This window comes from Opisthorchis viverrini, assembly GCF_000715545.1.
Source record: "Opisthorchis viverrini unplaced genomic scaffold opera_v5_151, whole genome shotgun sequence".
NCBI classification, from domain to species: Eukaryota; Metazoa; Platyhelminthes; class Trematoda; order Opisthorchiida; family Opisthorchiidae; genus Opisthorchis; species Opisthorchis viverrini.
In genome coordinates this window covers 75,884-143,061 of record NW_008751807.1, presented here as the reverse complement: position 1 = coordinate 143,061, position 67,178 = coordinate 75,884, and the positions used below count along the sequence as shown (strand labels likewise).

General features: G+C 45.1%; 2 protein-coding genes across 2 annotated transcripts; one reads left to right on the top strand and one right to left on the bottom strand.

The window, feature by feature from the left end:
* Window positions 1–4,923: 4,923 nt before the first annotated feature.
* On the top strand, window positions 4,924–13,537 carry T265_06904 (hypothetical protein; the record flags this gene model as incomplete). Its single annotated transcript, XM_009172302.1, has 5 exons — window positions 4,924–5,002; window positions 5,038–5,232; window positions 11,099–11,264; window positions 13,252–13,315; window positions 13,430–13,537. 5 exons carry the CDS (start codon window positions 4,924–4,926, stop codon window positions 13,535–13,537), a joined length of 612 nt encoding a protein of 203 aa, XP_009170566.1.
* A 7,001-nt stretch (window positions 13,538–20,538) lies between these two features.
* T265_06903 (hypothetical protein) lies at window positions 20,539–48,117 on the bottom strand (the record flags this gene model as incomplete). The annotated part of the gene is made up of 9 exons (XM_009172301.1): window positions 20,539–20,860; window positions 21,514–21,647; window positions 24,959–25,235; window positions 25,646–25,851; window positions 26,394–26,463; window positions 28,414–28,520; window positions 32,650–32,892; window positions 37,142–37,400; window positions 48,077–48,117. 8 exons carry the CDS (start codon window positions 37,391–37,393, stop codon window positions 20,677–20,679), a joined length of 1,473 nt encoding a protein of 490 aa, XP_009170565.1.
* Window positions 48,118–67,178: the final 19,061 nt, after the last annotated feature.

Sequence of the window (67,178 nt, the reverse complement as noted above, 5' to 3'; positions counted from 1 at the left end):
CTTCGGGGGGGACCTAATTCTTACTTACGCCCTGTTTGAACAAAGCTTGGCAAACAGGTTTTTTACCGTTGACCCAGCAAACACCCGCGGGGACATAGATCCTGTGTATCAGTCCGTGAATCCATGATCATCTCCCGGGGGACTTGGTGGGGGCATAGATAAGTTGACATTTCGTGAAAGGCGGAACCGCTGTAAATCTGCAATCCGCCAATGCTATAAACTGTGTAGTGAGCAACGGTTGGGACACTTTGTGGACAAACGAGGTGTGTTGTTTTCCCAGGTAGCGCAATTACCTGAAACTGCTTCACCGGGGGTTCTCGGCATCGTCTCAAATCCTCCTCACGTTTAGCGGCCTATCTTTTATCCTGATGTTCAAAGGCTACTTACCGAGCCCTTGCCCTTTTGGAGTATCCGTCCTAGTCTGGGAAGGAAAGAAGCAGGTATTTTTGGGTGGATCAACCAAAGTTGTATTTTAGCATCCTCGTCACATCCATAAACTGTAAGGTCATGCCCCCGGATATACTGTTACCGAACCCTCCTCCGAAGTACAATCCCTTGAGGAACACGAAGTTGTGGGCTGTTTTGCTTATCTAGAAATGTGTGCCTGCTCCCGCCGTATTATAGTAGATGGGGCCGATGCACCAGTCACCGAATTCGGGTCGCCTTTTTATAGATGATGACATGTCATATAGCTGAATTTCAAGAAACACGTGCATCAGGCTACAGCACCGGCGGTTTTTGTATAGATGTGAGACGTGGTTTCTGCGAGCAGCGAAATGGACATCTTTAGGTCTTCACTTACCATTTCCTCGGAACTGTAGCTCGTGTAGGTTGGTTCTGTCGAATGAGACAGTTGAAAAGTGGTCCGTGGCACACCTGGGACTTAAAAATCTATCCACCACCAAAATCTGCGTTGTTTTGGCGTAATACGCTTGCCAAACTATCGTTTGCGGAAAAGAGGGCTGTCCCATCCAGAGTGGTGCAAGCAGAGAGGTTGTAAACTTATATGACAGAGGGGTTTGAAAACAGTTAAGAAAAGCTTAGACATTGCCGGCGTCACTCGCCTTTCAGAATCCATTTGCGCATGTTTTAAGATGCTGCGAGCTGTGGTTGTTAACCTATATCAGTGGCCCTCTTAGTATTTTCCAACCGGATTGTCTGAAAGTGTGGACACATCGGAGTAGTTGTGTTAAGCCATTTATTGCCTTTCACTCGTTCTTTACTTCACTGTATGGCTTTCAATCAAATTATGATCGTGCGACAGGATCCACGATATTGTGGTGTCTGTTGATGACCGAATGGGTGCAGTCGAACAGTGTGTCTTGAGAGCGAACCCTCGAACAAGTTGGTACGAGAGTAGGGTAACGTTAAATTTGCCCAGTAGTAGCAGAAAAACCACAGTGATTACCTTTAAAAGGCAGCCTATGTGTGACCGTCCTGGCACTTGTCCTTGGGAGAGCGATATTGCAGCCCAACGACTCACCTAGTCTCATTAGTGAGGGAGAAGCTGTAGAAGGTGGTGTCTGTCATCTGTAAGGAAGATTGCTGCAGCGATGCGGTATTATTGTTAATACACTTCGGTGTTAGGAAGTGATCACAACCTTCGGATTGAGGACCGCATCTTACAAGTGATAACACCGAAATTCGAATTTCGGAGTCCAGTATCGCGGGAACTAACCACGTTTCTGTAATCGCGGTGCGGTCCCCGCTTGAAGATTGAGTTCGGTCCAGTAGCCTATCATATTCCATGGGAGAGTGGGGTGGGGGCGAGTGGCCCAAGAGGTGGCAGCACTGACCGCAAGATCCGTGGTTCGAATCCAACCTCTGCCTCTCGACTTCCCTAGGCTTGGCTTGGGCAACCTGCCGGTATCCAAACTCTCGTGCTTCCTTCGGGTAGTATGGCAGCTAGGCGCCGAAAGGGTATTACAGCTGAAAGATTATTATTATTATCCTGGACTTCAGTGTAACAACAGGTAAGAGAATTGCAATTTAGAATTCCCAGGCTGTCGTCAGGATTCGCACACCTTTTGTAACCGACCCTTCTTGGACCGAGATATGAGAGATTTTCGGGGCGTTGATGGTGATCGAGTCAGTGTTAAGAGTTAGGGGTGCAGCCTTGTGTTAGTTGACTGGATTTACCGTGAGTCGGATATAAGATCCTGTTTGTTGCACGGCGTAAGCGTATCAATGACGTTGCTTTTCGGAGGAAGTACCACACTGCCAATGTCTGATATGTCATTTTAGTTGACAGCAAGAAAACGGTGAGAATACGTGGACCAATGCTCTTGTAGTTGCTTGAGGTGAGCAGATGGGATACTTCAGTGGCCAGAATGCTGGGGATGTCAAGGAGCCCTGGGATATAATTCCATTCAGTGCAGTCATAACGATAGTTTGTTGTCAGCTCCGGTCCGGCCGACTCCGGTCCTCTGTGGATGAGTTGCCGATTTACTGTTACGTTCGGTCTTAAACTCGTTAGGGTGTGCGTTACGGCTTCTGATCTTTCCTATTCTGGCAATATCTTGGTGTGGCATTGGGCTTTTCTGTAAGTTAGTTCAGAACCGTGAGCTTTGCAATGGCACCCGTGGTGGAGTAACATGCACCGCAATTCCCACTCTTTTTCGCTTTTCGGACTATCAGGGACAACAAAGTGGATTCGTGCATATTAGTCCAGACCACCGTTTAAGAGTCTAGCTGTCCGTCCGAAGTGGCTTTTCTATCAGATGAGGCCTGTGGGGTTGATAGTCTTGGTCCTATCAGAGATCTAATGTTTGGATGGGGTTGGCTGGTTTGCACCGCAAACAGACGTTCTGGCTTTGAGTAGCGCTTTGGATATCTTTTTTCAGTGGTCGTTTACATCCGACACACACACATTGCCCACGATGGAATACCCCGGAAGTTCGTGAACATAATGAGCCCTTTGTATTCTCGGACTTCCGGACGTGTGAGAGTATACGGTGAGCTCTCCAAAAGTTTCCGTATACAAAGCGTTGTCCGTCAGGGATGCCCACTCTGTCCATTCCTATATGATTTCGTGATCGAATACTGTAAAGTTTCCAAAACTCCGGTGTTCAAACGGCTTGTGACGAAGACCTTGTCGATCTGGAACATGCGGACAACATCGCTCCCGTTTTCGAAGAGCAGGAGAAGGCGCAGGTGTTTTTGAATGAACTGACAAAAGTCATCCCGTCCACTGGTATAAACTTCACACCTACGAACTGTAAGGTCATGCTCCTAGACATGCAGTCACTGAACATGCAATTTACAGTCCAGGGTGAAGCACTGGGAGTTGCGGGACCTTTTACATACCTTCGAAGTTTTACTAGTTCTGATTGTAGTATGACAGATGAGGTCAATGTACGAATCTCCATGGCCCGGGTAGCGTTTTTTAATTTGAGACGCCTAGGGCATCAAAGTGCTGTATTCCTGAATCTCAAGGGGAGTGTGCATCAAGCTCAGTGCAGGCTGCTTTGTTGTATGACTGCGAGACTTGGCCTGTTCGGTCAGTGGAGCTGGAACGTTTTCAGGTGTTCGACAATCGTCGTCTCAGAACCATAGCTTGTGTGGGTTGGTGTCAGCGAATCAGTAACGGGGCGATTGTAAAGCGAGTTTTCGGTTGTGCAACGGGTACTTCCATTGAACAATGTGTCCAGCAGCAGAAACTGCGTTGTTTGTGACATGTGCTGCGTATGCCTAACCACATCTTTAGCCGAAGAGAGTGCTGAGAGTCGAGGAAGCAGAGAGGTGGCCAACCCTTGACCTAACAGAGAGTACGAGGGAGATTACGAGACGTTTTGATACTGTCGGTGCTACTCGCCTTCCAGGATGGGGACCTCGTGATCCCTACTGCGCCATGTTGGAAATGCTGGGAGGTATGGCTGGCAATCTATATCAGTGGCGTTCTTATCAATAGCTATCCAGATTGCCTGATTGAGCGTTTGGAGGTGTAAGCTTCTTGGAATGATTGTAGTAAGCTTTCTCTGAGGCCCTTCCCTGTCCACCTTTATTCTTTCTTCACAGTAAGGCTTCCAAATAAGATATGGTTGTACGGTAGCGAAGCATCGGTGCTGAACATGATGGCATGCCAACCCTTGACCTAACAGAGAGTACGAGGGAGATTACGAGACGTTTTGATACTGTCGGTGCTACTCGCCTTCCAGGATGGGGACCTCGTGATCCCTACTGCGCCATGTTGGAAATGCTGGGAGGTATGGCTGGCAATCTATATCAGTGGCGTTCTTATCAATAGCTATCCAGATTGCCTGATTGAGCGTTTGGAGGTGTAAGCTTCTTGGAATGATTGTAGTAAGCTTTCTCTGAGGCCCTTCCCTGTCCACCTTTATTCTTTCTTCACAGTAAGGCTTCCAAATAAGATATGGTTGTACGGTAGCGAAGCATCGGTGCTGAACACTGATGGCATGCTGTCGATGATGATAAACCCTGCACTGTTACTCAAATAGGCGCCGATGATGTCATTCCGATCGGTAGAGAAACGTTTGCAGAAAAATTACTGAGCCTTAGTCTTGGCAGTCAGCAGCACTACATGAGCTACCCTCTTCTGTATTGGGTTTTACAGTTGTCTTCAAAATAGCAGGACGGTGAAGAACAGGAAGTCATTTTCAAATCATTCTCGTTGTAATTTTTAACGACAAACTTGTTAACTTTGCAAGCTTATTTCATCCATCTTGTAGTACATACATAAAGTGATTGGGTGGAGTAGGTCCGGACTTAGGAAAAACTGCAATACTCTGTTCCGGTGTTAAGCATTAGAACGACTTGTGCGACTTATTCCCGAAAACGACTTCTGTCTGCATTATTTTCTTGTCCGATTTCAGGTTACCATCGGATAACTTATATATTATTTCAGACTGATAGACTTCCATAACGCAACTGTCTTAAGTGACGTGATTGGTGCGACCAGAACTCATGCCTTACCACAAATTGATACCTACCGATGTTATGCCTACCACAACGTCCATCACTGAACAGATTCCATCAGAGGACCGTGAGTTCCTTTTGTCTTTCGGCATTTTTCTGCAGCTCCGCCATATTCTGTTATTGATCCTAACCTCCAAGTACCTGAAAACGTACGCCCACCTGGCGGCCCGACCCCTGTTACATCATTGGGTTGCTTCAATGGTGCTGCTGTGGAACGTTCATCCGAGGCACCGGGCTCATCACTCTCGACATCAACACTCCCAAACACTAGTGCCTGTTATGGCTCTACTTTACCCCGTGAGTTTCCGTTTCTAACATGCTGTGTGCCCTTATTGGATTTAGTCACTTGATTGTAGTCAACGTTATCCTTCTTCACCCCGTTTTTTTCGCATGTGGCAATTTGGGCAGTAGTTTTCACCCACTATCCATTCGAACTCGAAATGAATCCGTGTGATCCCACTGAGCATATCGAGTTACTATGTCGGAATCGACGAGCCATAGTTTGACGACGTTGATTCAGTTTCCGTGGAGTTCCACCCAAGAGGAATTTACAACGAGGATCTAGAAAAGTCTTCGTGGCCATGAATCACCTGTTCGTTTGCAGTTTTCCTCTTGGGATCGGAGAATGAGCACATGAAATCAGTGCAGTTTAATACACAAAGACACATGCAGTGAGTAGTTATGCGCAGACAATTTGGACAAAAGCTGTAGAAACTAGTAGTATTCAGTGTGCTTTTCACTGTGACCCCTATAGTCAACTCTGATGATGCTATGTGTCTTCAGTTATCCGAGGAACTCGAGTTTCAACCAACTTTTTGAACTGACAGTTTGCCATGAAGTATAGAAGGTGGAAACACACCGCGCATCCGGTCGATTCATGGTTTGATTTATCGACCAGTAGGCAACAATTGGCGTTTTATTACATTAGGTACCAGCAACCACTGACAAAGTCATACGAATTCAGCCAAAACATAAATTTGGGATAACTACGGAAGATACGCATCTTGAGTCACGGTGAGTTTTTTCACCTAAGTTGATCTGTGAGACCAGTTGATACTTGTGTTAGTTTCAACATCATTTTTCTCTTAACAGCGCTCTGAGTACAAGGCAGACTCCCTATCAGGAGCATCTTACAAAAACTTTGTTCCCCAATCAATGGGAACGGGTTTGGACTTGACTCATTTTCAATGAACATTCTCGGACTTGAATCTCCTAGGCTTGTTAAACAAACTTTGCTAGGTGGTATAACGTCATATCACTTTGGATTCTAAAGTTGCATGCTTGGCCTCACCTCTCACTTTTTGTTACCATTTTCTCCCTTTTGTCAAAGTTGAAAGCCATGTTGGGTTTCTGCAGGATCCGTTTGCGTCCCGGTTCTGTAGATAGTAGTTCTGTAGCATAGTAGATAGATCCAGACCATTTCGAATCCTCTCTACGATTCATGGTAGCCTGTCTACGGTGCGCATGAGAGAGAAGTTGTGTAGTGTATATCATGTCACGTCCAACAATTCTTGAATGATTTGCTGTTCTTCAGGGACTCCTGCGAGTTGCGTTGGATGGATTTCTGTTGGAAAGTCCCGTCTCTGTTGAACCCATCAAGTAGCCAGGAAAATTTACCCATCCGCTTTTTAGTATTTTCAGCTGTGTATTTCAGTCAGTCAAACTCATTAACAGAGTTTCAATACGAAGTCAAGGACAGTTAACTAATTTGTGCCACCGTATAAGCAGTTTTGCTAGGTTCCGTTTGTTGGGCGTTTTTTTGTTACGTTTCTGAAGCAGCCAGTCGTGTAGCTATGGGGACACAGCGGATCTGTCCACTCTACTTAAACCACAGGATACTGATGAGTTTCCACGAAGATTTTCTACAAACCTCCAACACAACTGTTGCACCGCTAGTTTTATGAATTTCCTTTTCACCACCTCATTGAACTAGAAAAGTGTGAGTCATTCCGAGTGATCGGTTTTAAATAAATGACAGAAATTCCAGTTTGCCCTCTTAAGACTCATACGAATATGTCGCAGTAAGCTGGCTGGTGAACACTGTCCACATTGGGGGCGTCATCTGGATCGTACCGGCCTTGTTTTGTTTTAGGTTGTCAAATAGGTCCGTCTAGGAACTACCATCTTGCAGTACTCACGTGTCTAAAAAATAGTTCAGCTATTGCACCCTTTCGATGCCTTCGTGCCATACCACACGAAGGCACGAGGGCTGGGATCCTGCCAGGCCGCCCAAGCCTAGAGGGGAAAGTCGAGAGGCACAGGTCGGGTTCGAACCACGAACCTTCTGGTCAGTAAATTCGCGCTCTAATCACTTGGTCCATCTCGCGTGTCTGCAGGCAACTTAACAATACAGATGGCAATATAGCACTTGGAAGAGAGTTATAGTTCAAAATAATTCAACGGATTCGAAGACCAAATTATGTGTTGCTTGTTCTTGGTGTCGCTACCTGCATATAGACTGTGTGCGGGAAAGTTTTAGACAGCCTGAGAAAACACTTTTTGGGAGAGTTCCGTTGAGAATCTACTGTCGTTACTCATATGAACTGCCTGCACCTAGTTGGATTGTCTAGTGTTTATGCAAAATAGGAATATAGTTCAAATTATTAGTGACAACACTCTTGCATCCAGAGTCTACGGCAGTTCTGCCGATTTCACGAAGAAGGATGCACAGCACCTAAGCGAATGTTTGTTGGCTTGTAGTTGTTGGAGTGACGCTATGGTCACATCCTTTGACCTAAGAATTTTATCGCATTCAGTCAAGCATTTATTTCGGGTACTCATGCAGACAGTTGTGCTTACCGGTGCTTCTCCATTCACCTTTTACTCAGAAGTGGAGCTACTGATTAGATCTGTATTGTAAGTAATAGCAAGAGGACGAATATTGCCGATGGTAACAGTAGTGATCTTTACGGCCACTACTCATTACAATGCACATTGTGGATTCAACAATCATTGAACTATAACACTTTTTCGGTGCATAGCTGCCATGCCACACGAATGAGGCACGAGGGTTGGAATACGTGCTTGCTTACGTGCTGCAATCAGTCAACTGGCGCTATGTTACGAAAGCGATGGCTGTAGAGTGTCTGATGATCTTTAGGGTCTCTAAGGCTAAGGCACTAAGCTTCAAACCATAAAAACACTGTTCTTACAGGTGCCATCTATGCGCAACCCCTTAACTTCAGCGAACGTCGTTAATGGTGCTGAAAACTATGGATTTTTGCAAAAGTCACTCACGCTTTGATGATAGGTTCATTGAGGTAGCCGGTCGCAGTACGTTCACTGCTTGTGCATGTGTGAAGGTACATTAACCGATCAACAAACTCAAGCTCTTCAATTCGAAGTTTTAAGGTGGGGACAAGGTGGCTGAAAACCTTGAAGCAGCATCGTTAACTTGGAAAGTGGGATCCGAAACGTGGGACCACTTACGACGTTTCTTTCGGAGTACACCGCCGAATAGCAGAACGTGTGTTGTCCTGGTTTGGTCTTGATGAACTAACCTTTCTCCAGGTGCCATCTTGGTCTGAGTATTTATAGTATCTTGACTATATTAGCGACATAATTGAAACAGAAAGCATACGGAAAACAACTTGGACTACCCCCACTAATTGTGCGAAAGTTGTGTGAGCTTCAACGTAATCAGGAGTGTTGGACTGGAGTACCAAGTATATGTGCAAACACTAATTGCATTCCTGTTTCTCCAGTTACATGTAGGAGAGTTGATCCACCTTCACAGTCAAAGTTCCTACTGAACTCGAGGAACTCAACGATTGTTGGCGGGCATAATGTATGGTTATAGTAAATGCCATCCACACCTGGTCGAAATCCTAGCTGATGGTCTCAAATATTTGTTTGAGGGAGTAAGGCGTCGCGATATTAGGGAAGTTAGTAGCCGTACTATCCTACCGAAAGGACTGACTACCATACCAGCTGTTTATTGGGACTGGTCTAGCAGACGAACAATAAGTCAGTCCAACTGTGAACAGAATTCCCACTCACGCACCAATCGTTGTTGAAGTATTAGGGGCACGCACTTTCCGTTCGTCGTCTCCGGGTCCGGTTGCTCACCTGAATGTCCGATGGTGGTGTTTGTATATTGGTTTGACACCCCGCTACTCCCCATTTATTGAGCTGCGTTACATGTCTTGGCACATGTAATCGGATTAAATTCTGATGTTAGCGCACTCGCTGTTGTGTGCCGTCCGGTTCCGAATCTGCGTCGTGAACTTTCATAATTTTAATGTGTACGGACCATTAGGCGGCAACAATCCGGAAGCCTCAAATACCTCTACTCATGCAGTATCCTGTTAGTATGATTATTTACTGTAGAAAAATACAGTTTACAGATTATGTTGTCACACGGAATAAGAAGTGGTGTTTCATCGTTCCACTAAGCTTGGATATCACAACCGATTGCGTGCTTGTCCAAATCAATCAGTGCATCACACGACCAACAAATCACGACTCCGACCAGAAGGTTAACGGCACGATTTCCCAGAAGTTCAGTGTCAACTGTTCACGGGTTCGATGCATGCTAACGGCTAGGGCTAACGTGTGCAGTGAACATTAGGATTTAACTTTAGTCCCAGAGGGACAAATTCACATATCTGCCCACACAGTAGTCGGAACTGGTGTGTGGGCGACGGATCACTGATTCTACATATGCATTTATATGGAGACGTGGTTGTTGTTTCTGGGTATCGGGAGAAAGTGATGCAACTGAGTAGGTAGTGAATGTAACGGATGTCCGGAAATCTCAGTATCTGAGTACCGTAGGGTAGATGAGTTGGGATCTAACAAAAATGCGGATTTTTGTTGGTGCACTCACATCGAAAGCACTGGGGGAAGTGATGTTCGTTGTGTACGTGATTTATACTAATGTTAATGTTGGTCAGATTCATTAGTCCTTGCAGTTGAACAAACCGCAATGTTTGACGAATACCATGCAGTTCAGGGCTGGAAAAACAAACAACCCTCGAAACATACTTGTGTCACAAATTAATTGTACGACTATTTATTTCTAAACGTGGAACTTGTTTGTACAGTTGGCTTTTGATTGTCATTCTCAGGGGATGGTGTGTCTTCCGTCATAATTTATGCCACTACAGTTTGAGCCTTCCCGTCCTACTTCACTTGACATAAGTGATTAGCAGTTTAGAGAAGGTAGTAAAACCACTCCACCCTACAAGATACAAACTTGTGGTACCCGGAACTTTTCGCTTGTAAGATGAGGCTTACTGTTTGCCGACAATCTTGTGTTGGCACAGAATGGTGCATATGACAGGTGGGATGATCCGATATCTGTATATCATCTAGGGTGAGCTGGAGATAGCCTATATCCTGGTCAGCACAGACTTTATACTGATGGGCAGCCTAAAGAGGAAGATTTGAAAACGGCAGGTGCACAATCAATCATCCTTTTAGTCGGAACCCGCTTTGGACTATCCTAGGGTACCTTGAAATCAGCTGCCAAGCTTCATCTCGCTGAGTTGCATACTTGTTATTATGTGATTCAGTAGTCGGCTCAACATGTTTGCTACTCATCCGTATTTATGCAAGTAAGTGCATTCTATTGGTCTTAATCGTTGGTCGAACGGAACTGGAAAAATATGGGTGGTCATTGCTTGCTGCATGTCCGCGGTATAATAAGGTAAAGTCATCTAGCCGGGTAGTCAACATGTAGCTCGCTCTGAAGGATAGGTACCCGTTGGAGGACGCTTGCCGCTCCGTTTCCGAGGGCACATCCGGAATCACTCGCTTCGCCAAAGTCGCTTCCTGGGAAGGAGTTATCGTTAATTGGAAAGGTAATGCATTCGGCAAGTGTAAGCTGGAATCTATCCCGGTGTAGGCGTTTGTGTGTTTGAGTATTGGGGTGTCATACTGGTTTCCGACAAGATCATGGCTTCTGTTTTTGAATCAAGGCCCCCAGTTTATGTGACGGTTGAGTGATGTTTTCTTGATGAGTGTTGAGGTACACTTACCGAGGCAATGGGACAATCGGCGTAATTTTTTATGATGGTTGCTACATCAGTGCTGAACATATGGTGTGGATGAGAGCCTGTGGGAATATCTGTTCGATTTTCCGTGTCGTTCGCTTCTTGAAAGTTTTCATCTGTTCTTTCTTTAATCGGTTGAGTTCCCTTATGGCTTCTCTCCAATCTAGCCGTTGTGATTACCGCGGAACCCGTTTCCTACCAAGAACATGAGGTTGCAGGACGGGACCCATATGTGACCTATTGTCCTCAGTGCTTCCAGATGGTCCTCACGCGCACCGACCCACAGGCGGGAGAACTTACCTTCATTTGCTTTATCTTCTTACTATGCTTTATGTAAGTTCACCGTTAACTTCTGTGTATCGCGTTCTCCGAGAGAACTGCCTATTTTCTGGGCCCACATATCTTGTATTCTGCGTGTCGCAAACACCACCGAACGAAATAAAATAGCTTTTTTGTCTCCAAGCAATTGACGAATCTCACGATACCCAAGAAAATGCAATGTCTTTTTCCTTGAGTCTGATTCTTTCAGCGCAAGACGCATGCTTAGTGTCGTCCGCAAAATCAGATTAGTTTCTTCCGTATTCTACCTCCTGTGTCTATCAATGCCTACGAGGTCCCGCTGAAATTATTGCATTCGTACCCTTTTTGAAAGGTTTTTATCGCATTTACCTAGTTGGCTGGCTTCGCTACACGAACGCGAACGACAGAGTGAATTGCTTAATATATTGATCTACATCTGGTAGCTTATAGGTGGCTCCGACTGGACCCTATTGGTCCGTACGACTCGTTTCTCATTCTGGTCGAAAAAGCTTCACTGAAATCAACTTGTTCGGTGCATTTCCTTGCAAATGGCATTGTGTATCACTCCTTTTCTCACTCAGTTCCTAGCTGGTATGGGATACGTGCTTAATTTTTTGTCTTGTCAGGACTATTTTAATAGGAGCGGACTGTGGTACATGTTTTACAGGCGTTTTTGTGTGCCTAGAAGGTTGATAAAACTTCTTAGACAGCTCACCACGCGTTTCGCCCTTCTTGAGGATCACCGGGCAGACCAGTCAGTTCCATATCCCACCCGAAACCAAATTTTACGTAAGCAGAGTCATACTCATTTGAAAATTAACCGGTGACTCATTTGAATATCAGGTGAATCCCTAGTTGATGGTATTTAACTGAATGTGCTTCACAAATGCTACCGTTGAAGTGGTATTATGCCAAGAAAAATTCTTCGAGATTTTGAATGTCGTCCCAACACAAACATAAGCTCCGTGGGACATTTAGTTATAGCTTATTATCAACGATAGATTTAGCATGTATTCAGCGGATTCTTCCAGGGACAATAAACTTATTATGGAAAAGCTTAAAAGCAGTTTATTGGAATGACTCAACCGTATATACGAATTTCAACTCACATCCTTTTGTTTAGGTTTTCGTAGGAAAAAATCCTTGTGGACGATACGTATTTAAATTAACGATTCGTCGGAAACGTGTACTGTGAGTGCCGTGATGTGGCGGCGCGTTGTTTTGAGAAACTTCCACCCCTTCTCACCTCAAGATATTCGGAATCGAAATGAGTCTACCCAAACGCACGCAGTGGCTAAATGCTGAAGAACTTCTGAGGTTACATTCTTAAACTCCTAGGACTATCATGCAACATACTTGGAGGATTCGAGGCGCTACCACTGAAGGGAAGCGCGCCGTCGAGCGCGGAATTGTTTACTGACCAAAACGAACCAAGCTGTTGGTCAGGAAAGTAAAAGCTTCCTTTGCACAAAGTTTTTGAAAAGTGAGCACTTTCAAGCATCATCTGGATATTTAATAACTAAACAATAATGACCTAACACCGCAAAACGGTGCCATTAGATGCAGTGACGCTACTTTAATATTAGGCCAGACAGTAGCATAGACCGTCACACCAAAACCAAAACAACTCAGAGCGGCATTATCTGTGCGATATCTTTCCATTAGTAAGTTGCAGAGGTGGATTTATCTTGAATCTTTGAACCTTGAAGTCTGTTCATTTTAGTACTGATCATAATATTCAGTAGCGAGTTATGCTCTCATAATAGGTTTATCGATAGCTCATTTGAATTAGAAATGTGTTCCATGGTCGTCACCGTTGGGGCCTGAAACATCATCGACGACATAATACCAATTTTTAACACCGATACTTGGATGCCGTAAGACAGTTACGCCAGAGACCAACAAACATTTTACTTCTACTGTGTGGTCTGAAATTAAACTTTCCGTAGTTTTCATTACTTCCAAGTTTGTATCTATCCGCCCAACTACGTCTGTTCATTCCTACTGTTTTTCATTCCAGCGGCCCGTTTGCTCTTCTGGTTTGCTTGTTCGACACCTGTAAAGACGTCGCGCATTTCTGCCCCGTATGTGGAGAGAAGATTTCAACATATCGTGCCTTGCGAGCATGACGGGGCAAAGCTGAAATCGACAATCCATTTTGCCAAAAAGGATTTTTGCAATATTTTCCGGCGTTTCAGACGGCACAAAATTGGACAATCATCCATTGGACATTCATTCCTGCTGCACACCACACTTTGATTTTCCTGTTGCTTCAGTATGTATTTCTTTCCAATACTCTGTCTTGATTAATTCTTATCATGTGTTTTCGCAAAAAAGCCAACAATTTTCGGAGAGCCGCTTGGAATATTTTTATAGCTTAATGCCTTTCTCCCCATTTTACTCACTGTTGTATCTTGAGAAATTTCGAGCTCTCTTCTATACGGATTACCATGAATACCGGTGAATGTATTTTCTTCAGCTACCTGCATAGCGTTGTGACTTTGACTGTAATACATCATGGGGTGCCTTACTTTACACAGCATCAAATTCACACTGTAACCTTTTTTGCGTGGGAAACTCGGCTTGCGGAAACCAGGAATTGTGTGGCGCAGGGATTTGGACATTTTACTCATACTAATCGAGGTTCTCATAGTCGCATTCTAATCATCAGTGGACGACAGTCGGAAACAGAACGTGTGTTTGAGTAGATTGGGTTAAAAATTTTACGTTAGAATGCTTAGATTTGCGCATACCTACGTTTTCACAGGTAAAATGATATTGCCATTACTGCGGTACTTCATTCGACGTTAATAGCTAATCTTGAACGCTGGACTAAACTTGAGGACGAATGAAGGAATTTGTTCCTACGCCAAATCGTTGGCGTCTCTTATCAAGTGAAGCTCGTGTGCCACTTTCAAAGTACGCATATAGGACCAACTCCCGATGAATGAGACAAATGGTATGGCTCGCGAGTTGTGTATACACTGCATACGTACACCGCACTTACACTCCCCTTTCCGACCCGGTCATTATTGTCTGTCGGCAACGCATGCTCTCTCCAGTCTGGTTTGCATGACCGAAATTGCACCCATGCTGTTCCACACTACTGCACGAACTGGGGCCATTAATTGCCCAGCCTGACCTGATGCAGCAAGCGAATCCTCCAAAAAGGATACCACTCTCGTAGTGCCTTGCACTTATAACAACCAACTGGCCACATGACCTTTGATTTGAGCTGCCTAAGGTGAAAGCATAATCCGCTTCCCACTAACCTGATGGTATCCCTACTTCCATAAAACCAGTTTCTATGGTAAAGTGCTGTCAAACGGGCTTACCCATGGGTGCGTCATTTGATCGATTAACTTGACACACTGGTTTGCCGAAAAAATCTAGTAAAAAACGAAATCAGACTTTAACCAAATGATCAGAAAGAAAGAAAGAAAGCGTCCAGCTGTAGCACCCTTCCGGTGCCTAGCTGCCATGCCACCCGAAGGAAGCACGAGGGCTGGGATACTGCCAGGTTGCCCAAGCCTAGACAGGGGAAGTCGAGTGGCGGAGGTCGGATTCGAACCACGAACCTTCCGGTCAGTAAATTCGCGCTCTAACCACTTGGGCCATCTCGTGTCTTTTGGCCAAATTGTGGTAATCCGTGGAGGCAATATCTTGGCACTTTCTGATTTACTGGTCGTTCAGTTATGCATAGTTATCACGGAAATTACTTAATCACACCTGGTTAGACAAGCAAGCGTGTCACTCGTGACCACTGTTAAGTGAACCATATCTCATGCATGTGACTCATTCCACATGCTGAGTAATGGCTGACGCGGACAGGCTGCGTTGACTGCTCACTTCCTGGTTGACTCATCATTACACTGGCTAAAAGCCTGAGGAGGTGAATACACCTCTTAGGGTTCGATTTAACTCAGCCTACTGTGGTTTCCGGCTTTCGTTTTGCTGCATGTCATCAAGAGGACGTATTAGGCTCGTAGTGTGACCGGTGGGAACAGTCCATTTGTCTCAAACTGTTCCATTTTCATCACACTTCGAAGACCGCAATTATCACACCATTTGGTTTGTATTCCTAAAATTTATTCCGACCGTAGTTGTACCGTCCGATGAACGTTTGTTGATTCCTTAACACCTACCGACACTTCATGACTCTCATTCCACATTTCAGATACTGTTTGGACTATAAACTTCACCTGTATTTTCCTTAACTTTTACGTCGGATCTGCTCAAAGACCTGTGCTACAATCTTGAATATACGTTCGTATTGAATCATTGCTATGTATTAATCATCGACACTTCTATTCAATTAATAACCGTTGTTTATTTGTTGTTATAACAGAACCATACCGAATACAACGACAGTCTTCTAGACTTAACAAAGGACTTCGGATGCGTATACTGAGATAGTATCTCAGTCGCATATCTTGCATCAATCACCTAGTTTCGAAGTGGAACCTGAAGTTATTCAAGATGCCGCAATCTGACGATGGATTACGTCCTCTAGTATTGTCACTTAACGCTTCTCCTACAGAGCATGACGCAGTACATTCATCGGATAATCGCCATCTAGAGCTGGGGCTCGCACGTCTGCGTATCAGGGAGTTGGAAATTCAACTTGAACTGCAGGAACTTTCGGAAGTGAAAGCCAAAAGGAGCAATCAGGACAAATGCGATTCGCACACTCAACTTCAATCAGATCCAGCTGATTCGAAGTCCATAGCCTTTGCCCTGGAAAGGCGAATGGAATTACCGAAGCGCGAATTGCAACGCTTTAATGGGAACCCGAAGGACTATTGAGCCTTCATGAAAGCGTTCAGCAGTACTATTGAAGACCGTACTCGAGATGATGAGGCTCGCCTGGGTTATTTAATACAATAGTGTGACGGCGAATCAAAAAAGAACTGAGTATTGTACGGTCCTACGACCCAACGAAGTTTACGGGCTCGCGAAGGAAATTTTAAGAAAACGATTTGTCCAGAATTATATGGTGGCCCTAGCTTTTATCGACGATTTAATCACTGGGCCTACTATTAAAGATGGTGATTCGTCCGCCCTCTCCGATTTGGCAGAACAGCTAACCGTGTGTGAGGTAACATTAAGAGAAATGGATTATTCATCCGATCTTAATACCCAACATACGATTCAGACCATTGTACGAAGATTACCTTCTTGACTTCGTTTCAAATGGGTCAAAGCTGTCGCTAACATCAGACGAGAAGATCGTGAGCCAGAAGTTACTGACCTTACTGTCTTTATTGAAGCACGTGTTGATAGCCTGTGTTCGGATTACGGCGAACTTGCTCTCAGTCTAGCGTCCGAGGAACGAACGAGAAAAAGGCCACCACTATCCGGTCAAATGCACGGTAGAAATATTCATTCTACTCAAACGTTAGCTCCTCGTACCGGTATCGATCCTCGCTGTAGTGTCTGTGGTGAAGCCTGTTATCCTGATCACTGTGCGCAATTCATTGCAGAGTCATCAAACAAACGTCGTGAAATCGTAATGCGCCGTAAACTGTGCAATTTGTGCCGCGAAATTCTGCAAGTCGCGAACAATCTCCTGTTTCAACGGATGCAAAGGTCGTCACCACCATTTGTTACATTTAAATGTTCAGAATGATGAAGAACCAAGCGTATCATCACACCACAGTTCTCTACATCGCTCCGATCAAGCGTTTCCGCGTATTTTCTCGCGCGGTGTAGCTCTTGCGATCGTTCCAGTTATCATCAGAAATGGAGCTCGAACCAGCAGTACATGCGCCTTTCTTGACAATGACTCACATTCCTCATTTATCTTTCAAGCCCTTGCGACAAGACTAAATTTGCGTGGTCAGCATACCAAACTCACCTTTAAAACATTGACTGACGATAAAACTCTTCAGCCAACAGAAGTGAGGGCTGATATAGATTGTCCGGGTTCAAATGAACCAATCTCTGTTCAACGACCATGGGTGGTGAAGAACCTTCCTAAATTTAACCGAATTGTTCCGAACCACCACCAGCTAGCAAGATGGACACATTTAAAGGATGTCCCATTCGATAAATACAACACCAAGAACGGTATTTTACTAGGATCCGATGTACCTAGGGCTCATTGGATAGAGGAACAACGGAAAGGCACCCCAGACGAACCACTCGCTATCAAAACGCCACTTGGTTGGACATTGATGGGTCCATTGTATAAATGTGGTATACAACATTTCTTTGTAAATCACACGATAATATGTGATTTTGAGAAAAACCTAGAGCGTTTTTACCAGCAATATATGCTGGATCCTGGACCTCCAAAAGACAAGGAAATGTCCGTTTTAGACCGAAGGGCTCTCACTATAATGCAAAACACCGTGATATTCAAAGACGGTCATTATGAAATAGCATTATCATGGTTGACTGATCCTTACTCGTTACCTGATAACAAGTTGGCCGTATCCCGTCGACTAAGCCAGCTGCTTTTGCAGTGCGACGAGTTGCGTGAACGCTATTGTGAAGTCATGAGCGAATATTTGAAACAGTCTCACGCGGAACGGGCGCAAGAATCACCTTTGGGTTTGAAATGGTATCTCCCACACCATCCCGTTTTCCACCCAATGAAAACAGGAAAGCTTCCTATAGTTTTTGACTGTGCCGCAGCTTTCAATGGCTTCTCTCTGAATGAAAGTTTGAAATCAGGTCCCGCTTTAAACAATTCGCTAATCGGCGTCCTTCTTAGGTTTCGGCGCGAAGGTATCGCAGCGATGGCCGACATACAAGCTATGCCCCACCAGGTACGGGTTTCAGAAGAAGATCGTAATGCTTTGCGTTTCTTGTGGTAGGATGATGAAAAACTCGAACGGCCTCCGCTGTGTGTGTTCATCTGCTTGATGCCAAATCCTCCCCAAGTTGCGCTGCATTCGCGTTGAATCATGCGATTCTCGACAAAGGAAAATCTTACGACGTTAACGTTGTGAAAGAAGCCAAACAATTTTTCTATGTAGACGATTGCTTATTCGGCACCCGAACTATTGATGAAGCCCGTACTTACGCAGGTCAGTTGAAATCGATGCTGGCAGATGGTGGATTCGAAGTTTCGAAATGGGTATTGAAATTATTACCAGAATCTGACTGCGCGGTGGACTGTGTCCAGCTTTCATTAAACGAACCATCACTTCATCGTACTCTTGGTGTGAACTGGAACCTAAAGGAAGACTCTTATCGATTTCACGTTCAGAAGGAATATATTGTCTTACGTTTCCTCCTTTTTCGACCCTCTGGGTTATTTGTCTCCTGTCATTCTAACTGCTAAACTTCTACTCCAGCGGTTGTGCAAATTGAAGTTTGAATGGAATCAAAACACAGAGGGCGTCGAGCTGGATTTATGGTCGAAATGGTCACGTTCAATACAGCATCAATCACCTAGGTTTAAAGTGAAACCTATATTAGTTACAGTATGAGTCCAGCGGTTAGGCTAAAGCAAGCAAAGGGGGGCTGGGCCGTGTTATCCACGCTGAATTATCGCCTGCTGAGAAGTGTTGTTTTCCGTGCCCCATTGGGAGTGCCAGAGACCTAGAGGTTGTCAGAATTTGACATGGCAGGAGTGAAATGTTGTTACATTCGGATGCTGTTCGTCATAAAGGGACCTACGCGACCCTCCGTGTGCTTGACTCGACTACCTGAACGATAGTATAGCTAACCGATGTCAGTGGCAGTCATGCTGTGAGTTTCTATTCAGGTAATCTGAGAGTGTTGGAGGTGTAGCCACCTTGGGTCTTTGTGGTAGGCTACCCCTAGGTTGCCTCCCTACCCAGTTTTCTTCCTTTCTATTAAGATGACTAGTGGCGTTGAAGCAGCAAGGTTCTCATTTATTGTTTGTGTTAATGATGTGATCGAAATGGACGACGAAATTTGGACGATTTAACGGTATCAACCAAAAAGCCTATGGTTCTTTTCCCAGCTTCTTCGTAAATATGGCGAATGTAATGGACAAACTGACTGTCTGCTGTGGATATGTAATACAATATTCATTTCGTACAGCTGCTTCTTTATTCACAAAGTCAGATCTCCAACACTTCATTTAAGCAGGTCAATATAAGTGCCGAAAATGAGTTAACTCCAACCTTGCTAAATATGGTTTGAAGGGCATCTCTCGCCTGACGCCGAATGCATGCGTTCAAAATTGTTTGGCACAGACGAACAATCGGTTAAATATGAGCCGAATGTGACCATGTAAGTTTATTTCTGCTGATGGAAATCTGATTTTTCGCAGGGCAACTTTAGAAGGCAACTCAGTTCCTAAAAAAACGTTATACGCCCTGATGTAACTACTTCGAGCGCATGAACCCGGATCACCAGCGGAAATCGGACGAATTCTACGGATCAGATGCGAGTTCTGATAGTCTGAACTTTTCATTTATTATTTGTTGGATCAAATAATAGGCTGTTCAGAATTCAGCTCCCGGGATAAGTCGTAACCTATACATTTTGAACAACTGATAAGCCTTTGCGTTTCAAATCACATCAAAATCGGGATAAAGCCAGTTTCTAGCACAGGGAACATAGCCGTTTCATTTCATAGGCTCCCACAACTGGGATTCCCAAACTAAAAGAGAACAAATCCGGCCCTAGAGTCTGTGGTAATGATTGATTGTACTAGTCATCTAGGTTTATCTGAGAACCTACAACATTCCATCTGCACATCCGTTTACATTTATCTCAGCACCGACCGTGAAAAGTTCGCTCACTACAGTACGAGTAATCAGTTAAAAAACTAACTGATGGTAGTGAAATACAGAAGAAGAATCTAAGTGTAATTCACGAGCATAGTTGTGACCGGCCAATCTACAACTGACAGGACCCCTCAGCCTGCAATTCTCAATACAAACACAAGATTACCATACACACGCGTCCCTTTTCACAGGTGCTGTTTGAGTGGCTGTAGGCTGGCTTGCCAAAACACAGTAACAAAGTGGACGTAATCAAAGTATCACCCGGATTTTAGTCGCTTAGAATGAGACCTGACACACTGACCCTCGCTCGTTTTATCAGTATCATGAAGCATAACTCGATTAACACGAATTATCCACGCAAAACAGCTGTGACAACAGCACTGGGTCGCAGACCTACATAATGTTCTCCATTATTGTTCACAGAAAGCTTCATTCCGTCCACTAAGGACATTCATGTAAAGTTCGTGGTCGTACATTTCAGATCACTATCACGATATGTACAGATTCACACTATCACACAAAGGTACATTCTCTTATAGTGCTGTGACGACAAAAGCCAAAGTGGAGGACTTAAATATTTTGAAACGGCTTTGTCGGAGTTAATGTAACATTCTGATCCTATAGCTCACCATCTAACACCCGTACAGAAACCATCGGAAATTCTTAGATAGATGGATCGAGGAAATGCGAAATATTGGATGAAAAATCTATGTACAGGCATCAATAACATATCATCAATGTTTGTGCTTTCGTTTCATGTGATCTGCGTTGCCGTCCAAAGAAATGTCTCCTCCACGCTTGCGCACATTTAATGGGTTCCGCGGATCGTACAAGTCATAGCGGTCCGGATGTGGCATTGTTGGATCAAGGACTTGTTTCGCTGGCACGGGTTCTTCCGAAACAAGGCGACTGGCCATCCTGGAAGAAAGGAGATGAGAACGTGTATTGGTTATTTAACTCCTGTGGTCTCCCAACGGCCACTCCCAGTCACGGCCTGCTATCAACTTGTCATATCCCCTGGCTAGGAGCTGTCAAAATAGGAGCAGATACAAGCCATCATTTTCTGTAAGGGAGTGCTTATACCTTTGGTATGCGGGAAAATTTACCACTATTCGGGTTGTATCGGTTTCGATCAAAGCCTAAAGAACGAAACACCAATAACCAAAACGACTAGTTGAATTTTTACCGTCCTCCACAATCCAGCTGTAAGCACCGTTCGAGGATATGGAAAATCCGCAGGGATTTCTTTCGACTTACAGTGTAATGAGGATCCTTACGCGCAATATCATGCAGAAAACACTTTCGTCCCATTGGCTTCAAGCTGGCGTATAAATTTTTACTGCAGAAAGACAAGGAAACAAGCATATATGCTGCAATCTGCGCTCTGCATGAGGAACTGCCAGGCTGATGCGATCAACGCAACGCCAGTTACATAGTGAACGAGATGCATTGGAAAATGCTGTGCACAATAAGATAGAAAGAGCAGGCTTATTTTCTGCCGTCCAAAAGCTGCGGAAACGGAAGCTCTTACATCGTATGAATACGTCGAAAAATTCACCTAACAAACTCACCAACTATCCATAATCGCCACCTTTTTCTGCTTCTCATCGTCTGGCAAGGACTGACTATCTGCGTGGACAACCGAATGAAGTCGAGAAGTAAACCTTTCCAACAGTGCCATTGTGGATGCTTCACGATCCGCGCCCTGGTATGAAGATGGCAAAACTCAAAGTTAGCCCGGACAAATCATGCCAAGTGGCAGTAAGTGAATGCACAGAACATGAAAAGCCCTTCCTTTAAACATAGCAGCGGTAGGAGACACCATTTACAAAACGACCAGCTATATATGCTGAGTTAGTTCAGGGAACCGACCAATGTAAGTGAAATCGAAGTTCCACGCCGTGATCAACGCGTATGGAGGTTAGCTTTCAACAGACCTGAGACATTTCGTGTCTCAGACTACTTGCCGGAAATAAGGGTGGATACCCTTCTCTGGGCTTGGGCTATCGTACGCCTGAGTAGTCCACATAAACTTTTCACTAAACTTATCACGACTCGTGATGCACACCAAAGCAGACCAGCCTATGCTTCAGTCACCCGTTACGACCAAAGGTGTTGAAAACTTTTTCATTACACCAAGTAACTGTACATTTTTCAAATGGCAGCAGCAAAGGAAACCAATAAGACGGAAAGCCATACGTGGCTACCGACATGATCATATGTGATAGCTGTGCTCATTGACACCCTGAGCAGCAATACGAACTGAGGTCGGATACATCGAAAACTTGTCGAACTGAGTCAACGAGACTTCCGTCCAGAACATCCTCTTTTGAGGTGTTCAGTTCCGAGGTTGTCTTACATGATAACAAACCCGCCCAACTGTCATCTTTCTTTCATCCCGATTCTCTCCAATACAATGTTTTTTTTGTGTTTAGAATGTTCTTGCCTTTCTCTGCGGAAAAAGTCACATTAATTTGTGATTCACATACATACCCCAAACTCGATTTTAATCCGTTGGAACCAATGTTCCAACGGCACGGAAACGCAGTTGGCTATGCTGCAGGGTGGGATGACACCAAGCTCATTAACTCAGTTCGGTAAAGGGAGCCAGCCAGGATTACCACATATCCGGGCTCAAGTCGTATCGGAGCTCAAGGGATGAGAATGCGACTGCTTCGCTCGATAACGTCTATCGCTCAGTTTCACTTTACACTGATTTGGTGTGTGTATTGAAATTTGATCTTCGTTCAAAAAACATCTAGGCGACACGACCACAAAAAGGACGGTAATTCGAGTTAAATGGCTGGTTGGAACACACGTTGGACCCGTCTTAGTGCCATCTACTTGTTTTCGTCCATTTATTTCTATTTATTGTCCGGTACGATAAGATGGCAGCCGACTCAGTGGAAATATTACAACCAGGCTCGAATCCCCGAACGAACTTTTATTTCACCATTGTGTGCAGGCCAGTCGTTGTCTGAATTGATAACTGCACACCGACCCCCACATAGTCCTATTGCTGAGAGTAATTTCCATACTGTCGAACCAATCGGGTCCGAACGAGCGCGGCCCACAACTCAATTGGGTGCTCGGAATTTCAAGCACCTACAGTTTTTCATGTCCATACAAAAATTGTGACGGTAAGGAAACGAAGTTCGGAAAGTAACCACTGAATTGAGTAGTGTCAGCTAGTGTTCCACGAAGCAGTCATAGTCTGTCCAGCAGATTAGCCGAAAACAAAATCGGCTGACCCGATAAGAAGGTGCTGGTAGGGGTGATCGATAGATTAGAGCTCCTTAGCTAGCACAAACCGCATTTGGAGAACACTATCCTCGAGTTCATGACGACGAAAATCAGATAGGGAGTTCTATAGTTCGAATAAATCGGTTGAATTTCAGTCGCACTTAAGCCAGTCAATATACAAGGCTTGGGATTTCATGGGTATCATGAAACGAATGCACACAAACGACGTCCAGGTTTGACGATGTGGTTGGTATGCTTCTGGAGTGGATGAGACGAACAGCGACAGTTGTCTATGAATGTCTTCATTCCATACTCTTTTTGACCAATATTTTAACCATCGGAGCCCTTGGTTCAAGTGATTCAAAACAAGAAGCATGAGGGTCGCCAGATGGGAAGAAGAAAAATACAAAAGGGTCAACGGCGCATTAGCATTCGATTGACTACTCCCGAGATTACCCATATGCAGTATGGGGCTCTGACGGTAGAGACCCCAGACCAGCATCTGTTCGGTTCTCGCGTATCCATGTAGACCGCGTTACTTCCCTCGGAAGAGCCGATTTTTCTGCAACCACCGGCATCCGTTTGCTTCCTTCAGCTAGGCTCGCTACAATAGCTCTAGACCTACTGGCAGTTTGCGTCCCCCACATATCCAAGAAGAACGTTGCAAAGGTTATATGAGCGAGTGAGTAGATCAGTGGGATTAAGCTGAATGCCGATCGGCGTGTGACAACCGACAAGTGCTCAAGTGGAGATGGTTGGTATTCCAGGGAAGCGCAACAACCTCGGAGCTTATATCACGAAGTGAAAGTGGGGCTTTATTGCTGCCAATGCCGACAGCGGACAAATGTCTGTTCTACTGGAAAGTCAAGACGATGTAGCGCGTGATGGGATACCTTGTAATACACTTGCACACAAGGGAAGTCTTTCCCGAAGGAATTTTCCGGTCATTGGAAATAACAGACACCCACAGTCTGTTAATGCGCAGCAGAATATAAAGTCCCGATTCCACCTAGAGCTTAAACCACCGTTATTGCTCTCTGGTGCTTGGTATTTCCTGATATATAACAGCGCTCCAAATAACTATATTCAATTAGCCATCTGCAACTCATAACGTACTGGTGAGAGAACTGAAGGGATCAGTATGCAGTTCAGGGGGACCGGAGTGCCATTGCACACGGCCGGTAGATCTGGTGCCATGAAGATCAGCGAGCTAAGGAGCGAAATCAGATGAGGCTCTCGCTTCCCGATAATCTTCAAGTTTAATGGAGAGCTTCTTTTTGGAAAGAGGAAAACTATATTCATTAGTCGGGCAATGAGGTCTTGAAATAGAATGTAATGTAATTTGCAACGTTCATTCCTTGAATCAAGATTACGCATACAGCTGACAGGTAGTGATAAATGCTGGCTTCAGCCAATAGAGAACGAGTTTCGATTGAACACCTTTGAGGTGGACGAGCATCTGGCAGTCGTTCGACACGCCATTCAAGCTAATCACATGATTCAGAATGCAAATGTGTTCGCCTACTCAGATGGTTGTTCAAATGCGTCCAACGTGTGCTGGTGGAGTAGTGGTAACATGTTTGCTTTGCACATCATAGTTCCGAAGTCAAAATACCGCCAACGAGGTGAGTGGAATCCGAATTCCGTGCTTCTCCTTCCATGAGGTGAACTAACCAGAATGGTTGCGCCAGGACAAGGTGACTGATGACGGATGACTGGTCACACAAATATGGACGCTAAATCACATAAGGGTAGCTCAACGCAAAGACATACCTTCTTAGCTTTCTTCGCTTTGGCTTTGTAGCCAGCAAAGTCCGCAGAAAACGTTTCGGGATCAATAACGACCTCTTTCGTTAGCGAATTTTCTTCACCAAGCAATTCTTTCTCCTCCCATCGGGCCAAGGCTTCTGCTTCTGCTTCTTCCTGTTCTTGGGCTTCCCGTTTGCGACGTTCAGCATCAGCGACTTCCTTGTTCTTCAATTCCATTTCAAGACGCTTGGATTGGAGAATCGCACGACGCAGCTCCTCAGCTTCCTGCTGCAGAGCCAGGCTAAGAATGGAGACAAAAAATGAGTGGTTATTCAAAAATCCAGATGGTACAGAGGTGAAGCAAAAAATACCACAGAATCGGAGTGAAACAGCACTTGCTTTTTCATATTCATTTATCAGACGCGGATTTCGACGGCAGGGTACTCAATTTGATCATGTCATTGTAATCCAGGCAGAAAGCCAGAAATTAAATGTCCGTAGCGTGAAACTTGGAGTTAGCAAACCCTTAAAGAGATTAGTTCCGTTCCACTTCTTCGAGACTTGAACACGACATCAAGGCATCACGGATGAAGTTTTAGTTAACAATTAAGCACAAAAACGGGTTTGGAGGCAGAAAACGATCACTGAAATATGAAACTTAAGAACACTCTTGGGAAAACAACTTCAACCTTAAGAAACTGGCTAACTTACATTCGCCTTTGCTTCTCTTCCTCAGTCTCGAGGCTTTCTGCCATCGCCAACTGTCGCCGCCGCCGCCGTTCCTGTGCCTCTTTATCGGCTTCGGCTGTGGCCTGACTGACAAGTTCCGTGTCTTTGTCGGTGATTGTGACTGGTTGGGAACTGAGACGAGGATCAGAAAGGAGGTCATGAGCACTCTTCCCTTTCTTGCGCAATTTCTAGAGGTGTAGAAACACAAAACCCGAGACTGCTTGATGGCCGATGGGAACTGAAGTACAGAAACGAATCTGATGAAAGATACTATCACGGGTCAGCAAAGCGTTCTCCGGATCTGATACACAATCGCTATGCGTCGTCCCGAAGGACTAGTAATCTGGATTGGCTTACGACCTAAGAAATACAGAGAAAAAGCAACTTGAACACCTTTGTCAGATAACAATGGGTCTGTGTAAAGGGCGACTTCCCATTAATGTTGAAAACTGTGGGAGGATTGGGTGCTTTCTGTATATGACTACTTAAGGATACAGGCCGCAAAACCAGCAGTTTGAAACGAATCGCACATTCGGAACCCCCAATTTACAACACTAAACGTATGCTATCTGGGCTATCTCTCAGAAAGCAAAAAACGACTCAAAGGATAGTAACTAAAAACAGATGTACAGCCGACTAACAGAGCGTATCTAGGGCTTAAAAATCAATGAGGCAAATAAGCGAGTGCAAGTATAGAACAGCTCCGCCTCGAAAAAGGCCGATGACTTACCTCAGAAACAACAGACGTTACATGTTCCTCCTCTTCAGCCTCTTCTCCAAATGAAAGCAAAGAAAAATTTCTTCGGGAACGGAAGAAAACAGAATACATAATTAGTTCAGTGTGTACATATTAACTTGACAGGAGCTAATCGTGACAGACAGTGAGGTGGGTTTTAAGCTACAAGAAAGACACCATAGAGAAACCAACAGCGACTGCCATAGTCTCCGTATCACCTTTTAATAGCTGGCGCATCGAACAAGGTATTGGCATGATACGTAGTACCGAAACAGGGACGACATACTGTGACAGCCGCACTTAAAATGGTACTAATTAGACAGTCCGAAATTAAACCGTTCGAGTCGCCAAGCTATGTGGTAAAAGTATCGTAAACGCGGGGCTCATGTAGATTTTGTTCCTCGAGGAACGTTCGAACGGTCAGGTGCAAGTATAAGAAGAATCCAACTATTAGGTTGCGTATTAGTGATTGGCTGCCTTCTTTTAGACTGCTCACTGAGGATCCAGAAATTCAGAAAAGGAGGTGGCATAATGCTCTCACTTGTTCACTATTTAGGAGGACCTTATTAGCCACTGATACAAGTGCGACCGCGAAATATTGTTGCTGCTGTAGAAAATATTTGTAACAGAAAGAACAGTGAGAGATTGAAAGACCTAGCGTTGAAATAACCTAAACATTTTGATGTGCGTACACATACACGATGCACTCGGTCGGATAATCTGAATAATTACCAACACCAAGTTACTAGATAACATGGGTTAACAACCACTTACTGCCGGTTCTCTAACCAAACCCTGGGATGGAAGTCAGTCACTGGTCGCCGTCACTGATCTTCAAGTGATAATCTACTAATATCCTGTCTTGTTTCACTATTCACGAAACAAAACACAATAAATGTATCGGTCTACTATGAGCTCGCGTGCGTAGCCATTTAGGTACGGTTTTAAATGAACCAACTGTTACATGGCCGAAAGCCTGTCTTCTAGTCGCTTCAGACGAATTCAGTGAAGCCAACCTACGCCAGCTGACCTTTCTGAGATGTCGGCTAAGAGAGGTCGCAAGATGAGAGTGGAGCATTCAATACCAGAAGCAGGAACAAACGATATTAAAAATACGTGTCCAAATATTGACACATTCGTGTGAGTAGAGGATTGGCCCATGGCGAGTCGGCATTCAATCCCTGACTTTCCTGTGATATCGAAGCACGCCGATGAACCCCGGCACACAACAGACAATGCAACATGCAACCTGCGCTCAGCCATGTGTGCAACCACTTGAACATCCCGCACGGCGCATAGAATCGAAGGACCAGAGGATGGGCAGGAGAAGCCTGTTCTAAAGTCATCACCATACCCAACTTCTGGGCCATAATGGTCAACACTATCACCGCAAATTTCGCCCATATGAATAAGAGGAAAATTAGCTGGAAAATAATGTAAATGCGTCTACACAACCGACATCTGCATAGGCACGCAGCTAGCACCTAGCTTCTCCTTGGATGTTCACAGGTAATGTGAACGTCATGAGCGGGTGAACGTCTGGGAGCGACAATGCCAAAAACGATGTTGTATATGACAGAACATGAAGACAGGTGAGAATTGAGCATCTATATAAATATACCACAATCATATAACTTTCCAAACCCAATTTTGATGGCACCACCAAGACGATTAAACTTAACAAAAGAGAAAAACACTTCGAAGAGTACTAACAACCGGGAACTTGTCTACAGACGGAAATAGTAAGTTTAATGAAGAACTGTGATACAGTACGCGCTGTTCCTGAAGGAAAACAAAGTGGAATGATCATGGGCGAGGCCGCGTTGAGAAAACAGGCTACTACGAATAAAGGGTCATTGGAAAACTTGAAGTAAAAGGTCTCACAGTATCTGAGTGCAGCTGGACAGTAAACCAGATAGGAGTACCTAAGCTAGACAATAGCAGAACGAAGGGTCTAGTTCACAAGCCCATACACACAAACAGAATCAAAAAAGGTGGGTCAAGCAGCTCTCACTTTGTTGCTTTAGCTGTGACTTGCGCTGCGTCGCTTTCGAGTTCCTTTGGTTTAGTACGTGGTGGAAGTTGCCTCGGAACAATGTCGTCATACGGATTGAGAACAACCTAGGATAGGGACAAGAAGACTCAATTTTCCAAATAAAGGACACATGTACGCAATAGTCCATATGTGTCACCGTACTTGAGCTGGATGTCCACAATAAATTAGGAACACGTGCTTTTTCAAGCAATTAACTACTAACAAGGAAGAGTTTAAGGAAACCAATTCAATTCAGTTCAGTACAGTTAGTCAGCTTTAAACTGAAAAATCCGAAAACAAGGAAAGTATAGCATCGATGGTGATGGGCCAAACAGTTGGTAGACCTTGAATCATTCCGGTTTACTCATGACGACAGCTATACATTGAAGTCGATAGCTTTGATGCCGGAGCGTCAGAGGCTGCGTGTTTTAGTTCAGTGATTTCGCTTCGGTTTGAGCTAACATCAAACAACCGCGTCGGTGAAGTAAAACTATGCAAACGAGGGTAACGCTGACACTGTTTCCGAAAATATCGCAAGTGCTCATAATCGGCAAAAGGACCATAAGACTGTCTGCCGACTCATAGCTGGTTACGGTTTATCACAAACTTCATCCTTCCATGATATCAAAAAAACAAGATGCTGATTTAGATAAACTGACGGAAACGTTTGCTGTGTTCTGAAGTTCACCTCGTGTATCAGATAGCCGTAGTTAACGCCCCGGTACAGCCGGAGATATGCATTGCTGATTAGCTCTACCAAGTGCGGAACGAGAACTCTGTGCTTCGTCCTTTCGGAGTACGTTAACTACAGCGATTACATCAGTGATGACGGACAAGGTCACACAGGGGAGGTGAACCCTGCACGAAGATTTTCTGTTGGGCATCTGAGGTGGAGTCAGGAGTAAGTGCCGATTCCGGCTGCAGAAATTTGCGTGATGCCTGAGTTTGACAATCGGATACCTGATAGATGTGCGCTCTCTAGCCAGTGGTTGTGAAGACAGTCAGCGATTATTCGCTGACTACAATCACACTACAGAATGCAGGAATTTCAGCGGCCAGTTTGAAGTGAGTCCTTTGTGCTGAGATCACCAGCTCGCTAGGCCACCCTGGTCACACAAGGTAAATAGCTCCCTGGATGCGCTGCAGTATCGAGTTGACTGATGTGGACATTCCAACGCCGCCCAGTATCACTTAGGTTTCGTTAGAGGGTATGTCCTCAGTATTTGCACAGTGAAGCGCGACTTGCGAGGTGGCAGGAAAGGTGTCTACAACGATGGAATGAGGCTCGTACGGCCTTTGGATGCCGAAGCTAAGCTTACTGGCCCACTCTGCCGGAATCAATCTGTATTATTGCAATTTTGGTATGGGATCAGGACTACCAGTCAGACTGATACAGTCTCTTCAAAGGAGGCCATAAGTACAAAATACACTTGTACCCCCACAAGGCGGAAACGTCCGGAGAATCAAGGATTACTCGCTTCGAGGTGGGATTCGCCCTTCCGGGGGGAACCCCCAGTTAACCGTTCCGCAAAGGCACTTAGAGTAAAGCACTTATTTAGGGGGAGACTCGAAAAGCTGTTCGTTCGCCTCTTCTATCAGAGAGTTCAACCTTTTTGAAATTTTTTCTTGTTCACAAGAACACTGAATCACTCAATAGAGTATCCCGTTCGCTAACATACTTTGCATTATTTTCACACCTTTTCTAGAGCTCCACTGAAATCAGAGCTGCCAACTAGCAAGAGACGTTTGGTGGTCATGAAAAACCTACTGCTGGCTACGCATTCTTAAAATCTTAGGCCCATCAAACATGGTTCTAAGTCAGCAGCATCAAATTTGGTATTCACTCAGATAATGTTTGGAGTGCCGAGCTTCGTGAGTATCTCGAGGCGACTCATGAGGAAACACCTGTTGAGTGTCTCGCTAGATGGCTGTTCCACATGCTCATGATCCGCACGATCGGTAGCTACTACACTTGCATGGTGGTCGGGCTTGAGCGTTGCAGTGATCCGATGGGTTATACTGGATGGTATCTCGACCCTAAAGGTTCAAACACGAAGGAAATTCTTAAGGGTATCAGTCCTGTAATACGAGAAATCATGTTACGAAAAAGGCTGTCAGTGAAATCGTATTGCACTCTACCACACGAGTTTGGAAGTGTATCCTCCATGCAACTAACGCTCGCACATTTCTGGTAACGGCGACAGACCCATCCGAAGGGCGGGTTAGAAAAGATAGGTCTATAAAAACGCGTACTCGGATTGGTCAACAGCGGCACCAGACGCAGTGAAGCATCGGTGTTGAACACTGATGTCATGTTGTTGATGATGATGATGATGATGATGATGATGATGATGATGGTGATGATGATGATGATGATGATGATGATGATGATGATGATGACACCGGACGCATTATCCGACAGTCGGGAAAATGAATTTTACCACGAACCAGACGTGGCTCCAATGAAGCAGCATCAGAAGAAAGACATCCGCACCTTCTCTCTACTCATGAAAATAGAGTATAAAAAGAAAGTCACATTCTTTTTTTTCTTCACAAGAACAAATGATATGGAGTGGCATCATTATACGTAGGTCAGCTTTCGGTGAGTTGATTTAACCTTCCCTAGCTCAATGAGTGTAATAAAGATGCATGGACCAGCAATTCATGCTCTGTCGGAAACCATGCCATTAGCAGCCACCCTGACGTTTCATGGTGCGCAGCATGTTAGTGGCATCCCCACCGACGACTCTGTATGAGGTCACAACTGACCGCTACTTATACCATGACATCCGAAACGCCATCATTCAGTTCTATATCCCCTAAACCAGATGTGAGCAGTGTAATAAGTATTCATCACCATCACTGACAACAACATCAGAGAAGAATATTAGTATGCCACCGCGGTATGACAAGGTTAATGTGTTTGAATACAGTCTAAAGTGGAAATAAAAATGGGACATAGAGGGTGTCCTGGGATCAGCCTATTATACATATCTGATGTACTTACACCGCCAACACTCAGTTAACCGATCTGGATAGAAAGTAACGGCATGGACGTTACTGACATCGGCTATCGGCCATACCACCCAATATCTCTAGCCAAGCAATGGAAGAAATTCATGTGGATCCCATCCTAGAGGGCGAACAGCACAAAAGGCACCCAAACTTTTCGTGACATCCTTTATTCTACCAACTCAGTTAACCGATCTGGATAGAAAGTAACGGCATGGACGTTACTGACATCGGCTATCGGCCATACCACCCAATATCTCTAGCCAAGCAATGGAAGAAATTCATGTGGATCCCATCCTAGAGGGCGAACAGCACAAAAGGCACCCAAACTTTTCGTGACATCCTTCATTCTATTCTACCAGATTATAGTCTGTTCACTTCTAGGTTTCAACCGCCATTAATTAGCCACAGAAAATAGCGATCGTTTGGGCAGGCAGTAACTCCGCATGCGTCATATCAAGCCATTCATTTTATTTTGCCGAACATGCTGTTAGGAGTAAGTCTAACCTCCCCTAGCGTGGTGGATCTGTTACTAACAGCTAGACTAGTGGCATATGGGGACTTTACACAAGGGCGCTCATCGTTTAAACTCAAACAAAAAGCTGTGTTAATAACGCCTAGAGTAACGGGTTGTAGGGATTTCAAAACAAAAGGCTTTCAGACCAAAGTCAAGGTGCCAGCTATGACGGCCATTCCTATGAGCATTATCAGTTAAAAGCAGGCTCCGAAGAAAGATCGTTCACCGCGGGAGGTGTTCGTTCCCAGAGGTACCAGGAGTCATTTTTCTGACAGTCATTTTTCTAATAAAATATGACAGTAGTCGTTCAATTGCGACACCGTTTCGGTGCATAGATTCCGTGCAACTCGAAGGAAGCATTAGGACCGAGGTACTGCCAGACTGCCCAGGCTAGGCAGCCGTTTCGGTGCATAGATTCCGTGCAACTCGAAGGAAGCATTAGGACCGAGGTACTGCCAGACTGCCCAAGGCTAGGCAGGAGCAATCGAGTAGACAAGGTGGGGTTCGAATCACAGGCCTTTGCGCACCAACTCCTGACTTATCTCGAACTCTTTTTTGCGGATACGGAAATTCATTATCTATGAGGAGAAATTCACTCTTATGAGACTGCTGTATTGAAATAGGATGACCAATAAGATCAAAACGAGCGTTTCCGGTAAAATATGAAGGAAATAACAAATACTTACTGTGGTATTTACAATGCGATGTAATCGATAAGGTCTCTCATCTGGGCCAACATCTCCCTCTCCAAGGCGAAGCATGTTGAAAAGTGTGTCACCTGCTACCTTGCCAAACAATGTATGTTTACCGGTCAACTCCGTAGCTGGGCCTAGAGTGAAGAAGAATTGACTGGCGTTCATGTTCTCAGCCAGACAGGCCATTCCCACAAGTCCCCGACGATTGAACGACAGGCGTGAATGTATTTCGGTCTGCATTAATGTGCGGAGACGAAAAGTGTGTACCATAAAATCTGCGACGTAAATAAATCGTATAAGGTAATTCTCTGGTGAGAAACACAACGTTACTTATAAACGAGTGATTCGACTTATGTTCAACTCAGTCTCCCGTTAACACCTAGCCAATTTTCGAACTCCAACAAGTTATTCACTTCAGTGAGGAGTGCTATACTAACACCGATGTCACATGAAAAGCAATTGTTTATGGATGTTTTTCACACTCTATTTAAAACAGCCTGTTTGTGTTGGTCACAACATCACTGGAATCCGTGTCAAACAAGTCCACTATCAATTGCAGTATGGACATACTGACCGAATAGTGTTCACATCGGATAGGGAGCTACGACGCACATGCTTCAGGTCCATTTCAGGTCGAGAGTTACTGAATACTGAATCTCGAATACTCCCGTCCACATCTGAATAGCCTTAGCCTTCGTGAATCCTGTCGGTTGCATAGCTACTGTTGATGAGAAGAGGTACCACACCTAAGGGCTTTGACCTGAGTACAGTTGAATCGTGCTAATTGGAGCGTTCCTAGATCCTTTTGGGATGAGAACGACTGTGCAACAAACCGCAGGAGGACGTAGTCCGCTTCCCAACAAAAGACAAACATCAGTAACCCCTGTATTACCAAAGTCAATGAGGACAAAAGTTTGTCCTTTGGTTGGAAGACTCATCCGACCGTTTCAGCATTTGGCAAGCAGTCAATCGCAGCCCTTGTCCCATCTTTTGGTCCCTAGGTTATTAACAGCCGAATGACTATTTCACTTGAACGTGATCCTAAACCTTCCAGTACACGACAAGTGATTGTCAACGGCGGTATGTAACGGTAACTTGACAGGGCTGACCGACAAGTTCTTACCTGCTGCTCATTTGTTCTACGGTGTGCGCAAAGCCTGCATAGAAGCGTCTTCATTAAGGCAAGCAACATAAGTACTGAAGTATGCTGGTTACTCTCGTTTTAACAGTCAATGATAGGCACATTTTCTTGGTATGCCTTTAAATCCTCAACTAGAAGGAAAGGAAGGTGGAATCCTTTTCTAGATCTGCATGAGCCATCAGATATTCACCTCATGCATCCTTTAAAGAAATGGTTTTTACTTCCGTGATTTCGAAGACTGGGCCTTCGGTCCACGTCCCACCGCTCCAAAACTGATATGTATTGATTCCGTTGTGTGGAAAAACGAATGTACCCACGTCAAAATTATGGTCGTTCAAATACAGCATCCAGACTCTTTCATCTTCCGATTTAGGATTTAACTCTGCAGTGGATCAAAAACAATTTCAACGACCATATCGCTCGTCCTTTTCAAACAGATCATGCTCTGGAACCTCATTAGGCCGGTATATCGAACCCAACTTGCCGTCAACAGTTCTCCAGCCATACCTTGAGAGTATTTTGCCAACCATTTTTGAACCTAAGGTTGTACTTAAAACTGATTACAAAGCACTTCTTATTCCATCGAATGCTAACCTATCCATTTTAGAGGGGGGACATACGATCTGTAGCCTAATTTATGTTGCTCTTTTTCACCCACCTCTTCTGTTAGTATACCGGCCCTGACACCAGCTCTATGACTCATTGTTCATCCAAGCCCATCAATCGGTCTATTTACTATTCTCAATCATAGGCTGCTTGGGATATAAACCATGTCCCCAGCGCCGGCAAATCCACACGGACGAAAATGATTCCCAATATACCGAATAAGCACTCACTAGGGCAAGGCACTCTCCAGTTCGAAAACACCGGTAGGAGAGTACCCGAACCGACCCCAATGAAAGAGTACGACCGAAATTGATAAGGTTGCACAGGATAGCATTGATCACCACCAGATTGTTACAGTTACGACTCGAAGGGTGTAACATGTGAAGCGCCGCACAGGAATTAACCGATAACTGGTGATGAAAACAAAATAAGTCCCCATCTGAACGAGAAAATGCTATATCCTTCGTCATCATCATCACTGGCAGTAACATCAGAGGAGAACGCCGGTGTTTCACTAACGTAAAACTATGCTTGCTTACAGGGGCATAGTATTATCACGGAAAAAAGAAAAAGTAGGACAGAAAGAGGCACCTAAGACGCATCATTCAACACCGGGTGAAACTGAGTGTTCGTGCAAACCGAGAACTTTGGTGGGCTCAAAAGGCCGAAGAAATGTAAGGTGCAAAAAGTGTTGCGAACTGTCATAGGCTGTTCCACTTGATTCGTTCGACTGGTACTCGGAGGCTTCTTGTCAGCAAAACTATCATGGACTAGAACGAATCTCTGATAGTTAGCAAAGCACAGCACGTAGAACAACGATTCAGCCGGCCACCACATATTTCAAATCCGGGATTCTGGCGTTTACAGAAGGGTGGAATGCGAATATGGAACTCTCTCGGTCTCAGAAGTCCCGATCTACCGCCTTCTCTTTTCAAGGATAGCGGTGCATTTTTCAGTCAGTGACTGACTGGCCTACTTGAGTCTACCCGGTAGTAACAAACAGTAACAAAAAGGATACTTCCAGTAAATGGATGCTCGTTCATGCAAAAAAGCGTTCAGTAATAATACCCTTCCAGTGCCTAGCTACGCGAAGGAAGCACGAGGGCCAGGATACTATCAGGTTCCCAAAGGCTAGACAGAAGAAGTCGAGAGGCAGAAGCTGGGTTCAAACCACGGGCCCTCCGGTCAGTAGATTCGCGACCTAACAACTTTAACCATCTCACCGATGTAACAAGACTTCTGGCGTCCCTAGTTCTTCATCGTCTTACGGCAGCAGGCGAATCTTTGACCCGTGGGCATTAAACGGGATTTCAACCGGGTGGATGGTACGTCGATCACATCTTCACACTCAGCCAAGTATCAGAGCAACACCATATGAATAGTATTGGTGTTCTTAGACTTACACGGTGCATCCAATTCCGTCATCCAACCACTGCAGTCCGACAGGGTATGCCCCGGAAGTTTACGGACATACTCCAGTATCTAAATTCACGCACTTCTAGGCATGTGAGAGTGTACGGCTAGCTCTCTAGAAGTTTCCCTATTAAAGTGGTGTCCGACAAGGAGGTCAACTTTCTCCATACTTGTTCAACTTGGATATCGGTTAAATAATGAGGCGAACGCTGGAAGTTCTTCAAAACCCCGGTGCACAAATCACTGCTGTTGAGAACCGTGTCGACCTAAGGTACACGGACAACGTCGTCCTCGTCTTTGGAGACGAAGGCGAAGCACACGCTCTGTTGAATGAAGTGACCACCATCATACCGTCTTTCGACATGTCCCTAGGACCTTCAAAGTGCAAAGCCATGTTTCAGAACGTAGTCTCTGAACATATCCATTACACTTTAAGGAGAATCACAGGAGGAGAATTTTACATACCTCGGTAGTTACATTAGTTCTGATGGGAGTACGTCTGATGAAGTCAGTGCACAAAACTAAAAGACCCGAATCACGTTTGCTAATTTGCGTCACTCGTGGCATCAAAAAGATACATGGCCAGATCGTAAGGGTCGCGTATACCAGCCTACAGTAAGGGCTGTTTTGTTGTACGACTGCAAAACAGAGCCTCTGCGGACAAATAACGTGAGGTGTTTTCAGGCTTTCGACCACTGGTGCCTCGGAAGCGCTGCTGGTTTTGGATGGTGTCAGCGGATCAGTAACGGGGTGATTAAAAACCAGGTATTCGGTTGCGCGGCAGATACTTCAGTCACCGAAAACATCAACTGCGGTAGCTCGGTCATGTGCTACGCCTGCCAAAATACCGTCTATCGAGTGTTGTTCTCCGTGCCTCCTTGAGGAACGGCGCACACCGCAAGGTGGGAAACATATGACTTGGCAGCAGGTCGTGCAATAGATCACGAAAAGTTTTGATGTCGATGCGCAAGATGGAACCCCGTGATCCCCCTCGTGGTGGCTTCAAGACATTGCAAGAAATGGTGGTTGATCGATGTCATTGGCCTTCGTGCTGTTAGTTTCTTTCCCAATTGTCTGATTAAACTTTTGGAGGTGTAGCACTTCAGAATGCTTGCGACAGGCCAGTGCCAGGACCTGTTTCGCCCACTTTTTCACTCCTTTTCACTCTAGAACTTCAAATTTAATTAGACAACGTTTTGGTTGTACGGCAGTGAAACATCAGTTCAGCAATGACGTTGCTGTCTCTGATGATGGTGACAATTATACCCGTGGCTGGGAAAATAAGTGGAGAATAAAACTCAGGAAAGCGTGGGCAAAAATTACCTTGAACGGTTTACCGTAAACACTTTCGCCGCCCTCGCCAGTGCCAGTAGGGTCACCACCTTGAACAATGAATCCACGAACTAGCCGGTGGAAGGCTGTATCGTCATAGTATCGTTCCATACATAACTGCACAAAATTCCGACATGCCTTCGGAGCTTCCTTTGACCATAGCTCAATTTCGATTTCACCTACGGTAGTCTTAAGAATGACTTTACCGTTTGTGGCAGGTTCCGTCACATAGATATTGCTCATTTGTACACTGAAGAGAATAAAAAATAAATAGTAATAGCAAGAACTATAACAATAATAGTAATAACGGTAGCAGTAATGATAAACACGTCGAGAACAAACCACCTCCAACGGTCACTTTGATAACTTAGTACACGGTGCCGGAGAGGGGCCATAAAGCAGCACTATTCTGCTACGTAACTACGTTCTCAAGATGAGGACTTCAGGGAGATCATAGCGAAGAGTAAACGCGAGCAGACGCAAACACCTGTCTATAAGAAATTTTACATATTGAACCATTTTTCCAGCTGAACAAGCTGTGTGACAAACGCGTAGTTCCGGAGTACCAGCCTCAAACTGTTAACGAAAAGTTGTGTGCACTTCCTCTACACCCATTGGATCAGTCCCCTGAGAACGAAAGCGCCTATGCGGTTGAGCTTTTTATAAGCCGATCACATATTTGCTGCAAGTATCCGGCAAAATCCCAAGTACGTGGTCTGCTAAATATCGTCTTTGACGATGCCCGATGACGACTTATAGAAAACTTGTTGGTGACAGTAGTGTCCCCAAAAGGGGCAGCCAACAGGACCCAGTAAGGTTGGTTCACTCTGGAGGAGTGACTTTCTTCGGGAAGGATAGCCTCATCTATGATTTTAAATGGCAACCGAAGGAACTTTCAGCTAAATGACCAACCATTTTGAAAACAAGCTTCTGTATTTTATGCTGTTCTCTAGTTTACCCTGTTTGGAATGTACTTATCGCACAATGGAAAATAACCATATGATGCTAGCATGGACAGAAACGCCCAATTTGCTTACGAAACCTCGCTGACCGAAATTCCAGTTTTTTAAACCGGTCTGGTGTTACTTGTCATCAAGTACATAGCTTCTATCCTACTCGAAGAGAGCACAAGGGTTGAGATAACGCCGGGTCACCCAAGTCTAAACACGTACAATCGAAAAGCAAGGGTTGGGTTTGAACCAAGGACCGTCCAGTCAGTACTTCAGCGCCTAACCGCTGAGGTATCTCGAGGTTGTCACTTGTCACCAGCGTTCTGCCTAGCTGTGAGCAAGCCGACTGATGGTTTTTAGGCGCACCAATTTTGACACATTAGTAAATTATTACGCTCGTCTAGTAGAATGCAGTCCAACAATATGGGATGAATCCAACCTCATAACAATAGCTTGGTGTTGGAAACCGCATAAAAAATTTCGGTTTACCAACTGGGAGCCATTACCAAGGGTACACCAGCTACATCTACCATAGGTTAGACTATGGAATAGATGACGAGTGGCAATCATAAGAAAACAGCCAGTAAGTCGACGCCGAATCAGTCCTGTAGGCGGATGCTTATTGAAGTCCACAGGTTTGATACAACCTGACATCTTGGTCTTCGTGCTTCCTTCAGGTGGCAGGAAGCTAGGCACCGAAAGGGTGTCATAGCTGAAGGATTACATGTCCCAACCATGGAAAATTGTGATGCGAGGCGAGCTCGTAGGAGATCGCAGGAGAGTTCCTTCCTAAAGTAGTCGTGTCAGATATCTCAGCGCTGTTACTCCGATGTTCCCGTCAAACCCGGGAAATGCTTCGGAGGCACCGATGGTCAAACACAGAGAGTTTTCGGAGATATACACGCAACGAAATACGTCTCTGATTCATTAAGCAGGACAGATCGAACTGAAGCAATGTGCACTGTATAATTGGCAGTCAAGTTGTTGTCACATCGGCGCCACAAACATAGGAGGATGGCAACGCTTCCAGACTTCCCACTTTCGGAAGCGGCTACATCCCTCACCGATCCAACTGGACGTATGTAGTTGCGCAGTTTGACGAAACTATCTAATACAGTGATCTGTCCACCTGCAACCATGAAGTTTGGGCTTAATCCCACCCAGATAAGCAGTAATATTTTACACTTTCCAAGTGTAAAGCGCATGCCCAATCGTGCGGCGAAATTATCTGGATTATTTGAAGTGGCTTGCATTCTCAAGGGGTCTGATCCAAGAGTGATATCGTCAGCGTACTCAATGTTTACGGGTGAACGTCCACGGAGTATATCGACCTCCAATTCGTTACGGGAAAGGGCAGAGGGTTGAAGCAACACAGACTAGTCAGTGCTTTCCAGTCACGTTTGAATTTATCGACCCTCCTTGCAGATGTCCATTTTTCTGAAGGTAGATGGCTAATGAGAGCACTAGCCATAAACTGTGGTTTTCTATAGGGGAGAATGTCGGTAGCTCAGGTAGCGTAGATGGTCGTTGGCTTGTTCGCTGAGCTGGGTAATTTGGTTGCAAACGTTTCATCGCCAATCGAGGTGACATCATCAGTGCGTAGTTGTGCGTAGCGGTGGGTTATTGGTTGTGCGTTCAGTAGTGTTACGTGTGTGTTGATGTACGTGCTGGTAGCCGGGGATGACCTTTGACCACGATTAGTTATTCTGTCGGGCGGTTCCATTGGTTGTTCTTTTATCCCGTGTCCTCATTCGCCGATGCGCACGTGACCTCGCCGTCGTAGTCTAGTCGATGTTGGAGTGGCCTTTGTCCTTCCGAGTTCCGGTTGTGACCTTTATTGATTTGACTCCGAGGAGTTCTTTGGTTTTCGTTTGTGAATCCATCATTCGGTCCACCTTGAGTGTTTCGGTTGCGATGTTGATCTCTCGCACGTAGAGGTGCGTAAATTGGATCCAGTTCGATGCACCGGTTGATTGGATCTGCCGTAGAGTACCATGCTTCCAGAAATTCTCTTCCGTGTGGCGTGTCTCCGTATGCCAAAATTTTTTCGCGTTTTCCAGACTGATTTTGTGGCCTTCCTGGTCCTCGTGTATGGACATCAAGGACAGGGGGTCATGCCTCCTGACAGCCGCGTTGTGTTCCTTTATTCGTGTACATAATTTTCTCCCAGTTTGTCCAACGTAGAATTTGTTGCAGTCGTTGCAGCCGATTTGGTATATCACATTGTTCCTCTTGGATTTGTCCCGGTTGTCCTTCGTTCTAGAGGTTAAGTTCCTTAGAGTAGCACTCGGTTTGTGGGTCACGAAGATTCCCTTTTGCGCCAATAATCTGGTTGCGAGTTCTGCTATATTTTCTTGATGTAAGGTAGGACTACCCGTCTGGTGGCTTGTTCTTGCTGTGGCTGTTGTTGAGATGTCTTCTTCTTCGAGCTTCTCTTGATAAAACTCCTTGGATATCCGTTCTTCTGGAACATTCTGTACAGATGGTTTTCCTCCTTCTTCCGTAGTTCTGTGGTGCTGCAGTGTGTCTCCAACCTCCTAAACAAGGTTTAGACGCAGCTCTTTTTGTGGTTTACGGGATGATTGCTGTTGTAGTTCAGTATTTGGTCCGTATGAGTCTCTTTGCGGTATATGCAGATTTCCAGAGTCCCATCCACCTTTCTCTTCACTAAGACGTCCAGGAATGGTAACCGATTGTTTCTTTCTAGTTCGATTGTAAACTTGATACCTTCAAACGTTGTGTTGAGCAGTTCATGCGCGTCGTGTACTGAGTCCCGTTTCATGATGACAAAGGTGTCATCCACGTAGCGGATCCACAGCTTTGGATTGATGATCGGCAGTATTATACGCTCTCGTTTTTGCATTACCGCTTCAGCAATGAATCCTGATATTGGGGATCCCATTGGAGTTCCTTTCAGCTGTTGATATGTTTGTCCATCGAAGGTAAAGTATGTATCCATGCCAAAAGTCCAACAGTTTGCATATACTTTCAGGTTTCATGGCTTCCCCGGCTGCCAGCACGTATATCAACACACACGTAACACTACTGAACGCACAACCAATAACCCACCGCTACGCACAGCTACGCACTGATGATGTCACCTCGATTGGCGATGAAACGTTTGCAACCAAATTGCCCAGCTCAGCGAACAAGTCAACGACCATAAACTGTGGTATTGCAGTAAAGCATCATTTTTTCGGGGGCGAGATGGCCCAAGTGGTTAGAACGCGAATCTACTGACCGGAAGGTCCGTGGTTCGGACCCGACCGCTGCCTCTTGACTAGCCCTGTCTAGGCTTGGACAACCTGGAAGTATCTCAGCCCTCGTGCTTCCTTCGGGTGGCGTGGCAGTTAGGCGCCGGAAAGGTGCTACGGCTGAACAATTTTTTCAACATTTTTTTCTGGAAATGACGACACCTTGTAGGGGCTAAGGGCCCTAGCGAACTGGAAAACAGCACAAACTACGTGTACCAAATTTCTGTCCAGAATGTCCGGCCAAATACAGGTCACACATCTCCACGTACGAATCACGGAGCAAACGACATGCGCGTTTTCATAAAAAAAGACAGTTTTAAAAACTTGAACGCGATTCAGCCATTGCGCCTCACGCAATTTAGTGTGGCCATCAAATTAACCTCGATGGTACACGTATAGTGCAGTCAGGATTCAAGTCACATGTGGAGCGGACTGTATAAACTGTATAAACCGTAGTAATACTACCAGCCTCCCGTCTAGTTGACTTGGAGTTACTGCACACCATAGTTGGCATAGCAGCCAGACGTCAAACAGGGATCTCAACAATGACACATCACAGCCAGTACAACGAACTTAGGCACATCCAAATAAAAGTACACACAATCACGCGCACATGCACACAGAGATAACACACACCCACACACGCTGGCCGCATCTGACCGCCGATCAATTACAGGAACACACCAATCTGAAGACATCTGACTTGTACTCAACTGATCGTAGAAATCTATTGAAAAAGTTGCCCACGGAAACCGAAACGTCGGATTACACTTCATTTCACCACTGTGTTTTGACTGAAAAATTCCACACCATACACTACACGGCGTTCAATCTTTTCAGCACTATTCGAGCTGAATTTGGCCTGTTCACGGTATACCACCGTTAAAAGATGAATTATAGAGAAACAATCTGCAAATTTGAATCCACTAGGTAAGAGGCGGTATTATATCTGACCAGTGCGGTCTTACACGTCATACCCTGGAACAGACCGACAGCCTGGCCTGCCACCAGCCACAAAAAGTGAAATTGGATGCTGCTCTTCAAGAAAGGAAACATCGATAAGCTAGCTTAACATATCGCTAAGCCTATGCGAACGCCTTCCTGTTGAAAACTCTAGTAATGAACTTTAAGGGGCTGTTTGGTACCATAAAAAAAGATTAAACCAGAAAAGCATTAGAGGGTGATCTGAATAGACACCTTGTGTTGTCATTCGACTCACTATTAGGTTACATCATGGAACCTACTCTAGCGAATGACCTATCAGACAAGTCTCATATTTTCGTGTACATACATATGGCAAACGACATCTGTTCAACACGGATTTGGTTGTTTTCTGATGAACCTGCGTTTTTATGCGGATCACACAAAAATGGATTTAAGTCAGAGAGGAAACAACCAATTTGACCATTAAATATCTGACGACACCGAATGGAAAATACAGAACTTCTCCAGTTCGCGAAAATTTGATATGCGCTTTGAAATTCCGTTCGACACACTAAACGGGCTTCGCGGCAGTCCACTACACTGCCCACGAATCTACGCAGGTGGAATACGGCGTCAAGTAGTAGCACAGAAAGTGATGACGTGTTCCGATATCCGACTGCTTTTTATGAGCAGCCGCGGTTCGGGATATTCTTAGAATCAATTCATCTTTCCTTAGGAGAAAGTCACGCAAAGTAGCGTAAGGTGTAATTCAGAAATCATGCTTCGTACCCTACGACGACGGACTTCACTTCCGACAACTAATCAAGTCTCGTAACATGCCCTCACATTCCAAAACCCAGTTATTCTCCAAAAAGTTTAGTGTTATGGACAAGCGGATACCTAAGTCTATTAGGGGCATCGCTCACAACTCGCCCATAAGGATGCTTTTGTTCGGGTTCGAATCACGGACCTTCCAGTCAGTAAATTTGCGCTCTAACCACTGAGTCATCTCGTCCCTAGGGATATTTTGGGTAGCATCAAACGCTGACCATAATTACTGTATGCACTGACTGGCAAGGCGGTCTCTGGTGGTAACCCAGGGACTCAGCCGGTTGACAATTTGTTGGCTAAGGAAGCAGTTCAAGACAATTGAGGTTATGCGTTGAGAACGCACTGCATGCGTTGCAGAAAAGGCGAACATCGTATGATGGGCAAGTTTCGGGAGAACGAGAAACGATTCAGGGGCTTTGATGCGCATCTATTGGATACTCAAACTACTCCCATATTTTGGTTTTGCTTCCTGTCCGAAATTGTATATTACACGAAATGTTACAATGAAGTTTAACAAGCTACACCTCAAATATCCACACGAGGTCCTCATCACCCGTTTCTGATAGCATACGGTGGCTAGACAAGGCAATATTGCTGAACCCTTTTGTAACGAGGTTCCCTAAACATGTATGTATTTTCCACACCAGTCGTCATAGAAAGCAGTGGTTGAGCCGTTATAGGTTCCTTCGATTTCTGGTCTATCGGTCGTCCCCCGCTGCAAGCCGCGGAGCTTTTGGAGTGCCGCAAGTAGCAAAGGTGGCAACCACCGCTGGCTCTCGATCCAGGTACTACTGAACATCGCCCCATCTGACAATAACTGATTCCCGAATAACTACTAAAGGTAAACCACCGTCAAGTAGACGGCATCAACAGGGCCTACTTGAAGGTAAAACTCGTTTAAAAAAATGGCAACAGCCATTGACCACTATCCAACGACTTACTGACGTCGCTAAAATCTGAGACGGAACGCCGGTGACACTACTTGAACTACCAACCTCCCGTTCTACGTCACAATCCCGTGAGTCTTCCAACCCATCCTGAAGATCTACACGATGACCACCGTCCCATGGTTTCACGGCATGTGCTCAGGGTCTTGAAAAAATCGTGATATAGCGAGAAATACAGCTCTCACAAACGCGGATGTCAGGTGGGATACTTTGAAAATGAGACAAGATAAGAAACTCATTCAGCTGGGCCACCTTTCGGCGCCTAGCTGCTATGTCACCCAAAGGGAGCACGAGGGCTGGAGTACTCTCAGGTTGCCCAAGCCTAGATAGAAGTCGAGAGGCAGAGGTCGGATTCGAACCACAGACCTTCAGGTCAGTAAATTCGCGCTTCAACAACTTGAGCCGTCTCGCCCCCCTTTGAAAGAGACAAAATATAAAACGGGTAGGCTGAGACCAACTACAGAGAAACACGACCTCCAACCTCATGGTCACGTCAGTGCAACAGATGTGGGCAAAATGGATTTCCACCGGATGCTAGCAGTGGAATGGAATGTCACACCCGCCAGGTCTGATGGAATTTCAAATGTACGGGTTTGCGGGACGACAAGATAAGTCAATTTTCCAGCTTCCTCGTTTGTTTGTCAGGCCCCTCTGTTCTGGGGGCGATATGCATTCCAAAATTAACAAGATGGATGTCAAAAACAAAACCAATACTTCACTTCTGAGTGGGGAAGATTGGTGGAAATGTACCGTTTCAATCGGGATCCTCATCATCGACAGCATGACGTCAGTGTGCAACAGTCTCCGCTGCCGTACAGCCGTGATTTGTTTGAAAACCTTATTGTAAACAAAAGAATAAAGGTGGACGGGGAGGGACTTGGCGCTGGTCTTTGGAGGTGCCTACACCTCCAAAGACTCATTCAGGCAATCTGGATAGAAACTAACAAGATCGCCAGTGATATCGGTTGACAGCCATATCTTGCAGCGTCTCCAACCAGGCGCAGTGGGGACCATGCGATCCCAATCCCGGAAGGCAAGTAGCACTGACAACACCCAAGCGTTTCGCGATTTCTTTCATACCCCCCTGCCAGTCAAGGGTTGGCCACCTCTCCGCTTCCGCCACTCTGAGTTAGTCACGGAAAACAGCATTCTCTTCGGCATAAGCAGCACATGTCCCAACCAATGCAGCTTCTGGTTCTGGACACATCTTTCAATGAAAGTACCCGTTGCACAAACGAAAACTCGCTTTCCAACTGTCTCGTTACGGAAGCGCCGACACCAACCCACACGACTTATGGTTCTGAGACAACGATTGTCGAACACCTTAAGACGTCTCGGTTCCGCTGCCCGAACAGGCAAAATCTCACAGCCATACAATAAAACAGCCCGCTCTGTAGCTTGATACGCACGTCCATTGAAACTTAGGGATAAATCACGTTGACGCCACATGTGTCTCAAATTAGCACACGCAACTCGTGTCTTACGGACCTCCTCCGTTACACTACAGTTGGAACTAATACAACGTCCAAAATACGTAAAGCGCTCCACAACTTCGAGTGCTTCCCCCTGGATTGTAAGTGGCGTGTTCAGTGAGTGAATGCCCAGGAGCATGACCTTACACTTTGCTGGTACAAAGTGCATACCAAGAGATGAGATTACTTTGGCCAGTTCGTCCAAGAACACTTGCGCCTTCCCTTCCCTATTAACATGAGAATGATGTCGTCTGCATACTCCAGATCGACAAGGTTTTCTTTAAAGACTATTTGAATACCGGGGTTTGGGAGACCTAGGTTTCGCCCCATGATTTCATCAATCACGAAGTTAAATAGGAATGGAGAAAGTGGGCATTCGTGACGGACACCGTGTTGTGAACTGAAGCTTTCGGAGATCTCACCATATACTCTCACATGTCCGGAATTCTGAGAAGACAAAGAGCTTATTATGTTCTCGAACTTCCGGAGCATTCTTGGGCAAGCGCGTCAAGGAGGACAAACCAGTCAACCGAGTCTAATTAGAATCGGGAATAGAGGAATACTAGAGTTGTGGGTCGTTTAGCACTTAAAGGTTTGGTCAACGCGACCATTACTAGGCCAGAATCCCGCTTGTTGCTTACTCGTCAGTGTTTCACGAACCACCGTAAGACGACAGAGCACAATCGACGCCAAGAGTCTCGTCAAGACCGAGATCAAGCGGTTACGGCACCCACTAAGAGCCCTTTTACTGAAAGTGGGCACTATCACCGATTCCCCCAATTGCCTGGTAGAGTCTTCTGTTTACACATGTAAACAAACAGATTAGACAAGCGCTGACTAAAGACTTCACCAGAACAATGCGGGTGGGAGGTCGATCGGACCAGAAACTCCGTGGCGCTTGAGGGAACAAATGCAGTCGTGAACCTCCGAGGTCGTTCACCACAAATCCTTAAACAACAACAAATCCGAACGCCCAAAAGGGAGTATTGCACGAGCTACAAGTAGAAAATATCGAAATTTTCAACCACGAGCGGAAAAAACACGTGCTCCGAGGGGCCAAAGCCCAGCGCAAACCAGATTCTCGGTGCTAAATCTCTGTTACCACACCTCACAGCCCTCCACCTTCGGACGCAGCAAAGATAGTGTTAGAGTACTTAACCACAACCCTTGCACAAGACAAACGCGTTATGCGCGTTCGGGCCAGACGAGGTTCATCCAAGGATCCTGAAGGAAACGTCGTTCATATTGGCAAAGCGTTCCTACCTGGTGTTTCGTCATTCGGTCGACGAAACTAACCTTTCCTCTGCTTGGGAGGAAGCGACTGCTACGCCAACCTACAGAACTGGTGACCGATTATCGCTCGACAGATAAATGCATAGTAGCCTCGCTAGCGTACCGTGCAAGGTGACCGAACGCATTATGAATCGAGCCACCTCACCAAAAAGAAATTGACACCCTCAGTGCAACACGGATTTCTCCCAAACCATCCTTGCATGAGGACGAGGGACTCATATCGGATACTATGCTTTTCGACTTCTCAAAAGCATTCGATCGAATCTCACACGTCCAGCTGCTCCACGAACTAGAGTCTAACGGGATTCAAGGGGAAATTCTACTAAAGCGTTCTCATAAGACAGAACACTCTGGTTGAAAGTAGACCCGACCTCTTCTTCGGCACCAGTCACCATTGGAGTTCCTCAATGCTTTGTTCTGGGACTACTTCTGTTTCAGATCTATGTCAACGACTTTCCAGATGTCCTTTCAAGTTCATATGTACTCTTCGCAGACGACTTGAAATACCGGGGTTCCAATTCCAGTACCAGCTAGATGGATGTAGATGCTGCAAAGCAGCGGTCGTTGAACTGGCACCTTCCCCTGAATGAGGAAAAGTGCGTCCAGATACATTCAGAAGAGACTCAGCGAACGCCTCTGTCACGGATGGTGAAGTTGGATCAGAAAAAATTACGATAATAGAAAACAAAACGGATTTAGGTATCTGGCTATTTTCAAAAATGTCCTTCTCACTGCGCCATAAGAAATCGGCCCAAAAGGCACTCGCCAGTCCACAGACGATTTGGCGCGCCTTCTCGCGCATTATTCGCATAAACAACCAGGTAATTATGGGGCCTACGTCAGTCCACATCTTGAATATGCTAACCAAGTTGTTCACTCAGGACGCAAGAACGACGTAGCTCTCATTGAACGTACCCAACGAGTTGCTACGCAATTGGTTGCCAGTCCTACATCCGTGGATTACGAAACGCATCCCGGCGTGCTTGACCTCTTTGCCCTGAGGTATCGTCACCTCCTATGAGACTTATGTCCCCCCTGAACAAGGTTCGGTCGAACCTGTTGACCGGTCAACAGATTTTCCACTGTCGACCAAACACTCGGCGGGGACATGGTAAGATTTTCAGGCAACGATTTTCCCCATTTCCGGTAATTGGTGCTTAGAACATCTTTCTCCCAAGGTTGTTTATGCTGCATCTAGTACCCATAAGTAGCGCATAAGTAGCGAAAGATGCTGTCTCTTTCACTTTTCTAATACCTTCGATTGTGATTTCCATGTGTTCCGGCTGCACGACCGCGAAGCCCCACGGAGTATGCGGAAGCCGACGGATTTGATGCCAAAATTTCGACCAATCAGGTTCGAGAATTTGTAGTTCAGCCCCATCTGGATTCCTCGCGGAGGAGTTGATTTCTCCACGTGTTTTCTTGTTTACTGGATTTGGAAATATTTTGAAAGTGTACATGAACAATAATGGGGATGTCCTTGTCTGCTCAGGCTCATGGTGGGGCGACCACTCGGAACTTGTGCCGAAAATGTTTTTCTATTTTGCGGAATGTGTCCTGACACACAAAGCCAAGGAATTGGTGGCAGATATCGAGGTTGATCGACTTCCGTATCATAACCAGTACACCCTGTATCGGTTGCAACAATAGGTTTTAGCTTTACTGGTATGGTGAGAATTAGTGGCTTCACGGGCTGCTCAGTATGCTCAGTATGGATTTGATGTTGCCATTCAACCGAAGCAATATGAACTCTTTATGAAGGTTTCGGACTTAAATTCCAACAGAGTTTGCTTCAAGGAACGCGTACAAGGTGGCATCCGGCACGAAATAGTATATAGCTAACTCTTGTAGTGAGGCGACACTGCCCGATTTCAAAAGGGATAATCAAAATTGAAGTTGTGATAGCAGGGAATGGCGGCACGCGATCGTTGGTAGCGCATGTGTTCATACACGGATATGAGGAATGTGCACCACCTAAGCGGTGCATCAATGAAATCATGGTTAGTTGCATATTTGTCCATGAAGCCTGGAGAGAGTGTGATTAAATCGGCCCCAAAACCGTGGTTGAAGCGAGTGATTCTGGAGTAAGCTTGAGTAAAACTGGCAAGTATTTAGTTTCGTACTATTGTTATATATTGTATATCCCCAAGTCGCCAATTGAAGGTAAGCTACCAGTGAACAGGAGCGTATCAACTGGTGATATGTGTGGCTTTCTGCTACCACATGTCGCGCGGAAATCAATTCTTACTAACCCAATTTGAGAAGAGGAACTTAGATGCTCTCAGGTATCCGATAGCTCGTTTGAGTCAGTGTCGCTGAATCCGCAACAAGGCAATAAGAAAGGGAGTTTTCGTTGTCCAAAGGAGGCTCTCACTGAAGAATGTCCAGAACCAGAAAGTGTTTGGGGTTGTGGAGGATTTCACCCCGCTAGCTGAATTAGCCCGGACCGGGTTGTGTCTGTTGAAGTCAGTGCACAAACTCAATGGCTCGAATGACGTTTGCTAATTTGCGTCACTTTTGGGGTAAAACGGTATGTTGAAGTCAGTGCACAAACTCAATGGCTCGAATGACGTTTGCTAATTTGCGTCACTTGTGGTGTCAAAACGGTATATCGTCGGGTCGTATGTATCAGGCTATAGTGAGGGCTGCGTTGTTGTATGGATGCGAGATGTGGCCTCTGCGTAGAGGTGATGTGAGTCATTTTCAGGTTTTTGGCCACCGATGCTTCAGAAGAGTGGTTGGTTTTTGATAGCGTCAGTGGATTAGTAGCGAGGTGATTAGAAAGCGGATATTTGGTTGTGCGGCAGGGACTCCAGCCAACTAAAATACATCCAGAATCATCTACTTCGACGGCTTGGTCAAGTGCAGCATATGCCAAAACACCATTCCTCGAGAGGAGTTCCGTTCTCCGTGCTTCCTTCAGAATGGCGGAAACTGTTCGTTGGATACCGCATAACTTGGCAGCAGGGAATGAAAGAGATCAGGGAGCGTTTGGGTACTGCTGGTGTTGTACGGCTTCCGGGATGGAGTCTACGTTTCTCCGTCTGCTTGGCTCGATACGTCGTAAGAACTGTTGAATATTTGTTCTCTGTGGCTTTCGTGTTGTCAGCTTTCTAAAAAACTTGCTCAATTTATCGGCTACCAGCGGTGTACAACGCGGACTGAAACTGTGTGCATTCGAGGCGTTGACATTTACCGTCGTTTTACGAACTAGGTGTCTGCGTCTCAAAAGCAACAGCAGTGATGCATCAGTACCTCCGGGAGCGCGATTAGGCCACTTCTTCCGGTATCATCAACCAGTATTGTGAAGAAAGCAGCATCGATGTTTCCGCAAATGTGGACGAACTTGTGGCCTGTTCATCTAAGACCTGAATGGTATGATTAGCGAAATTGTGACAATATACGTTACTTGGGTGCCGGTGGAAGAATTTTCGTTCCTTTGTAATGAGACGTGATGTTCTTGCAGTTTCCAGCTATACCTCCAGGTTATCAGGGACAGTCGTTTCAGGATTGACCGTCTTAGTGGCTCATCTACTCGGATATAGTAGGCATGATTGTGGAAGGGAAGAAGCATTGCAACACTTCGGCATGAACGACGAGTTGGATAAAGCCGGAGCGCATATAAAAGACACGGAATGGAGCCGCAGTGTGGCATGAAACGGCGGGCACCTTCCGACATTTTGCACATGTCTAAGATGGGCAAGCTTTTTTATGTGTGACCGGGTTCTGCCGCTCACAAGTGTGAAGGTCTACAAACGCACGCATAGGGGTTGATGAGTTTCTTAAAAAGGAGACCCTTGCTGGTGAAGTTGCTCCTGTTGTTGAATATTCCTTACCGGTTGCAAGTTATGATGAGGACGGCGGAGCTGTTTATTCTACTATGCGACATGTTATAAATATCGAGAAGGAGAAGGGTGATGTTAGGATTCTGTGCTCTAAAGAAACTGTTTTGAGAGCGAGTACCTGTCTATCTAACAGATCGTCACAATGGGTGCGCGTTTGTGGAAGCCTCAGGTCATTGTCCTGGAGCTTAAATGTAAGCCGCCTGATCCTATAACGGACTTGTAGACCTTTATCTTCATCTTTAAGCACATGATCACTGAATCCCACAATCGGACCATCAGCGCATATACGGATACTTCACTATCGACAATAGGACTACTAGGGAAATTAGTGTGTATACCCTGATGGCAGCAAGCCTCCAGCTTCGGCCTAGACACACATAAGGTGCCGTGGATAACATGATCTATTAAGCGCTCGATGATTTAGCTTTTGAAGTTTGCTCACTTGTGTTTTCAATGATATTGCCAAAGATATAGATGAGTCGTAGTTCATTTAAGCTTCTTCCTTTCAGAAATCCTGCCAAGTGAAAGCGTCCTCCTGAAAACGAGAACTGAACTGACAACACATTGTTTATACCACTGCGACCAATAGGTAAAACCACAATTTGTTAAGGGTGGTTGTTAATTTTTCAGACATGGGCTTGGCGGACGGTCGACGTGTATGCGAATGAATGTCCGTCATTGACCATTGGATTAGAATCGCATGTACAGTGAGCGTCTTTTAATCAGCTGCGTGCATATTTACGTGTCAGGCAGACACTTCAAGTAGAAAAGGTGAGCTAAAATGTGTTAGGCAGTATGAGTGACCGTTGTTGCCAGTTGAAATGTGAACTTGTTGAGACTCGAATCAGACTGGCACACAGCACGGTCGTAACAGTCACGATAAATAGCCGACGTGATCAAAGGCGCGTACGATTATCATGATGGCAGGCAATTTTTGGCCCTGTTTTCCAGCATTGAGTTTGCGTTCCATGTACCAGTCCAGTTCGGTGACGTCATCATTCCCTGTTGAAAGTATTCCTTGCCAGGGTCTGGCAATCCGCATACAACTATCTGAAAACGACTAGTTGCGCGCATCAACGAATGAAGTTCATTCGCACAAACGAATAATCTCACCAGCATTGTACGATGCGCCAGGCTGTCATCTGTTAATATACTGAGCACAAGGCAAGGTTCCCAAAAAACGACTGTGGCAAAGTTCGGTGGATAAACGTACCCGATTCGTTAGAACTGACGTATAAAACGCAAGTATACGTTATTGAACTACCAACACTGATGTAATTTACACGGCATATTATGTAGATGCTATCTTCCATGTGAAGAACACGAGACTCCATTTTGGGCTTGGACTTGATTTCTTGCCTTGTCTCGTGGAGTGGTGAACACGTGCGAGTCGGTAGTGGACGATCAATTAGAATGCTTGCTCACTTACGCAAAAGGCTATGTGCACCACATCATCGAAGCGTGCAACCAGACCAGACTAACTCCTGGTAACATTCTCAACTTCGAGGACTGCACACCCCAGCCCACTCACAAAAATATGTGACGTTCGTCACGGGACTGTCCAAAAACCGAAGTATGTCGGGCCATTAATGGCACGGCACTGCCATACCGGTTTGATAACACACCCGCAACTATTTCGCTCCCTCGCTCGACCGTGCCCTCTTGCCCACTTTTTCAGTAACTGCAAAAAACTGCAGAAACCGTCTATGGGACGAGTTCTTTCGTACCCGATGAATTTTTGCTCAAATCTGACCAGCCTAGTTTTCTGCTGCAATATTGGCTCGCCCCTTCTTCAAGTTTAATTCCGTATACGGAGTTCGGTTGGCCCTATGCTTTAGCACTACCTCCCTATCCAACCTACCCCTTGCACCAATGAGTCTGCTTAGTTTCAGATTAAACCATATGTTTGAGACGAAACTTGTCTTGTCCCCACAAGTCGAATTATTCCATCTCCATCTCCATTTTTGCTCATTATGACAGCGACCATTTACCCAACCGCCCAAGGTCACACATAGCCGGCAATGGTTCTTTCAGTTTTAATTCATGTCAATAGGCCAAGTCTTTGAACTAGTCAGACCTCATGCCCATTGATCCCTACAAGCTGGGAAAGAAACTAATTACTACTATTTCATCGAATACTTCCCACCGTTTATGACGGTCTTTTTTCGCGCAATCCCCACTACCCGCAAGGCCCTCGGTCATGCTTTACTCTGATGGTTAACGTATGATCATGCCAGACGGTATGCCACCCACATATCGGGAATAAAAATTATCATGATAGTTTTGGCGAAATTAGTTTCGGTTTACGTCTAGTGAGCAGAAAGAATGACATTACATTCGCAACGCAGTTCTCAAGTCCAACTCAAACGCCCCATACGAATATGGAAGTAGCGAATCCGATTAGTTTTAAGACAGCAACATAAATGATTCAAAGGAATCTAGCTTAGGCTTTCTTGAATCTCTGATATAAAGCATACCAATAGATATCAACAAATGAGTAGGGCCTCCGTCTCCTTCCACAGGTGTCTCTGCTAGCTCTTCTACTGAACTGAATATCGATGCTAAAGCTGGAAGGCTTTCAAAATTAGATTCAAAAATAGGATTGTGTTCTAAATTGACTTGTTTTGTTCTTTTGATATATGACAGTTCAAATTCTTTGTTGTCCGAGACCTGCTGGAAGTGAACTGCTCACAAGGTTAAGGCTAACCGAACCTATCGTGACCTTGTCTTTGCCGATACCATCAAGTTTCTCACTAAACCTTTTCTGCAGGAAAAGCCCCTTGTTCAGTGCTTGTTGTCAATATAACAAGATATTCAAGATGTTTGCTGGGGATTTCTTATTAATGTTGGTGTTTTAGACAAAGAATGTGAGCACCCCATGCCCAAAATAATAACCCAGGATCAATTCGGGTGGCCAGCCTTCAATCACTAAACGACACACAATATAATTCGGCTTCCAGGTTGAACTAAACAGAATTAGAAGCTGCCACTTCAGAAGGTTGCCACTGAGTGCTTTCCCTTTTTCAATCCCAGATATGACGTTGCAATGGTTGAAGATCCTCAACATTTTTAGTGTGACATGCTATCCAAAATTCCAAGAGGCACAAAATCAAGATGGATCTCAAGAAGACCATTCGTATCATGTGTGTTTTTCTCAACTGGTGCTTTCATTGCCGTTGTCAATACCAGAACCGTAGGCATCGCAAGTGTCCTCGGCGAGGTCACAAGTTAGTGTTTCAGGGAAAACCCAGCATCCCGCGCCAACAAGGCTTGACCAAAACTCCAACCTACGCAGTGACCTTTAGCCAGATCACGAAAAATCATCCTGGATTCTACCAATGGTACGCTGGTTACTGCAAAACACACACCATACTTGCGAAAAAGGCATCGGATGAGGGCATTAACTCGACGGGAGAATTTTAATTGGGTCCAATTCAGAGGTACATTCTACCTCGCCAAATACACAGGCCTCGGTCTGGTTGAATAAGAGTCCACCCTTAGAACACCCCCTTTGTGCCTCTCCAAAAAATGACTGCGTGTAGTGGCAATTCGTTCATGATAAAACATTGTTGTGGAGGCTTTTTTGTCCTTCCAATGAAAGGCAAACAGGAAGACAGCCCAAGCTCATGCAACATGCCCACTTTTAGGCTCGTGACATCCAGCACTGGTGGCTCTCTCACGTCCTATCTTTCTGTTCAGTCCCGCTAATGGCCTGGAACTCCGCGCCAGCCGTCTTCACTCTTCAACTCACAGCATCAATACCAGGCAGATCTTTCCGCTGTCTTTCAGAGAGCTGAGAGGAATGGACTGGTTATATGGATACCACGGTACTCAGATGAAGGTTGTGTGCTGGTTGCAGATGATATCCGCTATCCACGGGAGCCGGTCAGTCGAATAACACGTCACATTGACGGTGCACGTAAGACGCACGAGCGGCGACACCAGCGGCGGGTTGTGGCTTTACAAGAAGTCTTTGCATGGGACACAGAACACACTTCACATGCCTTCATGATAGATGACAGCCAGAATAATTTCATCTGGTCCCAGGCTTCAATGGCCCCCGATAAACTGAAGAGCCGGTGTTGTGCGGTAGCACCCTGAGCCGCTATACATCACATTTGAGTATCGGTCGGAAGGAAGGCATCCTTAATATGGATATACCCTGAGTCAAGTCGTTCTGAATGGCGCTCTGCCGCATCAACTGGATGGGTGTCAGAGGCTTGCGACGGAGCGCATGAAGGCATGCTCTTTTTGGCGAAATTGTCGGTCGGTCGGAATTGAGAGTGTGTAGCGCTGCACGTCCCGCCCACTCAGAGAATTTATTGCGTAACCTAGCGATAAATTTCGTGATGGCTTTTGAGTCTGTTGAAAAAATTGATTTTGTCTCAACAAAAATTGGCCTCAAACCACCGCGCTCTTTGATACAACTAGAAGGACGGATTGGCAATCTAAAGAAGACGAGTATTGATTTAGCGTTCAAAAAACGTAATGACGAGTCGCGCAAATCTTGGTGATTGTTTATTCCACTGAAAAGCCTTATCAGGCTCGAAGGGGCAGCAGTATCATTACAAAAACTAACATTACCTGGTTTGAAACACTGAAGCCTATTTAATTATGCGAAAACCATAGCCTTAAAAGGAACTTCCGATGTGGATGAGACCTACTGCTAGCCTACCGCATGCACTCTGATTTACTTACGGCCTCAAAGTCAATACAGAGACGATTGGCTCCTTGTGGGGAGCATTTATTACATTGTCTTCAGCACAGTACAGGCGGAGTAAAGTTGACTTCGTTTAGGAAGACGAGCCGTATGAACAACCCTGAAGCACCTCAGAACATATGTCACACCATTCCGCCAAGTTGCAAGTTATCCGCGCAGCAGATTGCATTGAACTGGTGGAGCTGCGAAGAAAAATGTTGGCCTCTGTATCGGGCAGGCCCATTTGCGGCCGAGTCACCAAAGGTGGATGTTTTCCGAGATCAAGTTATCTGAGACACGCTTTTTTCAACCGCCTTGCTGGGAATTTTTGGTGCCGTTACGTTGCGTTTGGTTTGATGTCACATCCCAAGAACACCTGGCTGCCGCTAACAGCTTTGTTCACAGGAAAGCGGTATTTGAGGAGATATATATTAACAGCTTGCCAGATATAAAATCAGCTTGCTTGTCCTATAAAACGCGTAGAAACTTGTTGACATTCACGGGCTTGGTGCAGCATTTCCAATGAATCCCGTCTGTAAATGTCATCAGTCATTAATAAGGCGAGGCACTGAAACTGCAACGGATCCCAACTCAACGAGATCAGTTGTAAGTGTTTGATGCCTTTATGCTGCGCCAGGGTTGCTCGTCTTACGCTGAATTTCACCCAACACAGAGCTCCGAAGGAAATCTCCATCAGGAGTATGGTCTTCAACGACCCCGAGCCGAGGGATACATGCCTTTCGTTTTTTAGTGCGGCCAATATCTTAGGACGATCCGGCGTATATTCACATGTTTCCACTAAAGCCGCTCGATTCATAGATGGGAAAGTTCAGCGGGAACCATGGAGGAGGGCAGCCATTCTCCACAACGCAGCTTGGTGAACTCAGTGGATGGCGTCCGGCAAACACATGCGTAGCTGCAGGTGGGGCTATGCTACGCATTTGCAGGAGGAAAACCATTGGATGAGCATCTGGTAGCACCATGTATCTGATGGTATGTTGGGATATAATCAGTGGATAGCCAGTCGGGAAAAACGCAGCTTGCTTCTCCCAATTTCACCGATCCTGCTATTTGTTGGACCGAAGCAAGACAAATCTACAAACCTCTTTTGGTGTTATGGCTACGAATCCGTTGCATCAAGGGCTGCTTCAGGGTGCCACCATATTATTTTGTTAGATTAAAATCAGTGAAGTGGCATCATCGCCGAACGGTAATTTGAAATAATTAAAGTCAGTTCACCAGACTGTACGCCGTGGCCTCATTTCACATTTCGAGAAGTGAACGATAAAGCACCTTTCCGACCAGACAACCTGCTGCGCCGAATAAATGTGACATCCCATTGCTTTTCTTATGGCAGCGGTTGGTGTCAGTGTTTTGTTCGGCACCACATGATCCGTCAACAGACTTTGTCAACTAGGTTTAGTTAGCGGTTGGGCTCGCTGAAATAAGAAGACATCCTTGTGTGATTTTTCAAACGCAGCGGAGCATTTTCACGAAATTAACTGGAACAATACGTGTTAAATACTGCATATCTTCCCTACACCAAAGTCCAATTTATTTGCTTTGAGAAAGTGACATGAACCGCAATAAATGTAATGATATTTTTCGCATAATGAGTGGTCCAAGTTCCGCAATTTTTGGAGTCTGCAAATACATTTGTCTTACTGCTAAAAAATGGCACCGGGTCTGCGGGACGCCGAAGAGCAAATAATTCCATCGTACTTTTTAAATACTGTAAAACTGTTATTGTATTTTTTCATTCATCTATTGAGAGGCGCAGTGCAATAGAGAAATTCTTGTGCTTTGCGGCACCGTTTTGAAGACTGACATTGGAATCAAAGTGCCGACAGGAATTGTGAGCAAAACAGGCTGCAGCTGCAGGCTTAACTCGGTTCAAATACTTATTTTTGGTTTGATGTTTATGGTCCTATCTCGATATCTTCACGTCATTGTGGTGAAAAAATTTGAAGAGTTCCTTTTACCAAAATGTTTAGTGCAATACTCATATATCGTGTCCACTGGCGGCCGCTTGGGCTGCAAAGCTCAGTCACACTCTATTATCTTACCGGTGCTTGAGTTCAGTTTGATGGATTATTAATTTAATAGATAATGTGTCTCGCTCTCTAACATCCGCCTTGATTCAAATTTCTGCTAATCTGTTGTTCTCGGTGGGGATGAGGATCTAAAGGAAGGGTGTGAACGATTAGCTCAAGGCGTGAAAATACTGTGGCCCCAGTAAGTCACAACTCACTCTTTTCTCACTGGTCACGTCGTCGGTTTTAGTTTACCAAGCGGTGTACGCTTTTTAGCCCAGTCTAGAAAGGGGGAGTCGAAAGGGTTGCTTTCCTAATTAACGCATTTGATACGGTTCTTATTCCACCTCACAAATTTTGATTGCACTGTTGGCAGGGCGGCACCGCTTTCAAGGCTGAACATGGCGAAGTCGTGGCTTCCTTTTTGGTCGTTATTAAGATTTATCCGTTTACAATGTTCTCACAGCCTTGTCTAAGTCTGCAGCTAGTATCCGGTCTAAATAACCGGGATTAAACAGTAGTATCATTAGTGAATGGCCGTAAGCCAACATACCCACATGGGGTCACTGCGGGGGAAGAAAATATTGATAAACTCTGTTCTGCAATGAAAAACGTTAGGGGCCGAATCATTTTGAGCTTTCACGTATTGCATGAGGTCGAAATACTCATTCTCGGGTGCAGACCGAGATCAAGTTTTCCTAAACAGTTCCACATATCGGGAAATTTTGCTAGCACTATGCCAAGCTCAACTTAAAATTTTGGGCATGAGATGTCCAGTGGACAAATGTTTACCCAACAGAAGTTCTTTTAGAGGATTCTTTTTCAGTGTTGATTTTCTAATTCAGTATGCACGAAAAAGACATAAACGATGTAAGGGACAGTGCATAGACACCCGGAATCACTTGTTCATTCAAGGCGCAAGGCCATGTCCAAAAATTCTCACTTTTACCGAGCATTTTTAATAAACGAGGGTACCCACTCTCCAGTGAATTCAAAACGAGGATAAGTGGTGGCAGTGACGGAATATTGTAGTACTGCAACGTGGCGGTAACTGTATTCAATAAACTAGGTGTCGCCATACCCGTGACACATCGCGGGCAGGTTGCTAAAAAATGTAAAAACTCAAGTTCCTAGGTGAGTGTATGAAATAATTTCAATTTTAGTTTTCTCTTGCCTGATGGATAAGCAATCTAAAGACGTTCGTCCAAAAAATAAGAACGATGGGTTTTTAATGCGAAGACCTCGACAAAAGGCACTACGTTTGATTACTACCACTAAAAATAGTTGATAACCGGAGGACGTATTTGAGATAAACTATTTGTTGGCTACTTGTTTCTGTTCATCTCAATATTTAGAAAACTGGAGAAAGAAGTCCATATCAAGTAAAGAATTCACCGTTACCGCTGCTGAAATGCCTATGTAGTTTGTGACTAATCCATTCAGTACTTTGGCACTGGTGTCGGGCCCGACGTTTATTGTCAAAAACAATGAACCTTTGGTTCCAGCGGTTTACCCCTTAGATGTGTTTTACCAAGCCATCACGTGAATAGATACGTGCACCTTACTTTGGTACCGTCAAAATGCACTTTACAGTTTTTCATTTTCTTGTGCATCACAAATTCAATCAAAACCAGCTAACATACAAAGTTTTACACCATTCGTTGAAATAAGATGTGGGCACTGTAAGTGGTTGAAGGTAACCATCATATCTTGTGTAAAACAAGAAGTTTGATGTCCTTCGCGCAGACGTCGTTCCCAGTCATTACAAAAACAACGCAGTGATAACACACTATTATGAAATACATTGTACAACGAAGAGGCTGGGAGAAATTTGCATCGGTAAAATTAAACCGCGTGCCATGAGAGCGGGTTAAACGACTTTTATAAAAATGACAATAATCTAAGACACTGTTGGGTTTTTATAGATGATTGGATAGGGCATATGTTTGTGCGAATTTTGACCTTATTAGAATCTGAATATGCGTCGAAAAATTGGCGGGAAATCCAAGCGTTTGTTCATTTGAGTTGTTTTGCGGGAACAACGTCACGCTTTATGCCCCCAACTTGACTTAAAAACATTGCAGTTTTAAATATATAATGTAATGATTACCAGTTCCAATGCTGTAGGCAAGTCGCCTTATATAATTCGCAGTTCTAGCCGCAAACCAAGCATATCCAAACAGTGACGGGCGCTTTTTTGGCATCGCTTCTAGGGTGTGATGGAATATCCGAAGGTCATCCGTCTTCGCAGATTTTCAAATAGGTAACCGGAGAAGTTTCTCACAAGTAGTGTGACAACCAATGTCACCATTCCCAATCGGAAAAAGCAAAACGTCGCAGCTGAACTCCGTCTTTCCAAAATATAAGCACTCCGCAGAATCCCAGTGGCAGGTCGCAAACATATTCCATAGCATGTCTCAAGACTCAGCTGTGTATGACATAATTCTCTTGGGAAGGACGGAGCCCCAGTCCATCTTGACAGAACAATTTTCTCATGGAAGTTGAACGAACTGGTGTCAAGTGTGCGGAAAACAGTGTGCTGTGGCATTTCCTTGTCTCGAGAGTGAATTGTAATGTTTTAGACAGAAAAGTTCTTAAAGGGTCCTCAGCAAGCGGTCTTATGAATCGGTTATTGGCTATTCGTTCGTTCCAGGTAAGCGGACAGCCTAATTAGAAAGGCTTATGGTAATAAAGTTTGTGCTGAGCACTGTGGAGAATGTCGGTTGTTTTTTCAGCCAACCTATACTTCGTTCCTGTCAAGTCATTGCCCCGGGATTACTCCATCAGCTCTGCCTAGTGATTAATGCCATTGCCCTATCTATAACTTCTCGTTCGAATCCAACCACCTTTGTGCCTCATCCAATCTTTCCAAAATATAAGCACTCCGCAGAATCCCAGTGGCAGGTCGCAAACATATTCCATAGCATGTCTCAAGACTCAGCTGTGTATGACATAATTCTCTTGGGAAGGACGGAGCCCCAGTCCATCTTGACAGAACAATTTTCTCATGGAAGTTGAACGAACTGGTGTCAAGTGTGCGGAAAACAGTGTGCTGTGGCATTTCCTTGTCTCGAGAGTGAATTGTAATGTTTTAGACAGAAAAGTTCTTAAAGGGTCCTCAGCAAGCGGTCTTATGAATCGGTTATTGGCTATTCGTTCGTTCCAGGTAAGCGGACAGCCTAATTAGAAAGGCTTATGGTAATAAAGTTTGTGCTGAGCACTGTGGAGAATGTCGGTTGTTTTTTCAGCCAACCTATACTTCGTTCCTGTCAAGTCATTGCCCCGGGATTACTCCATCAGCTCTGCCTAGTGATTAATGCCATTGCCCTATCTATAACTTCTCGTTCGAATCCAACCACCTTTGTGTCCTCATCCAACCTAACCCCAGCATTAAACTTTCATACAACAGTGCAACCGGTAAGTTTGCTTGTTCTCGGATTGCACCATATTTTTGAGACTAAACTTGCCATGTTCTCCCAATTCGAATTATCGCATCTCCACCTCCACTTTATCTCGTTGTGACTCCGGCCATTTACCCAACCGCCCAAAGTCACTCGTGGCCAGCAGTGGTGTTCCAGTTTTAGTTCATGTCAATCGACTAAGTATTTGAATTAGTCGGACCTCATGCTCATTGTTCCCTACAAATTGCGAAAGAAACCTGTTATCATTATTTCATCGAATACTCATCACTTTTCATAACGTTGTCCCCATTTCGCGGAATCCCCACTAGCCGCAAATCCCCCAGTCACATGCCCTGTTCTGACCGTGAACGCATGATCATGCCCGAAGGTATGCCACCCACAATTTGGGAAATAAACATTATCATTATTAAAACCAAAGCAAATTTAGAATTTTTCTTTATTTCTAGAGCGCATTATGCGCTTACATATATATATATATATATACACACATATAAGGTTGCATTCAGAATAAAAGCACAATTGGTGGGGATTATGAGTAATTGGGGTTGTGTGAAAAGGGACAGTGTCATAGGCGATGAGCTTTGTCGGTTGTAGACGTAGTCACTACCAAGCCGGTATAGGCAGGGAAGCACAGGTACTATGCCTATTCGGAGAGCGCACAAGCAACATAAGATCGTTAGTATTTGTGGGTGGCGGACAAAAACAAAGCAAGGGAGAGCAAACAAAGGACTTCCTGCCTGACGTAGTACGAGAAACGCGTAAACTGTGGAAAATGAGGGGCCAAAACATCAGATCTGGTGAAGCAGCAGATTTGGGGTCATACAGCCGGTCAAAGTGAATTAAAACCTAAAGCCGCCGCTGAGGCTCCATGGCCTTCTACTGTTGGGATCATGGCCGGGGTCACAAGTGAGGATGATGAAGTCGGGGGATTAGAAAATCAGAAAAATGGTAACGGGAGTTAAAGATACATAATGCATGGTGAAACTTTAGAGACTCACTGGTATCGCTGCTGTAGAGTCGAGCACAATAGTTCTCTTATAGAATATATCCTATCTCATGGCATCTTTATCTTCACAGGCCTTACTATGTCATCCCGTTTCATCTTCTTACCAAGGTTTGACCCTCGGTAACGCGTGCTATGGACGTCGTGATTGGTCGTTATCCACTTCACTCGATCCGCGCATTACACTTGAAGTGATTCCCAACCGGACAAAAAATACTACCTGCGACGTTGCATTGGCTTTGCTCCCCCTGCAGGTTCCCCCGGCATACCCAAAGCATCCCACTGCTCACAGATTTGCACAGCCCGGCCCGGATACCTTAACCACGACGTCCGTCGCGTAACTGTCCAGAATCTAGATTATATTAGTGCAATGGCTGCACGGCACTGCCATATCCTGTTCGATAGCCTAACCGCAACTGTTAACTTCCTACTGTAACTGCGCCATCTCGCTCACCCATTCCCTCCCCTGCAACCATGAACAACGTCTTCATCTGGATCCAGCCGCCTCCTGGAAACGTTCGTTCCAATCTGAATAACTTGCCACTGGATCTGAAGAGCTCGATGACTTTGTATTGTGTACTGCTGACTAAGTTACTCATTTTTCGTGCAGTTCATATTCCGTCTTGTGCGTTTGCATGAACTCCTTCCAAGAAACTTTTACACCCGACTCCGCTCCGGCAGCAACACCAGTGAGCTTCCACATTTTCACTGCACACTGCGGTTCTGAGTCCCCGCACTCCATCACCCCACGCACGCTCTTCGTGACCGTAGCAATACGCACAACAGCTCAAGGCCATGAAGACTCAGTGATAATTATAGGCTTCAGTTTGAGTCGACCGGCAAGTTTGTGTCAGCCCTGCTGCCCCTCCAGATCCTTTTCCCTGGTTCCATCTTTTTTCTGCAGTCTGAAGTATTTTGTCATGTACTGAACAGGAACCCTCTGTCCTTCGAATCGATTTGCCCACCGCTTTACCAATTTAACGATTTGACGTCTTCACATCCGATAAGTTCGCCATAAGAAAGAAAAAGTTCTTGGAATATTTGTTCCCTACACACGTCGGTTCACTCATGAGCAAGTATATAAGTATATAAGTATATGAGTATATAAGGATAATGCACACGGCTTACGTCATCATCCCTTTTCTACAAAGTTCCTGGTACCCATGAACCCAACCACTCACGCTTTTGTCATGACTGTAACAGTATGGTCATGCTTGAAGACATGCCACTCACTAGTCGAGAATAAAAATTATTATTATCATTCTCAGGTGGTCTGGAAGGGAATGATCAAACAGACCATCAGCTTAAGAGACAGGGGATGCTGGAGGTGATATACGGGAGAATGCATGGGCCTGCTAAATAGGCAAGATTGACTTGTGCTTTTTGAGTAAAACCAATGTGACCGAGAAGGCCAAGACCAATCAGCGACGTGCCCCCCTCCAGGATGCAGTGTTGGAGCCATAAACCATCCAAAGATAAACTTTTGATCAGTTTGTAAATACCTCGCCCGGAAAGTCTGCTTTTCCACTAAATAGTTATTCGCGTTCTTGTACTGGTCGAATGGTGGCATGGAGGTCTTTCCATAATGAAGCTTTACTTTTACCGGAAAAGTATAATGATTCTGAGCCGCCCAGAGATTTTGGCTGTATTCATGAATTGAAAAATTTTCAGCTATAATTTAGTTCACTCTCAGATTCCGCTTTGCCAAAGAGCTGAATGACACCTTCACCGATAAATTTTTTCGTACAGGCGAGGAGGCTTAAGCCCTGATTTGGTGGTCGGTACACGTGGCGGACTAATCTGGCTGATAAGCATTGCTGGTCCTTCATGAATCCCTTGTAACCGCACTGTCAATGAAAATCATGAGACCGGCTACTGGAGGGACGACCGCAATCTACCTGCAGTGCCAACATTCCGCTCATCTTTGGTGTGGGGACTTTTACATTGCACCTTGCTGGTCACTAACAGGTCTGTGCATTTGTTGACTCCATGAACATAGATTATTTAGGTTTACTGTATAAGTTTTCTGGCGTTTGTGACAACATCACCGTAGAATTTCGAAAACAACTCTTGCTTTTGATCTCTGAGATCATCCACTCTATTTGTGGCTTAAATTCTGGCATCAGGAAACCAAACACTGAGGAGCATTCAAAACATGTTTTCTATGGGCATCCAAAGGAAGTGAAATTCACAATACCAAATATAGTAAACTGAATGTGGTATTATACATGTAGATCAATTCTAATTTCACACACATCTCTAGAATAAAGACAGAAGGTGTGAGCAAACGCACATGGGAATGAGGGAATCGGCATCTGTAAAATACATCTACAAAGAAGTAAATTCCTATTTTAGTTTGCATCGCGACCGATGCAATAAAGGGAGATGGAACCTGTTGCTAAAGCTTCTATTCAGGAACAATTTTGGCACGTTTCAATTGCCAGACCCAATTGAGATGCAGTTATCACTCGTAAATTTGATAACTAGGGGAAAAACGATGTCTGAATATTTGACACGAACGGATAAAACCACGCTGCATCAGGACCACCCAGAGTTGAGTGCGAAAACAAAATTCAAGGGTACACGGTTAGATCAACCAACTGCGCAAAATGAGGAACGTGTTTCTTGAATTCAAGATACAACTGCAAATGAAAAAGCACTCGCTGATGATTCAGCGCAACGACCACTCGGGGCGTCGGCATCTCACGGGAATATTTTGATAGTTAGAACGTGCCAGAAGTCAAAGGCCCTACCACAGAACTTTAGATGAAGACAAATCTACGAGCCAAAATGAGGGATTCTATGAGGCTGGAACATCTTTCGCTTAAAAATCAATCATCGAAGGGTAAGTCGATTCATTGCGGAAAGAAAAATGAGCGCACCACAGACAAAGAAAGCAAGTACGTAAAAGCAAGGTTTAGCAGAAGTTAAAAGTCTCCTTTAGTTGCCATTGAATCAAACAAGTTAGAACCGGTGAATCTGTTTGCATTTTGGTGGTGGGAAGGTTTGTCTCCCAGCTTGTGTAGAGCATACCAAAGAGGGTACGATTGGATCGTGACGACGTGAACGAAGAAGATAATAACAAAACATGCATGGAGGAACAACTGACGGGACATGCACATTGCGTGAAAGTCTGCCTGGCTGTGAAAACCAAGAAACAAGGGTAATGGGCACGAAGAACGACCATTTCAGTACCGATCATTGCGGACCATGAGTGAACTTTGGCGGTTTATTAACTGGCCGGGGCCCCAAAAATCCAAAATGTAGGTGAAGATGGAGGCAATGTAAGTGGACACAAAAGGCGGGTTTAGTCTCAAAATATGGTCTATGTTGTGACTTAGTAGACTCACTTTTGTCACTGTCGCAGAGCTTTCAGACAACAAGGATGGTTCCAATTGGGAGAAGTGTTATTCCTCAGGGTCAAACGAATACCGTAAGTGAAACTGAAACTGTGAAACAGCGTAAAAACAGGTTGGCTAAATACAAATGAAGCTTTTGGCAAGTTAGAGCGAACTAATCTCAGAGTTGGTTGGGGCCGGGTGAAAAGATTTGTTCATGATCGCAATTTCAGGCTCGAGTGATGGGACAATAGACGGTCGAAGGAAGGTTGAAAAGAGTTGTGTGCGTGCCATCAGACTGGGTATGGCAGTGTCATTCCGTAATCGTGGTGACATAATTCGGTTTCTGAACAGCCCCTAACGGTGGTCAAAGCTACCGCATTCGGACAAGCGATATGCATTGCCTCGGCAGCTGGATCTGGGTTGGATGGGGTGACTTGTGCATGTTGATTAAGGCCAATGTGGAGTCAGCTAAGGGCAGTGTAGGTGTAGACCGCGACCGTACAGACCATACAGACGGCTATACGGGGCGTTTGGAGCAGCCACGACCGAATTTTCGAAGCTTTTGAAGAGAGGGAAATGAGGAACGAATAGGATGAGAGATGTAGCGTCCGGCGAGTTCCGCGATGGAGGAGATAAAATGGCGTCCAATTGAAAATTCTGAAGGAGGTTCCAGCAAGCCAAATGAATTTAAGAAAGGGTGATTTTTTGTCGGCCGACCTGACACACAAGGATTAGCTGTGGTTGACGATGTGCTATTGGGGCACAATAAATAATTATTAGATGGATTTCGCTCGGCACGCATAAAGCGCCTGCGGACGGCGATGGACGAGATTGTCATTGGTGAGGGTATTGTCTCCTCTTTGCTCTGAGCGCCAGTCGATCCGAAGATGGACAGTCAGGGCGAGAGTAGGTGCTTAATTTTGGGAGGTAAGGACGTAGCCGTCGAGGTATCATGCTCTAGGTTCAACAAACGGTCAAATTGAGCTTGTTGCCTGTTGGCTGCAAGTGCTTTCAAACGTTTTTTTCGGTCCAATTCACTAATCATTAGACGAACACCCCTAATTCCCTTGAGACCGTGAACTGAACGGAAGAATCTTCCACATAAAGTTATAGTATTTGGTGGTATTTCTTTGAGGCTTTAAGATCTCCACACACAGCCGCACTTTGTTGGACATTGTTTCAACATGCTCGAGCATGTGAGCACCCAACCTAAATTTCAATGGCTGTCAGGGGCTTTGCATGATGTTTCCGTGAGAACGTTGGGAACTTTTGTGGGGAAACTAGTTTCTGTGTGTTTTTTTACTGTCTTTGATTTGAAAATAATCTCACAACCGTACGAAAAGTAAACCCGAATTTCAGGGACGCACAAACTCAACATGAGACAGTCAATCGCGAACGGTAGAGAAGAAATTTTTTATATGGTTGTGGCAGGCGTCCCACAACGAAAATCAACGACTTTGCCACAGCTAATAAGTTTTTAGATGGTCAGTATACGTTTCATTGGGTGCGTTGCAAGGCCTTATTTTCATTATATATCATGATAGTGCCACTGGGAGTATTAGTGGGTTTGTGAGCAGAACGAACAGAGCACAATGGCGTGGCCGGTGCTTCCACATTCAGGCACAAATTCAGTGGACTGAGCTGGTCATATGTTAGCATTTGACGCAGTCGGCTGTGAAATACTAGATTCACGGATTCACGGATTTTACGGATTGATACACAGGATCGAGGCTTTTGCCCAAGTTTCCCGGGTCGGTTTTGTTCTTGTCGGTCAGTGGCTGTCGTTCACCTGAAAGGCACAAGTGAAAAAAGGGTGTAGCACTGCTCTTTATGTTCTCAGCGCGGGGCAGTATGCTCGCCAGCGCGAGGATTCGCATAAATAAACGTCTAATAGTGCTTTAAATTGGGTTCGAGAAGGAGCGTGTACAACCGTCGGAAGAAGATCATTCCACGCAGCTACTACCCGAAATGAAAAAAAGTTTTGTCTAATGAATGTGTGCCCTGAGCTTGTGAA